The sequence below is a fragment of the Tachypleus tridentatus genome, chromosome 6 (genome assembly GCF_004210375.1).
Source record: "Tachypleus tridentatus isolate NWPU-2018 chromosome 6, ASM421037v1, whole genome shotgun sequence".
NCBI lineage: Eukaryota > Metazoa > Arthropoda > Merostomata > Xiphosura > Limulidae > Tachypleus > Tachypleus tridentatus.
Genome location: NC_134830.1, coordinates 139672177 through 139744265, shown reverse-complemented (window position 1 = coordinate 139744265; position 72089 = coordinate 139672177). Strand labels below are relative to the sequence as shown.

General features: G+C 35.0%; 2 protein-coding genes across 4 annotated transcripts in view; both read right to left on the bottom strand.

Annotated features, from left to right (window-relative positions):
* Nucleotides 1–38463, bottom strand: part of LOC143253826 (uncharacterized) — a 45333-nt gene extending 6870 nt beyond the window's left edge. The window contains exons 1-3 of one of the 2 annotated variants that reach the window (XM_076508244.1): nt 38012–38463; nt 12756–12862; nt 11829–12390 (exon numbers count right to left, since the gene is read on the bottom strand). In XM_076508244.1, coding sequence (XP_076364359.1) covers nt 11829–12390; nt 12756–12850 — 657 coding nt within the window. In that variant the 5' untranslated portion in view covers nt 12851–12862; nt 38012–38463. Of the gene's footprint in view, nt 1–11828; nt 12391–12755; nt 12863–13683; nt 13946–38011 lie in introns of those variants that run through there. The other variant, XM_076508243.1, reaches the window with a different exon arrangement.
* Nucleotides 38464–42419: 3956 nt separating this feature from the next.
* On the bottom strand, nt 42420–71770 carry LOC143253825 (max dimerization protein 1-like). 2 transcript variants are annotated; one of them, XM_076508242.1, is made up of 7 exons: nt 71521–71770; nt 71154–71241; nt 67895–67924; nt 57242–57356; nt 54171–54348; nt 50048–50153; nt 42420–45187 (listed from the first exon to the last, which is right to left on the bottom strand). In XM_076508242.1, the coding sequence occupies exons 1-7, from the start codon at nt 71573–71575 to the stop codon at nt 45184–45186; spliced, it is 576 nt and encodes a 191-aa protein (XP_076364357.1). In that variant the 5' UTR covers nt 71576–71770; the 3' UTR covers nt 42420–45183. The 2 variants fall into 2 exon arrangements, with proteins under 2 accessions (XP_076364357.1, XP_076364356.1); XM_076508241.1 differs by lacking the exon at nt 50048–50153.
* Between the last annotated feature and the right edge of the window lie 319 nt (nt 71771–72089).

Here is a 72089-nt window from a genome sequence, read left to right as displayed (position 1 = left end):
TCTACGTTGAAACAAACTAAAAGACAGTTTCTACGCTTACTTCTATGCAGAACTTACAATACAAAGCCATACTGGCCAATGTCCAGCAAGAATGACATTTGTAAATATGGCACCGTCAGAAACGTTTCCAGAAACAATGGCACCAATAATGATGTCTCTGCCATCAGTAAAAATGGTGGTACCAGTAATGCAAAATGCGAAAGAGCTACTTTGCTGGTATTTATACGGAGCTGAAAAATATATACATATAAACCTGTTTGTTGTTAAACACAAAGCTACCCAGTGGGCTATCTGTGTCGTACCCGTCACAGGTAACGAATCCCGATATTTTGTGTTATAATATTATATAAGAAACGGTATAATTTTTTGTTATCACAGTCCATTATTATTAATGCCCTTAATCAATGTCATTTTTACTCTCCTACTGTCACGGAGACCGAAGTTCGAGTCTGTGTAACATAGGCCTAACTTATAACTCACAAGTTATTAATATACTACAACTGACTGCTCATACAAAAATAACAACAGAAAGTACTGGTTATTTATTCTATTACATACGTTGATTATTTCTGTAATAATAGAGGGCTTGGTGAGTTATATTGACTCGATTTCTAATATGAAAATTTGCACATCACGCGACAACCACAGCGGATATGAAGTCATGATAGAAGAGAATGAATCAGAACTACATTTTGACATTGTTAACCGTTATGTTTTGAGACTTTTGATATTGTTGCTCTACGTAAAGTTAATAATAATTTAATATTAGCTATTCAGTTGCCATCTGCACTTCATACACCCTGAGGCTCAAACTCAGAACTTTAGCGTTTCAAGCCTTAAAGCTTACCATTAAACCATTGGAGAGGGACATTGGCTTTTGTAAAAATTATGTTAATATTAGTAAAGTGGAATTTGTTTTAAAATAAAAACGCTTTATTTCTTGTAAAAGAATTAACTAATCAGTTAAGGTTTGAAAAAATGGGACCGCTGTCGTAGTTGTTTTAATATCATGGTTAGCTCACGATTTTTTTAGCTTTGTGCTTCTTATTTTACTGTAATGAACTTCATTTTCTTTAGCTCAATTCACCATTGGCAGCCATCAACAATCCCTTCAGGAATATCTTACCTGGTAATGGACACCCCTTCCCCCAAAATCATAAAAGATACTTTTTGTTACTTGTAAGATCTTTACTTTTATTGCGAACATTTTAATATGAGATTCTCTCGTATGTATTGAGTTCCACGAATTTGTATTTAAAGACTGATATTAATTTGTTTGAAATGTGTCACTGGAACGAACATATATATATATATAAAGATCATGTCCAGTACGTGGCATTGTGTTATTTTTAACTGGCATAATGTTCGTCTTGCGTGTAGGGATATTCCAGTTTGAAATAAATGTTATCAAACTTGCACAATATTTTATAACGTAACTAATGAGGTGTTTCACTAAAAAAGAAGAAAACCTTGAGAGTTAAGACTAATTTTTTTAACGAGAGTTTATTCTTAATGGATTTCAAAATACAGCAACAATATAAATAAATTTGTCTTGAAATAATTAGTAAAACTGTAAAACTTCCATTTAAAAAAATACAGATTTCTATTTTAAATATTTAGTAGATATGTTCCTTAAAGAAATGACTTAACTTACCATTAAGTTTCTTTGTTTTTTTTTTAATTTAGAGCAAAGCTACACGAGAGCTATCTGTGTTAGCCGTCCCTAATTTAGCAGTGTAAGAGTAGAAGAAGGCAGCTAGTCATCACCACCCACCGCCAACTCTTGGGTTGCTATTTTACCAACGAATAGTGGGATTGACCGTCACGTTATAACGCCCCCACTGTTTAAATGGCGAGCATGTTTGATGCAATGGGGATTCGAACGCCTTAACTCACCTGGCCATGCCGGGCCTATCATTAAATACGGTAGTACTTAATATAAGGTATCGTGATAAAATAGAATGGTGGCCAAAAAATCGCCCATTTAAAACAACCTTTAAAACGTCTCAGTATTAGCAACGACTGTTTCACGGTATCGGCTGAGCAAAACTGAAACTTATTGTGCTTACAAAGCTGCCTAATTCATTATATAAATATTTATGGAGTAAATCAAATTTTCACTATTTCAAAGAATTTTTATCAAAGTAAGTGAGTAAGTGACTTTTCCAGACAAGTGTAGAGAAAAAATGATGAACCTTATCACTTTAATTCTTTCACATAATTATTCCATTTTAAATCCCAATAATTCTTTTCTTGTACAGAAAATAATACTATCGTATATATAAATATAATACAATTGTCTACTGTATGTCCATGCAACTACTTTGCAGGGTGTGGATGGATCTTCACGTAAATTGACATGGAGGCTTCTTAGGTCCATGCGGAAGTACATACAAGTTTTTAGTTCTGCGGTTTTTGTTGTTTTGATTTTCTTGTTTCGCTACATTTCGTAACATTAAAAACGTGGGTTACGTATATATCGATCCTGTCTCGTCTTTATTAAGTTAATTTTTTTTATTGGACTTGTGATTAAGGCGTTGATAAAATGTGTATACAAAATTCTGATTAAAGAGTTTTGAAAACAGAATGAACGTTAAGAACCTGTTAACAAAGGATAACTAGTTAACGTACTCGTCCAATGTACAGGATAGGCATAGCGATCCAAACTTAGATCGACCCCAGCAACAATGTTTAAAAGGGAAGAGGCTTGTTAACAAAAATTGGTACTTCTCAAGCATCGTAAGGCAAACGTTTTTTTTTGTTTTTGTGTGTGTGTGTTTTTTTTTTTTTTTTTTGGGGGGGGGGAGAGTAATAGTGAGAGAAACTATGGTGGGTTGTTTCCGATACACATAGGATAAAAAACACGATAAAAACAAGTACATTCTCATCTATTGCTAAACACTTTGACGTATAAACACTTAAAATATGTAATTAAACAGTGAATTATCGCTTGTTAACACTTAATAATATGTTATAGGTAGTTTCTACTGTAAAGACCTAAAAGTCACTGTTTTCCATTAAGTTGTAAAACTGAAACAGTTTTTTCAATACTTCATAACTCGCAACAAGGAAAGTGAAAATCAGGTTATCGTTTGGTAGCTGTTGATAGTTTTTATGCACGAGAAAGTGGGTATTTTGAGGGTATAAGAAGAGGGTTTTGAGTACGTCACTGATTGAGGGTCCTATCAATGTCACTTGCCTTGGGACTCTAATAACGTTCTATAGGCTTAATTTGTAAATAGGTAGTGTAACAAAAGACCATTGAACATGTGACTTACGGAATTCATCCAGACCAGTTTTTATACCCTCATCAATGGCTTAAAGAAATAATCGTTACTGTAAATTAAAAATTATGTTTCTACATTAACACTACCCGCCCATCATCCTTATTTTCAGTTCAGACTTAGTGTTTCACCCTAATCCAACAATACACTTAATCTTAGGTAGTGGTCAGTGACAGTCTACTACACTAAACAATGATCCCTGGAGTCAAGTCATTTTAATAGTATATATGTGGTAGTTGAATCCTAGCGAGAAGTTAAGAAATAAGAATGAATTCTTTTCATGACGTTATTTTTATTTTTACAATTTTGACGAAGGTAGGAACGAGTAAAGGGAACAAGGGATAAACCACATAATTCTTATCATTCCAGAGGCTGTAAAGAGGAAGCCCTTTATTAATCTAAAAATAAAAGTAACAAATAATTAATTTTACCCCCTCCAACTATCACGTAGCACTTCTAAACCTTTTAGTTCTGTGTTTTCTTTAGTAACACTTACATACTCACATTGTTCATGTACAAAATGGTAGAATTAATGATTTTATGCTTTAAATGACGAAAACATCGTGAAATGGCCAGGTAGTTAGGGCGCGCGACTCATAATCTGTGAATCGCGGGTTCGAATCTTCGTCACACCAAACATGCTCGCCCCTTTTAGCCGTGGGGACGTTATAATGTGACAGTCAATCCCGCTATTCTTTGGTAAAAGAGTAGTCCAAGAGTTGGCGGTGAATGGTGATGATTAGCTGCCTTTCCTCTTGTCTATCACCGCTAAATTAGGAATGGCTAACGCAGATAGCCTTCGTGTAACTTTGGGCGAAAATAAAATAAACAAACATCGTGGCCTTTACTGCTAGCCCCCAGTGTCACAGTAGTATGTCTGCGGACTTAAAACGCTAGAATTCGAGTTTCGACACCCGTGGTGGGCAAAGCACAGATAGCCCATTGTGTTGCTTTGTGCTTAACTTCAAAACAAACAAACGTTACTGGTGTGTACGATGTTTATGATACAACTATTCCAACTTCTCCTGCCTTAATCTTGTATATTACCACACTTCACAAATTATTTATACCATGTCTTAAAAAACAGTCAGAATTTTCTGTATCTTAGCTGTAACAAGACCCAATTACGTTATTGAACAACGTCAGTGACAAACTGGAGTTCGTTTTTACACATAAATTACAAGAAATCTAATGAGCGGTTATGTGATCTTAATAGAAGTGTCCATTAGTAGAGTCCATGTTTACAAATGTTTTGTAAAGAGATATAATCGGACACTTGTGCCATTCTTAAAACAAATAACTCGTTGAATATACGAGTCAATATGGCTCCTTTTTCTATCTCTTTTGCTGCAAATTTGTGAACACAGACTACAAGGAAGGGTGGAATTTCTTTAACACACTGATAAATGCAGAATTGGATGTTAAACTTGGCTTCAGTTAATTATATCACCGAAGTTCAAAGTTTTGGTGATGGGAGAGAAACCTTCCAGAAAGTTGTTGGCCAATTGACCGCGATGGTGATTATCATTCACCAGAAGAAAGTTCTGACCAACACTAGTGCTGATATCTTCCTACTGTGCTACCACTATCACTTGGATCTCTTTCCTTTCATCAAACTAGTGCCGGGTCTGGGTCTGTCCACTCTCCAGGTGGGTTCAGTCTCATATCAGTTCTGATCAACACTAGTGCTGATATCTATCTTCCTACTGTGCTACCACTATCACTTGGATCTCTTTCCTTTCATCAAACTAGTGCCGGGTCTGGGTCTGTCCACTCTCCAGGTGGGTTCAGTCTCATATCAGTTCTGACCAACACTAGTGCTGATATCTATCTCCCTACTGTGCTACCACTATCACTTGGATCTCTTTCCTTTCATCAAACTAGTGCCGGGTCTGGGTCTGTCCACTCTCCAGGTGGGTTCAGTCTCATATCAGTTCTGACCAACACTAGTGCTGATATCTATCTTCCTACTGTGCTACCACTATCACTTGGATCTTTTTCCTTTCATCAAACTAGTGCCGGGTCTGGGTCTGTCCACTCTCCAGGTGGGTTCAGTCTCATATCAGTTCTGACCAACACTAGTGCTGATATCTATCTTCCTACTGTGCTACCACTATCACTTAGATCTCTTTCCTTTCATCAAACTAGTGCCGGGTCTGGGTCTGTCCACTCTCCAGGTGGGTTCAGTCTCATATCAGTTCTGACCAACACTAGTGCTGATATCTATCTCCCTACTGTGCTACCACTATCACTTGGATCTCTTTCCTTTCATCAAACTAGTGCCGGGTCTGGGTCTGTCCACTCTCCAGGTGGGTTCAGTCTCATATCAGTTCTGACCAACACTAGTGCTGATATCTATCTTCCTACTGTGCTACCACTATCACTTGGATCTCTTTCCTTTCATCAAACTAGTGCCGGGTCTGGGTCTGTCCACTCTCCAGGAGGGTTCAGTCTCATATCTAATTGCTGTGTAGAGTGTGAATTATCTTAGAAAAAGACATCAACTTGCTTATGATTTGGCCAATTTAGATATCATTCATCATACTGAAGAGGAGAAACTTTGCGGTTATAAACACACACTGGTTGTTTCTTCTAACTACTGCACCGAGCTGTTGATTGAGTTAGAGAGCAGAGACCCACCAACTGCACTTAGCTGTGGTCAACAATAATCTGTCCAGATGCCCGGCTAACTGTAGTGATAGAATTAAAGGAGTCTAACCGCACATTGGGAAACTTGTAGCAATTCCTCCATGACCTTTTGCGTTTGATTTGTTTTTACTAGACCAATTGCTCTCCATATCGTGTAGCTGTAGTCTTTGTGGTCTTGTCATCATCATGGATCTTTTCACACATTCTACTAACCAGTGTCAAGATCACATAAATGTGAACATCAGTCATACGACTAGTCACCTGGCATTCCTTTCTGGAAAAAAAGTGAACAGCGAGTACCTGAATTGTTCAAGTTCAAATGTTATCAAATGCCGGTGATAAAACTAGCGATATTAATTATTTAGTATTCTGAACCACGGAGTGATTTTTGGACAAGTTTAAAAAACTTACCCAAAATCGCATACTCTTTATTACCATATGTTGTCACGGGCGTTACAAAGTAATCCAGTGCGCAGATAACTCCAGGAAAGAATCTTAATAGTTATAAATGTGTCCCACACTTGGCAGGTACTGAACCGTATATCTTGTGTACCCACACTTGGCAGATTTGACATAAAAAAATATATTCTGGTGTATATATGACTTTATTACTTATATAGCTGTACATTACATATAACGTAAAAAAATTGCTTTCGATATCCAAGATGGGCATAGCACAATTAGCCAATTATATAGCATAATAACAAACATGTACTGACAATCCTCCATTTTCATATGTCTTCCAGCTCTTTGTGTTTCGTTTTTCCAGTTTTCGATTTATGTTATCCATATTTCTCTTATCATCTAACAAGTAACGCGATATTTCTTTACGGTGTGAACAATTGTTTGTTTGTTTGTTTTTGAATTTCGCACAAAGCTACTCGAGGGCTATCTGTGCTAGCCGTCCCTAATTTAGTAGTGTAAGACTAGAGGGAAGGCAGCTAGTCATCACCACCCACCGCCAACTCTTGGGCTATTCTTTTACCAACGAATAGTGGGATTGACCGTCACATTATAACGCCCCCACGGCTGAAAGGGCGAGCATGTTTGGCGCGACGGGGATGCGAACCCGCGACCCTCAGATTACGAGTCGCACGCCTTAACACGCTTGGCCATGCCGGGCCAGGTGTGAACAAAATGACAAAACAGACATGGTACAGTTTAAACAAACTTGTGAAATTAATTAAGAAATGATACATTTGTTTGTTTTTTGTTACGCACAAAGCTACACAAAGGGCTATCTGTGCTCTGCCCACCACATGTATCGAACACTGGTTTTAGTAGCCTAAGTCCTCAGATTTACCACTGTGCTATTGGGAGGCGAAATGATATGTAAAAAGTTTAAACAATCAAGGTAACGATAATTATATAATGTATAAAAGTGCTGGAAGAACTACATACGTATATGATATATTTCATATAAAATAAAAAAGAATAAATTGTCGCACAGTTACTAAGTTGTTTATTGAAAACAAGCGAGCGTCGTTTTCAAAAAATCGAAATGCAACTTCACGTATATGGCATTTTATAGATCTGTCTACAACAGTCTGACCTTGATTAGAAGAATATGTGTATTTACGTCACTTCCTATTTTTATTATAATTGCCTGTATGTCACTTCCTGTTTATATTATAATTCCCATAGTTATGTAACCTTTTGTTTTTATTATTATTTCCTGGTGCGTCACCTCCTGTTTATATTATAATCCTTATAGTTACATCACCTCATATTCTTATTATAATCATGTGGTACGTCATATTTTGTTTTGATTATAAACATATGGTACATCACATCCTGTTTTTATTATAATTCACATATTTACGTCATATCCTGTTTTTATTATAATTCGCATAGTTACGTTACTTTCTGTTCTTATTATAATCAACTGGTGTCAGGTATGATCTTACAAAGAACTATGACTAATTCACACGTCTAGCGTTAAATGACTGGTGAATAATTTTAGTCCCAACTCTAGTCTTCCCACATGACGTAAAACAAAGAGACAGTTCTAGGTTTTGACAGAAAATGGCAGCGGTATGGAAGTGCCCAGCCATATCATAGTGTGAGACAAGTCTCAACACATTAGTCTCATATACAGAAGAATAACATTACCTTAGTAATAGGAGTATTCGAATAATTTGGACATGAAACCCGGTAGGTGTACACCGTTCATTAGATTTGATCTCTATTTGTAAGCCTTACGTGTAAAAGAGACGGGGAATTACATATAAGCATTATAACACATGCCTCTCAGTGGCTCAGAGTTACGTTTGTAGCCATAAAACTCGAGAAATCTGAGAAAAAAAATTTCTATATCCCAAACAATAACAATAAAATGTGTTATTCAACCATATCAAGACGAGGTTAGACAGTGGTTAGCGTAACAGTTCAACCTCCGAGGGTAATATGGAGGTATAAATCTGAACACCAACCCTCTTGTATCATTCCTCTGACAGTTCTGAAGGTATATGATAAGTGTTGTGACAATCGGACCGGCGGTTCGTCAGTTATATGCAGGCACACACACAAAATAAGGGTTTAGATACGAAAACAAAATATTTTGTATCTGCATTTTTAGACTTTCTTTTTGAGACTACACAACTTAACTGTCCCTGATTTAAACTGATAGACTAGTTAGTTAACAACGCTCACCGCCAACTCTTGAGTTATTATTGTATGAACGTTTATCCTTTAGCGTACCGCGGTCCTAAAAGGCAAAACGAGTTTTTTTAGGCTACGGGACGCGAACTCTGAACTCTTGAGTTCACATTCCGGGTATGCAAGCTACTAGGCCACGTCCGGCTCAAAACAAAGGTCATAAGAAAGAAAGTTTACCCATGAAGTAAAGCAACCCAAAACCCATTTTTTGTAGTTTAGCCTAACTGTTGAGAAAGTACATGTCATAATATAAAAAACGTATATAAATATAAGTATAAAAATATACATATAACTAAATTAACAAAACAAACTAAAAGGCAAAGAATACAATATATATGCATGTGTGTGTATAAAAACTATAAACTAGTGGGGGAAAACTTTACTTTTTTTCAGCAGTAACGGAAGACAAGACAAAAATCTTAAGCCTAAATCCTTGGCATATTTTTTGTTTTGTTTTGAACAGTGGAAGGGATTTGGAGATCGGCTAGAAACAGTGCAAAACTGAAACCCAAATAAAACAAATTTCAGAGGAGTACTTATACGTAGCGAAACGTTTAGGATCTTAAACAGTATTTATAAGATTGTAGTCAAACATCGCCACATTTTCAGTTTCTTCGACTTAAGTCTTGTGTCTCTTACGTCGTTGAATAAATTATTTTAACAGTCGAACATCTGAAAGCTATTTTTTTCCGTATATATAAAATAAATGGTGTTTTGGTTAGTAATAGATGCATCCTTCCACAAGTCCACGTCCCACCAAACACTTTTTCAGCTACAGGGGGTGTTAATAATATGACGCTTAATCCCACTATTCTTTGGTAAAAGGGTATCCTAAACGTTGATGACGGGTAATGTTGACTAGCTGCCTTGCTAAATCAGGGATGGCTTGCGCAAAGAACCGTCGTGTAGGTTTACGCGAAATTGAAACCAAAGCAATCTCCTTGCACATTTGCCGAAAGAATCAGAGAAAAATATGACAGTCCTGTAAATTACGAGAAAACACGTTGTCGTAGTTTCTCAAATACATCGTTTAGTTGAATGATATAAGCTTACCTGCAACTTGTCCATGAACAAGATTCATTCCACCTGCTACAAGCCTCGCTAATGTAATAATTTCACCAGCTGACTCGTGCTCTGCGTGCGTCAGCCAAGCCTGCATGATATTCTCGTGCTTTGGCAAGTTTGTTCGACGTTGGTAATCAATAGGAACCAATACAAAGTTTTGTTTTCTATTTTGAAAAAAAGTTTCGGTGTTTACATGCAATATTTGACACGCGCAAACTTAGCAGAAAAAGTCTTTTTGTGTCTATCTATGCCTTTCATTCTTTCTTTTTATATATAAATGTATTTATCTCTTTGTATCTCTATCACTCACTCCCTTCTTCTCTGTACGTATCGTTTTCACTCTCTATCTACCTCTTTTTGTATCCTTCTATCTCTATCTACTCTCTAATTTTCATAACCCAATATCTGTTTACCTTTCCACTAGCTTCACTTGCCAGTTCCAAAGTTTATTGTTTTCTGTTATGGACGTATATTTTTGTGATATATTAAGCAAGTCATCCAGCAACTTCCTCAGTTAGTAACTTTCTTGCTTCCAGTTTGGCGATATAATATGATGAGATGCATTTAACGAACCACCTTGAGGTTTTTACGCCTTTAATCAATATAAAAGCTATAACAAGTATAGTGAAGTATTTATCTACGACAGGACGTTTATAAAACGGGACTATAGGCTTTTTATTAATTAGATATTGAACACTAATGTAGCTTTTAATTTCCCAGACTCCAAAATTCGCCTGACTTTAGCTCCGTGGGAGGCGCTTCGCGAGACCGCTTTCGTGCGATAAATTGATTCAACGCTATAACTCGGTACCGCGTTCATGAAATAATTTGAAACAACGCTGTAACACAGGATTATGTTCATACAATAATCTGACCAACGATATAACACAAGGTCATGTTCGTATAATAATGTAACGCAACGCTATATTCCGTTACCATAAATTATATATAACGTGAATACTTTTCCGAACGTGAAAGTTTCTTTGTTTTAAAGTTCTATTTCATTTTCTATCACTTGATTAAAAGAAGAAAGAAGCGTTAACATTAAGAAGGGAACTAATAACACATTGATACTTATTATACACACGTCTACAAGTTTTGGTTATTTGTGGTTTACCTGTCCAGATTGTGAATCCAAGGATTAACGGTTCACAATCCTCACTTTGGGTGCATGTAGTGGTCATTTCCCATTATTCTGTTAGGTGAGAATAGCCCAAGAGTGGACGATGATGCTGTTGACCGCATCCTCCATCTTCCTCTTGTGCATAAGTCGAAGTTAGAAGCGCCGGTTTGGCCAGGTGGATAAGGCACTCGACTCGTAATCTGAGAGTCGCGGGTTCGAATACCCATCAAAACAAAACATGTTCGTTCTTTTAGTCGTGGATGGCGTTATAATGTGCGATCAATACCACTATTCGTTAGTAAAGGAGTAGTCCAAGAGTTGGCGGTAGATGGTGATGACTAGCTGCCTTCCCTCTACTCATACACTGCTAAATTAGGGATGGCTAGCGCAGATAGCCCTCGTGTAGTTTTGCGCAAAATTCAAAAAACAAACCAACAGAGTGGAGCGAAAGCACGTGCATCTCCCAGTTTTCTAGAATATTCGTTATGCAATCATAATTATTATGCAGGTTATGCGACATAATCAGTCGTATTGATCTAGATTTATTGTTATGTTTGTATTAGTAACCATGATTTTTATATGACTGACGAAAATAACATATTTCTACTGCCGAAGAAATGGATTAACTTGTTCTAATTTTTATAGTTTTTAAACATTTGGTTTCCAAGACAACTTGGAACACCAATATGTTTTCTGCATTGAGGTATTAGCGTTATTTGAATGTCTTTTTCATATAAACGAAGAGTTTTACTGCTTATTAAACCAAGGTATTTTTATTTTCTTTTTCATTTTAACTTAAAGCAAGTAATTTAATCCTTTTATATGTAGAAAACTTATAATGCTTAAATTTCGTGTTTGGTACCTGCAGTGGGCACGGCGTAGATGACACTTTGTGCAGCTTTGCGCTTAAGACAAATAAAATTTTACTCTAATTGTTAGTTGGTTGTTTGACATTTTTGCCGCAAAGCAACCAAGCAAATTATTGTATTGTTTTACGTATTTTTACCAGTACAAATGCTAAGACTAGACAAGTTTAAAGATAGGCTTACGTAACAAAAGATGTTTCCTTCTTTGACCAAGGGCACCAATTCTCTTGATTTACGTATTTTACCAGTAGAGACACTAAGACTAGACAAGTTGATTTCTAATTGGTTTGTTTCAGGAAACTTGAACTGGACCACTGCATTATCAAATTTTGGGGGTGGACTGCGAATTAGGAGGGAATGAAAATCATCTGCACTTAATGCATCGTCTTTTCTCTTGTCTTTGTTCTGAACTAATATTTCTTGGTCAGATTCGGAAAGGGGAATGAACGTATCATCTGAAACCATCTCATTATCTTCGTGAGTTAAGAGTCTTTTCTGAAGAATTGGATTGTCTTGGCGGGACAACTCAAGTGCCACCATGTCGTCTGCTGGAGTATTTTCTTGTTGAAGAAACGCGTGTGGCTGATGGAACGCAATCAGTGTTGATGGCTGTTTTTTTTGCCCCTCCTCCCAGATCGGCAGTAAATCAGTACTATCAGGGGTAATATTCGGTTGTGTACCAATATATTCGGATGTTTCTTCGCTCGTATCTGTCAGTTTAGCTTCTGGGTCCTTTGTTTTCTTTCTTGAATTAGGAAAAAATACAAATAATCAGATGTTTCTGGTAAACAGATGTCTTCTTACATAAGTAGGTTATACGCTGTTGATATTAACTTAAAGTTAATCCGTTGTTTACAGATAACTCACTTTAAACCAGGGATTTGAAAATATTTTCAAGTTGGATTTTTCACTTCTTGGGGATGTTTCTAAACTGATACCGAACATTCAGGCAATGTTGTTTTTTTATTTCATTTATTAATGTTTCGGTTTACCACTACCAGGATAATGGCAGTATTAATTGAGCTAAACTTATATACTAAATAACAAAACAAAAGAAGTAGATATTGTAACTTAATTTTTAACCAAGAATTAAAAAAAAAAGTTTTATACCGAAATATACTGGAAAAGAAATCATAAGGTTTCCTTCGAGTTGCCGATCTTGCACTGCCTTCTGGTGATGAATGCTCTGTGCCAAACTGAAGCATCTTCCCAGGTTTCTGTTTAGTCAACAGATAAAAATGAACATATATTTTTAACTCTTGTTAAACTGGAGTAAAAAAAGACTTACACAAAGGTTTAATTTAATTGTTTTTTAAGTGGAATTTAAATATTAGTAATTAAAACAAAACATTATTTATTCTACCAAATCTATAATCCGAATGACCCAGTCGTTACATTCCGCCACTCTTCAATTGCTTCTCGAACAACTAAGCTCAATGTCACCAACTGTCTTGTTTTACGGTCTGATTTATTTCATCCAATTAGAACTATCAGCAAAACTGAATTTGCGCAGCCCCCATTTTGTTTATTTCCTGGAAAGAAACCGTTTCTGAAATGATAACATTTATGAAAAGAAAAACAAAACTGCCAAGCACACGTGTATAACATTAGGACTTATCTTAGCTCCTCGCATGTTCCGATTAACCTTCTGTGAAAAATTTTCAATGTCGCGTTAGCTCTTCCTAAACAGTTGATACTGACACCAGGTGTTTTCGGTTTTTACAAACTTTAAGGTAGAATACAACCACTTAGTTTTTAGGGTTACTAAAACTACATATTGTTTCGTATTTATTGTGGGTTAAATCCTTGGTTATAAAATATTTAGTACAGGCATTATTAAACCCATGGGGGCAGGTCCATTAAAGTATTACACAACTGAGAACTTATTCAACGATCCCCATTCTTCAGTACCTGTCGCTTACCTAACAGGCACTAACTCTGAAAACTCATATCCCATGATGCCTCAAATGAACAATACCTTGTCACACTTGTGTTTAGTAATCTTGATTTAAAGTAATGATGATATCCAGTTATATACCTGATTTCAAAAGATCCAGAGTTGTAGCAGTATTCCCTTGAGAAACATTGCCACTTCAGATGTGACTCTTTGACTTCTATTTCTCAAACCACATATTCTTACTCTCCATAACGCTACAGATGACGTCTTTACAACCGCATAACAGTACACTATTCCTCTCTCGCTCTAGAGATTCGTAACAATACACTTCAAGTCTGTGTACAGGGTATTCTCGGCAAAATTTTCTGCCATCTGTTGGTTGATATTAGAACTCAGCTTTATCTGCTACATCGAATTTATCGATTTCTCCGCGAATAAATGACTATCATTTGTTCCGTCACCGTTTAGTGAAATACCTTTTCTTTATGGTTCGATTGTTTTGCGCTCTCCTGTCAGTGAGAACTAACGCTTTCTATCTGAAGCTAATACTACTAGCGCGTTCAGTCTGAAACTAATGTACTTTAACGTGTTCAGTCCTAATCTAATGTAACTAACGCGTTCGATCGGAAACTGACGTATTTAACTCGTTCAGTCTGAAACTAATGTATTTAGCACGTTCAATTCAAATCTAATGTAACTAATGTATTTAACGCGTTAAGTCTGAAGCTAAGGTGACTATCCCGTTCAATTTGCAATTAATGTAACTAACGCTTGCAGTTTGAAGCTAATGTATTTAACACGTTTAGTCTAAAACTAATGTAAGTAACGCATTCAATCTGAAGCTAATGTATTTAACGCGTTTAGTCCGAGACTAGTATAACTAATGCGTTCAGTCTGAAGCTAAAGTATGCGCTAGCTTTTCTAAATAACAAATGCTACATAATTTTAGCATTTAAATAATTTATCTTGCAGCGATAATTGTAAAGGTGGAAAAGACTAAATCAGTTTATTTTCACTGTAATGAAAGTGAAAACAGTGTCGGTGTCAAGCTAGAAACACGCGAGTTTCAAACTGATAGTACAGACAGGATCTACGTATTTCTGATTGGCCATTAATAAACCTTAATGGATATATTACCGTTTAAAAGTCGGTGAATATGCGTGGTATTTTGTTTTTCATAAAACCTCGTCACCGAACGGGTCTGTGCCAAGTTTAGAGACTTACAACTCAGAAATCAGGGCTCGATTTTCCCGCGCTAGCCACAAGAGACAGTCCAAGGTAGTTTTGCTCTGAAACAAACCATGGAGGATGTTTTTGACATAATAAAAAACAAGACATATATGTGGATGATAAGAATCACTTGATAGAATGTTTAAGATTTCTAGTAAGACATGTTAGACATTTCTTCCTCTAATTTTGTTTATTACAACTTTTATGCACAGCGATATTCTAGAATGTGAACGTTTTCATTGTTCAGAAAAAAGAAGCCTCAGTTACGTTACGTGGTGACCTCTAACGGTTAAAACCGGAAAGTATGCCTGTAATTGAGTGATCGCAAGAAATATCAATATTTTGAAGTTATTTTAAGATGGAGTTTTTAATCTACACCGATGGAAGTCCAAAAGGTGTGAAATCATCAACGAATGGCATAGGAGGTGTTCCACGTGCTGTTCTTGTAATTCGAAATTAGTTTGGATTAACAGCAAGGTTGACTCAACTTTCTTATGGTTTGAGAGTTATCTTCTTAGACAAAAGTACATTATTTTGTAAAGAGAGCTAAACTTGTTGAAATACTCTATCAAATTCGTTTTCTGTCACATCTGAGTCTAATTTGTTTTCTTATTGACTCCTCCTTCCTCCAGCGGCAAGTCTAGGAAAGCTTTGAAATATAATGTTAATTATTATATTTGTCGTAACATGTGGTATTATAGTCCTAGCCATGTCGGCTGTATGAAACTGGTTTGTTTTCGTAATGTCTTGATATTACTTGACTTGTTTTGAATTTCACGAAAAGCTACACGAGAGCTGTCTGCATTAGCCGTCCCTAGTTTAACATTGAAAGACTAAAGGGAAGAAAGCTAATTAACGCCACCCAATTCTTGGGCTACTCTTTTACCAACAAACAGTTGGATTGACTGTAAATTTATAACGACCCGCGACTGAAAAGGCGAGTACGTGCGGTGACGGGGATTCGAAACTGCAGCCTGAATATTGCCAATCGATCACTCTAACCACCAGGACATTCCAGGCTTTTGTAATATATTTGATACAGATTTGCACAAGCATCTACGTCCACAGCCAGCTGCAGGTAACGAGAAACTTAAAACCAAATAAAAAAGCTACAGTTAAAAAACCAAATAATAAAGTTACAGATTTAACAAATATCTCAAAATAACTGTAACTAGTTTATCTGTTTATGTAACCGGTGGAAACTACTTTCTGTAACATTTGTAAAAAAATATCGAGTGTGGAGGTTTAATTATTTCTTTTGTAATTAAAACACCTTGAATTGTTTTTATTTCATTGGCTTAGCAGTAAGCTGTTAACACTAGAATTCGACGTTCGAATCTCATAGAACAGACGTTGTATTGCGTAGCTAGCTCTGCGACAAAACAAAAACATATTTTTGGTTCGATTGTGTGATGGATATCATACATCTAGTTAAGCTCGTAGCTTTCCACTCAAAATTTCAAACAAACATTTCGCTTGGCGCGTGCACAGACTCGTGAAACAACTTTCAGTGTTGACTATGACACGTGCTTGCGTGAGTCCAATTATTTTAAAACAGACTCTTTTTTTTTCTTTTACTTCTTTTATCTTCGAATGATTTGGGTGCTGTGTTACGATCGGACTTAAATTGTATTAAAACTGTTAATGAAATGGTTCTTTAATCTAATAATAATACTTTTAAAATAAAGCACCAGGTGGGGTATGTTTATCCTTAATTAATATTTGTGTAACAGTCGACGGTTTTAAAGAATTTCAAGTCGGTTTAGTAAGTAAATTGTTTGGTAAACCAGTTTTTACCTTCTATCCTTCTGGTTTACTTTTGTGTGTTATGTTGTTATGAAAACATACCCAAGGACTACTACATTCTAACCCCCAGGGACAAGACGTTCATTAGTCATATCATACCCGCTTTTCAAACTATTGTTCTTAACAGTTCCCAATAAGACTTTGAGTTTTAATTCATTGTGTCGATCGGTCGTTATTACTAAAATTTCTAGTTTTATTCACATACAATCTCAAGTAAGTTTAAAGTTAAAACTGTTGAACAATTAATCAAATTACTGATAGGCTTCGAAAAGAAAGTTATGGTTTTGTTGTTCATAACATTTGTTATTTAAGTCAAAAGGTAAAATAATGTAAGGTCGTTAATAGCTGCGCCATGCCCAGCATGGTCAGGTGGTTAAGGCGCTTGACTCGTAATCCGAGGGTCGCGGATTCGAATCTCCGCCACACTAAATATGCTCGCCCTTTCAGCCGTGGGGACGTTATAATGTAACGGTCAATCCCACTATTCGTTGATAAAAGAGTAGTCCAAGAGTTGACGGTGGGTGGTAATGACTAGCTCCTTACATCCCTAAATTAGGAACGGCTAGCGTAGATAGCCTTCGTGCAACTTTGCGCGAAATTTAAAATCAACAAAGCTGCGTCATTGTTAGACTGCTTTAGAGCTTTTCGCAAAAACTTGTACAAGGCCCAGCTGCATAGTGGAATTTGACAAACACTCACTAGGGACCCATAGTTCGAACCACGTTTTTTTTTTTTTTTTTGCTTCAATAGAAACCATGTAAACGTGGATTCATTGTTCGGACACGCTACCAAAGGGCCATGCCCAACTCTTATTATTATTATTTGTCTCAGGTTAACAGCCTCTAGTAATATTCGAACTTTGAGTTCTAATTTCACTGTGATATCTCAGCTAGCATATTTCTCTTAACATTCCTTACTGGCGGATTAAACGCACAACTTTTTGTAATCTGTGTTGTGATTGGTCGATTAGATTCATTTCTTCCCGCAATGCCTCAACTACCGTGTTATAATTGGTCACTGTGTGATTTAAATTATGAAAATAAAAAACAGAGAAAACAAAAGTTTTAGTATTTCATCTCACTATACATTTATCTTACGTGCTGAGATTATTACATATTTCTGGGTCAGCGGAAAGTTTACGGAATAACATCTCTGAAATCCGAGTTTTGATTCCCCGCAGTTAACTCTTTGTGAAGTAACAAAACCTTGTCTAATTACTTTGTATTAATACATTCCGTATCGCCAAGTAGTCATTACGTCTAGAGAGAAATTCTCTGATTCAATGTTTGTTTATTGCATGAGTTTTTCGATTGTTTGTCCTTGTGGAACGTCAGTAAGTCTACGGATTTACAACTGTAAAATTAGGGGTTCCATTTCCCTCGGTGGATACAGCAGATGGCCCGATGTGGCTTTGCTACAAGAGAAATACAAATATACATTCGATTGTTTGATTAATTAAACGCAGAGGGCTTATAACACTAAAAACCCATAGGTTAAGCAGAACACAGATAGCCCATTGTGTATTTTAACAAAAAAAGCAAGCAGAAAAAACAAACATGCAAAGCTGGACAATGGGCCATTTGCATTCTGTCCACTGTATTTTAGTTGTTTAAACCCTCATACTCACTACTAAACCATTGTAAGGTTTAGTACTAGGAGCTTTAAAGAAGTGATTGTTTTAAGCGCATATAACTTAATTGTGTCGCTACAAATTTAGTGTTTGTTGAAAGAGATAAAATGTTGTGTGTCAAACCACCAAGAAGTTTACCACAGATGTTTATATATACTATTGTCAATACAACGTTTCGGACAATAGTCTCTTTTCCTTCCTTCATTACAACGAATTAAACATAAATTGATCACTTCTGAAGATAGCTTTGTTTCATCATTCGTTGGCTTTTCGACTTTTCTTTCGCCCCTCCCATTCTCCAGAACGTAAAAGCTATGTGGAATTTTCAGGGAAAATAATCGGGCGTGTAGCAATACAGTTGTCATGGGAACGCGACAAACGTTCGCGTGAATTACAAATGAGACATTACAGAGTGTTAGAATCTAAACACAAATAGTTCACGAATATTACATCAACTGATCGAGGGAATTGTCTTACTTTATTGACAGTTTCAATAACGACATCAGCCAGAAACTAAAACGTCGTCCCTCGACAGAAACAAGTAACAGCAATGTCATTAAAGCCAAAGCTCCACCATTTGATAATTTACACTCGTTTCACACGAAACACGCAGCTGATACAGACTTTACCGGAAATGGACACACACACACACACTTGTATCCTGGTGTGAATGTTTGGGTCTTTCTTAGAGGATGTGATAACTGGCAGTTTTCGTTGTATAACTTTGCACTTTAAACATATTTTGCCATTTTTAAATAAATATATCTAACAATTCCGAGTTTGGCAAACGACACGAGCTCATTCCATGAAAAAAATTGAGTTTCATTATCGGTTCACGAAAAGTCCATCAAGTGTTTCATTTCTCCAGAATTTGTTTAAATAAGCAAATTTGAAGAATAATTTCCACCCCTGTATATTTGATGTGACACAAGATGGATTTGAAAGTTTTTATAAAGTTTATCAGGCTTCAATAACTAATGTTCGCTTTAGTTAAGTTTGTGTAGTGCAATGAAGCAAATTAGACTTCAATAACTAATGTTCGGTTTAGTTAGGTTTGTGTGGTTCAATGAAGTAAATCAGACTTCAATAACTAATGTTCGGTTTAGTTAGGTTTGTGTGGTTCAATGAAGTAAATCAGACTTCAATAACTAAAGTTCGCTTTAGTTAAGTTTGTGTAGTTTCAATGAAGTAAATCAGACTTCAATAACTAATGTTCGGTTTAGTTAGGTTTGTGTGGTTCAATGAAGTAAATAAGACTTCGATAACTAAAGCTATTGTAAGAGACAGACACTAGGACATTTGTCTACTTGTACTATACTGTACTGGTTGTAGACAGCTATTGTAAGAGACAAACATTAGGACACTTGTCTACTTGTAATATACTGTACTGGTTGTAGACAGCTATTGTAAGAGACAAACATTAAGACATTTGTCTACTTGTACTATACTGTACTGGTTGTAGACAGCTATTGTAAGAGGCAAACATTACAACACTTGTCTACTTGTACTATACTGTACTGGTTGTAGACAGCTATTGTAAGAGGCAAACATTACAACACTTGTCTACTTGTACTATACTGTACTGGTTGTAGACAGCTATTGTAAGAGACAGACACTAGGACATTTGTCTACTTGTACTATACTGTACTGGTTATAGACAGCTATTGTAAGAGACAGACACTAGGACATTTGTCTACTTGTAATATACTGTACTGGTTATAGACAGCTATTGTAAGAGACAGACACTAGGACATTTGTCTACTTGTAATATACTGTACTGGTTGTAGACAGCTATTGTAAGAGACAGACACTAGGACATTTGTCTACTTGTACTATACTATACTACATTTCTACACTGATTACACAGTGCCTTCAAACATGTGATCAGCTATCGGTCAGTTTATTTGTGAACCTGATGATGACAAAAGGCGGTCGAAATGCTGTTTGCTCTTCTACATAGTGCTTTTTCTACTCATACCATATGTTTTTATATATATATATGTTCAACAAACATAAAAACATGTAGTCAATCACCATTGATAGATGGCAGCACTCTAGACTATAGCACGTGAAATAAAAAATATGGATAAATTAGTATTATAATCTATGTTTTCCTGGATTAGATAACAATATTTATAAACACCAGGGATATCTGTGATTATAGTTTAGTAGTTATGATTTTTTCACAAACAAAGTCAGGTTATTATTATTAATATTAGCTGTTCTATGATTAAAATATTTTTTTACCCTACAATGTTTTCATCGCTAAATTATGATTTTTTTTCAATAATATTTACATATTTGTAACTTCCGAATAACGGACGTATTGAAAACACGTAGAACCATTCTATACTTCAATCATAAAATTATCTTTAAAACGAATCAACAAAAATCAAACCTGTTCACCGTGTTTGGTGGGATTAACGTATAAAATCTAAACGTATAAAATGTCAGTCCATAGTGCTGACACTAGGGCAATGGAGGAGATACGAACTTGTTTAATAACGGAATTTGTAACGAGAGATAAACTTGGTGGAAATTAGCCAACCAAGTTTCTTTTATCCTTGAAAAAAATGCGTTCGTTTATGTGTACCTTATAAGAACAGCCTGGTTTGAGATAAGGCTTTCTTTTCATAAAAATGAGAAGGTGTTTTTCATATTTATCGATGTATTGCAGGACTAAAACTCCTACTAATTCCCTCGTTATCTCCCTTTATCCTGAGGTGTAATTTTTTTATTCTTAGAATAGTCGCTTTTAGTCTCAGGGGCTTCAAAAACGCCATATAGTATACTTTTTATTTTGCTATTAACGATCATAAAGCGATTCGTTCTTTTTTTGTCTTTTTTAAGTACTATTTGATAACTTTTTTTACAAAAATTCAGTTATATATTCTGTGTATATAATACTGTTTTTATTCATATTCACTGTGTGTTTCTATATAGAGCTAGACTTTATTTTTATTTTTTCATAATGCGTAGTTCTCTCAGTTCTGAAAGTAACATCGTATGGGTTTCTTATTATTTAAAAAACCTTAAGAAGATGTATTTGTCCTGAACATCGCAGAGAAGCCACTGTTCAGGTGTTTGGCTAATTTAAACATTAAATATGTGATTAAACAACTCGAGCTCGAGATAACGTGTAAGTTATATAAATTAGTACGTGTTTCGAAACCGAAGTCTGTGGTATGATCTAAGGCTGGCGTTGATATCCCATACCAAAAGCTACGACACTGATAACAGTTATCTTTTGACAATGGATGATTTTTAAGACCAACTTCCCGTTGTATAGTGTTAAAACCCATAAAATCAGAAACTTTTATAAGTCACGTAATAGCAACGTTTAAAACATTTTACAGGTGAAAAGCTGTGTACTATCAGTCGTTTGGTCGTTTAGTACAAATATAAACAGTTGGATATCTATTTTCTGCCGAGAGTGTGTTTTGAAACTCGAATTTTATTGTTGTAAGTTCCCAAAATTTCCAACAACAGCCTAAAGACTATCAGGTTTTTATTGTTGTTGTTTGTTGATCAGAAGATATCGGAACCTGAATTTTAACACCGGAGGGTAAGGGGTGGAGGGGCTTTTTTATTTCTAATTTTTGTCTTTGAACTTGAATTTAAGGGTCTACATTCACCTACACTTTTTATTTTATTTATATTCAAATTAAATAAAGAAATTTCATGAGCCAATATTTCTATAAATCTATCAGCAACCCAAAGTTTCAGGGCACGAAATCACCCAAAGTTTTAATAATTTTTAAATGAAAAAAATAAAACGGAAGCTTACATATTACCCTGTTTTTAATGTGTGGGATCTTAAAAAGCAAATAACAATTGCTGTAAATTTTCCTGTTTTTCTTCCATATTTGTAAAATAATGAGGTGATTTATATTTGTATCATTAATTTTCGAGTTTCCTGACAGATGACGCTACAAAATTAATTTCTGGGAATTTTTAGTGTAAGTTTGTTTTGTTTGTTTGTTTTTTGAAATTTCGCACAAAGCTACTCGAGGGCTATCTGTGCTAGCCGTCCCTAATTTAGCAGTGTAAGACTAGAGGGAAGGCAGCTAGTCATCACCACCCACCGCCAACTCTTGGGCTACTCTTTTACCAACGAATAGTGGGATTGACCGTACATTATACACCCCCACGGCTAGGAGGGCGAGCATGTTTAGCGCGACGCGGGCGCATTTAGTGTAAGAAAAGAAAATGAAAGGAAGAAATGCGTTTTAATACGTCAGGTCCAATTAGGTAATTTATATATATTTCCTCAATTAAACTTAGAAAGTATTTGATCATGTTTTAGGAGTCAAGTAGAATATATACTTTCCTTTATCTCGGAAATAGTCGGCTGTGGTGATCAGGAATCGTACAGCGACATCTTGTGGCCGATAAGATTATCCTTGATTTGTCATTTATGACTTTGAGAGCCAAGGTTAAACTAATACTTAACGAACAATTATTTTATTATAAGTCTCAGGTTACAATAAACAGGGGTTAATAAATACCAAGAAGCCTGTTGTTTGTAAAAACAAGTAATCGTTAAATCTTGGCGAGTACAAGAGATGAAGGCAGTTGCACAGTTATCTTTCCAAAAAAAGAAAATCAAGAAATAAATCTTCATTTTTAGCCGTGATAGTTGGTTCTTGTTGGGTTTTTTTTAACTGGTTTGAAAATATTCGTTTAGCAAAACAACCCATTTTCCTGTAGCTCAAATAATCTTCCATTCTACATGTGTGGATCAGTTAAAACGCTTTTCAACCCTCATTCCACATCGGAACAGCTGCATAATATTACTTTTGGATGTTAAGTGATTATGGGATATAAATTTGCCAATATAAGTGTGTGTATTTGAGCAGGCATAGATAAATGAAAGGTTTATAACAGATAGGCGTGTGTACTGATCGCGATAAAACGTAAGTAAAACTTATTAATTGAAAGAAAAGGAGAAATGTAAAAGAAATAATATCATTCTATAACCTGAAACTTTTGGTATTTAAGGGGTGGGCCAAACAACTTTTGTCTGTTAATAAGTAAAGAATACAAATTAAATATTAAAGTTAGGTTTAATAACGTTACACACCCACTAATCATAAAACGTCAACCAACCAATCAACCTCATAGGGTAACATACCACGCATGCGTCTTTTATCGCTGAGTCAGGCTTATCTAAGGGCTGCAGACCAGTGGTCTCGAAACGTCTGAAAGTCGTTTTTGCGGTTTGATTAGTTGCCAAAATACAGTGTAAACTCGGTCAATGATGTTTTCCTTTTTTATTTATCACATTCTGGTAGAAAGTTTTATCGTGCTTTCTTCGGAGCTGTATCGTTAGAATTGAAACCAAACAAGTTAAAAAACTTGTAACCAGATAGACCGACAGTCACGTACGCTTAATATGTATGAAGAAAAGAAATACGTGATATTTCTTACCAAGCTAGTACACTACTGACATTCTATCTTACCCACTAATCTTCTTTCTATCTCTCTTTATTTCTGGGGAAAGGACTGAAACATTGTTGTATAACCATTCAGACGTTAATAAACTCTGACGTAGAAACCCTGGGAAAAGGAGATAAACATTGTTGTATAACCATTAAGACGGTAATAAACTGACGTACAAGCCGTTGTACTTACAATGTAAACTGTTCATTGGTGTGTGTTCTAATGATATTCATTGGTATGTACAGTGTAAACTATTCACTGGTGTATACAGTGTCAGTTTGTGTACAGTGTAAACCATTCATTGTTGTATAGAGTGTCACACTTCGTCTACAGTGAAAACTATTCACTGGTGTATACACAGTCATACTTTGTATGCAGTGTAAACTATTCGCTGGTGTATACAGTGTCAGTTTGTGTACAGTATAACCCATTCTATGGTGTATACAGTGTCATACTTTATGTACAGTGTAAACTATTCATTAGTGTATACAGTGTCATACTTTGTGAGCAGTGTAAAATATTCACTGATTTATACAGTGTCATATTTTGTGAACAGTGTAAACTATTCACTGGTGTATACAGTGTCATACATTGTGTACAGTGTAAACTATTCACTGGTGTATACAGTGTCAGTTTGTGTACAGTGTAAACTATTCACTGGTGTATACAGTGTCAGTTTGTGTACAGTGTAAACTATTCACTAGTGTATACAGTGTCAGTTTGTGTACAGTGTAAACTATTCACTGGTGTATACAGTGTCAGTTTGTGTACAGTGTAAACTATTCACTAGTGTATACAGTGTCAATTTGTGTACAGTGTAAACTATTCACTAGTGTATACAGTCAGTTTGTGTGCAGTGTAAACTATTCACTAGTGTATACAGTCAGTTTGTGTACAGTGTAAACTATTCACTGGTGTATACAGTGTCAGTTTGTGTGCAGTGTAAACTATTCACTAGTGTATACAGTCAGTTTGTGTACAGTGTAAACTATTCACTGGTGTATACAGTGTCAGTTTGTGTACAGTGTAAACTATTCACTGGTGTATACAGTGTCAGTTTGTGTACAGTGTAAACTATTCACTGGTGTATACAGTGTCAGTTTGTGTACAGTGTAAACTATTCACTGGTGCATACAGTGTCAGTTTGTGTACAGTGTAAACTATTCACTGGTGTATACAGTGTCAGTTTGTGTACAGTGTAAACTATTCACTGGTGTATACAGTGTCAGTTTGTGTGCAGTGTAAACTATTCACTGGTGTATACAGTGTCAGTTTGTGTACAGTGTAAACTATTCACTGGTGTATACAGTCAGTTTGTGTACAGTGTAAACTATTCACTGGTGTATACAGTGTCAGTTTGTGTGCAGTGTAAACTATTCACTGGTGTATACAGTGTCAGTTTGTGTGCAGTGTAAACTATTCACTAGTGTATACAGTCAGTTTGTGTACAGTGTAAACTATTCACTGGTGTATACAGTGTCAGTTTGTGTGCAGTGTAAACTATTCACTGGTGTATACAGTGTCAGTTTGTGTGCAGTGTAAACTATTCACTGGTGTATATAATGTACACTCAGTGGTGTTTTTGGTTCAAAGGGTTTTGATGTCTGTAAAGAAATAATAAATAATTTAATATTGTTATAAGTGACAGACTAATAATAAATATTGTTACAAGTGACAGAGTTATGGTAAATACTGTTAGAACTCACAGGCTTACAGTATATAGTGTTACAGCTGACAGACTTATGGTAAATATTGTTACAACTGACAGACTTATAGTAAAAAATAGGTAAAGAACAAACAGTTAACTCTTTATAAATTTAGAAAGTTAAAGTATTAGAAGATGGCTTGGACTAATATTGGACACTGATTTACTTGAGTCATAGATACTAACATTAGAAAAGAACTACATGTTAGAAACCCAATGTTGGCATATAGTCTTGACTTGTAACTTCGCTGTGACATTTGTTACTTATTTGCTTAACCGCTATGACCTCATGATGTTCACTTGTTTGATTGTTTATGTTTTGTTTTTAGTTAAACACTGAGCTACACAATGAGTTATCTGTGCTGTGTTTACCATGGGTATTAAAATCCAGTTTTTAACGTTATAAGCCTCCAAAACTACCGCTGAAACAGGCGGGGGAAGAAACCTGTCTTGTTTACTCAGATTATTTGTATGTGACGAATAAACACGAAGTGAAACTTTTGAGAAATAAAACAGGTTATACGTCTTATTTAGGGCTGAAAAGATATCTATGTTGTCCCATAATTAGCTTGATTATATAGCCAACGTAAAAGTAGCCAAAAATATTTTATGGAGTGGGCAAAGACTTCCGTGCTCCCCTAAACCTCGTGCCATGGTAGGGTGAATCAATACACTAAGTAATAACCTATAACGACTATGTATAGCAGCACCATGTATTCGTTGAAAACCCCGTAGCACGGTTTTTAATGTGCTTTCCAGACCCAGAACGACTTCAGCTTCATGCCCCCACGTGTTTTCAAGGTTTCTGTTCCAAGGATAAAATAACAAAAATATTAATATGTAATAGAACAAATGAAGTTCGCAAACAGAATTTATGTGTCGCATTGGTCAACCTTCCTCTATTTACTGTTTGTTTCAGTGAAAAGTTCGTGATATTTATCGACTAAAGTTTTAATCAATACATTTTGTCACAATTTTTTCTCTAAATGGCTCAACGGCAGATTTACTGAATTATAACGCTAAAATCGGGGGTTTGATTCCTCGCTGCGTGCGTAGTATGACTTTGCTCTAAAACAACCAAACAAATCGATTTTTTTTTCATTTCACACCGTGAGTTTCCTGCGTATTGAACTAGGCTAACGAAAATGAGAAGTTAGTTATTGTTTGCAACACGATGGGCTATCTGTGCTCTGCTCTTCAAGGGTATCGAAACGCGGATTCTAGCGTTGTAAGTCCGCAAATATACCGATGTGCCACTGAAGAGGGGAGTTTCAAAATTTAGGCATAATGGATTGTGTAAAAAGTTAGGGTTAAAAAGACTAAAAAATGAAAGGAGATATTTGTTTAATTTAGAGTAGAGCCACATTGAGTTGTTGTGTCCACCGCAAGGAATAAATCCGGAGACATACTACTGGGAGAAGGTAAAAAATTGGGAGAGATTTAACACATGTTTCTGTTTATTTTGTCTATCCTAGAGTATGTTATCTGTCCTCTCGAAGCTCAGCATTATGTCTGTGGGCTTATAATACCAAAAATCAGGTTTCAATACCTGGGTTGGACAGAACACAGACAATCATTTGTGTTGATTTAATTGTATGTTACCCCACAAATGTCCATTCTACTAAGTTTCATCATGTATGTTACCCTGTTTTCTCTACACATAACTATAATTGTTTTATATATACATATATAACCATTTTTTAACTAATATCTTTTGCCACGTGGAAGAGCTACTTTTGTGGTTGACCTTCACGAATGGCTTGTCTCCTTTCTGTAAGGAAGTGCTTTAACTTCTGGATAGAAAAAAAAGAAAAAGAAAAACACAGATAAAACAGACTACAAAGTCTACCATGACGTCAGTAGCCTAGGGCATGTCGCTTGCATAATTTGAGTACGTGCAAAACTCGCATATTGATATAACATATGGTCGACAAACACGGTTTTGGCTGAGTTTGAAACTTATGGAAACGGAATTGAATTATACGGTAATACATCTATTTGTGTGTCTCTTTAACTCCTTTATTTCCGAATAACTTCAAACACAGAAAACTACATAATTAGGACGTTGGGAAACAATACCAATCAATCGTTCTTCCACAGGGAACCATAACAAACAACTTGGTGACAAGCATGTTATCGATTGATAAACCTGATTTAATATTTATTTTTAGCATCTTAAACACTTTGTTTGCTGAATAATTCGGGATAATAAAATAGAAGCATTTGTTCTACATATCCTTCAAATCTATACAGACGAGTAAGAGGCAACTAAAATCACTGGACACGTAAATACATTTGTTATTGAAAGACAATGAACAATTACCAGAATATACAAATAAGAAAAATTAAAGTTTTTTTTAATACATTTGTTTTCTGCATGATTTACAGAATACCAATAAAAGTAAGCGAAACTTGTTTTTGTTCAAATTTAACAGTTTAGATACATAAAAAATAAATTACGTTTTTATTAACCTAGAGATCTGTAACGACGATCATATATCAATTAGTCTCACAGGCAACACTAGACAAACAAATTGTCTGGATTGGATGAGAGTTCTCATATGTCGAAAGTCGAAACCCCCTCCATAAGGTAATGGTTTTAGCCCATATAACAGGTACTATGTAAAACTTTATCACAACCAAGAAGTTGCATATTACAATCAGAGGGGTCGCTTATTGCAACCAAACAAGTTAAATACACAACGTGAAAGGCCACATATCACATCCAGAGAAGTCACATATTACATCTAAAGAGAACACATATCACTTCCAGAGAGGTCAAATATCGCGGGCAGAGAGGTCATGTGCAGTATTCTGAAAATATAGCAATCTGGATTCCGAGAAATATTTACCTCGAATCCATTGATTTCGAGATGGAATGTATTTTTATTTTTAGAACAGTTTTTTTAGGTTATTTCTAGTTTCAGGATAATACAAATCTCTGGTGACGCTAAAACATGAAGTACTGATATAATGTTTTCATCCACAGCTATTTTATATTAACAAAATAAATTATAAACACCATTTTTTCTCCCTATTTCAAAAACAAGACCACAGTCATTTCTGTATAATTTCGAACTTTTTGGCAAGGTTCGTTTTAGAGCAAAACCACATTTGGCTATCTGCTATATTCATCCCGTGGAATTGAACCCCAGATTTTAACGCTGTAAGTTCGTAAACACACCGCCTACCCACCGGGGACTTCGGTAATAAAAATGACAACGTTTCGTCCTAAAGCTGGAACTAATTGTTGTTGCGTAATGATATAGTAAAATAATTTATGCCTTTAACTCGAGAAGATATTTTCTTTCGTTGTTTTTTTTTCATCACGTACTTAGCCTGAGTTGCAGGAGTGAATACAGGAGGGCTGTAAATTGTTGTGTTTTTTGTTATTTGCTTTTTTTTAAAAAGGACAAATATTTCATCATCTAGTTAGTATAATATTTGAAGACAAAACAAGAACGTACAAAAATCGATTAACTTTGATTAACAACAGCAGACGCCTACGTTAGGCAGAGGTCACTAGTTAGCGGCAAGGTAATATTGATTTGTTAACATGTTTCGGAACCTTATGGAAGAAAGATGTTGATAAAGTCTATATCAAAATAGCAATCAGTGTGTACTCTGATGAAGGACTTAGGTTTCAAACGTTGTTCGTGATTTATCGTTAGGCCTAGGTCATTAGTCAACAGTGTAAACTGATGAAGGGCTCAGGGTTGAAACATTGTTAACTTCTTTCGTGATTCATCCTAGATAATGTTAGGTCTAGGTTATTAGTCATCAAAGTGATGAACGGTTCAGGGTTGAAACACTGTTAAATACTTTTCATTATAAGTTAACATCTTTCTCGTGTTGCCATTATTTTCCAACAGGAAGGAAAGGTAGCTCAGACTGAAAGTTGCACTAGAAAAATGTCTAGTGCTTTTGTGGAGTTGGCTCTTAAGCTTCTTGTTTCAAAGGTTGCACCCACCATTAACAACTTTGTTTGAAAATACATTAACTTTTCTTCTAATATACATTTCACTTTCTTTAGGTTAGGCAGTAATGAGACAGCAAACTTCATTCTACAAAGATAAGTTTCCCTTGTGGAACAACTTAAAGCAGTGGTGATGTGCAGTGTGTTTACTGTTTAAAGGACAACTTTAAGATATGTAATAAAAACAAGGATTCTGAGAAAGCTCTAAAATAGAATATTTTAATATGTCCTGGCTAGCAACTTCTTAATTTTTTGCACTCCACAAGATTATGCACCATCATAACAAAAACAAATCCAAATGAGAACACTACCCTGGTTTAACTGTAAAATGATTTCAATAAAAACCACAACGTTGTTCCTCACAAGTCTGTTTACAATATGTCTTGGACCATCCAAACTGGGAGTGGCTGGAGTGAATAACGTGGCGGATTGTATGGACTTATTACTTCTACAAGTCCGTTTACAAGATGTCTTGAATCATCCAAACTGGGAATGGCTGGACTTAAGAACGTGGATAATCCAAGTGGAATTAAGCTATTAGCAACGGACAGCTATGGCTCATACTGTTAGCGAACTCTTGTCAAATAACTGAGATGAAATTGACCAGACACCTACTAAAAGAAAGAAGAGAAGGTTAGGGAATTACGTGGTGAATGTATACGAGAGACTTGATAACAGTGCAAACACCCAAACCCCAGCATTAGCAGTGGTCATGAATGATTGTCTTGAGTTATTTGCTGATGTTTGCGTCACCCATCTGCAGAAGACCATGATGTAGCCTTTGATTCTGAATCAATACATAATTTAATCATGATGCCAGCCCAACATCATGGAGCTTCACGTAGCAGTGGAACTTTATATTTCAGCTATCTGGTCGTCCTCAGCCATTAGTGTTACTCTCGAATAATTACAAATCGTATTTATGGTTGTTGTGGGTGAACTGTGATATACACATATTTGTTTGTGTTGGCTTTTGTTCAGCACAAAGCTTCTTAATTGGCTATATGTGCTGAGTCTACAATCAAACCACAAATGTGAGCATTATAATCCCTCAAGCCTACTCTTGAGACATGTCCTCATTTTCCAACCAACAAATGCAGTACTTGCCCCTTGAATTGCGAGAACCACGATAACAAAACTTTTAAGTTGGTGCCAAACAAACATAGAATATGAAGTCTTATAAGACAAAATAATAATAAAAAAAAGAATATGTGGATTTTCAGCCAAAGTTAGGTCAGCCACGTGTTAGTAGCAATGGTTGAAAACACTTCTATGACACTCCACGCATGCGTCAAGCACGACCAAACAATGGGGTAATGTTCGCCACCAACTCGTCGCGCCGTGCTCTTGTTGTGAGCGCAAATCACGGGTGTTCGCAAGTTGCAAATTTAGTTGTCGACATGAAACGTCTTGAGCCAATTGTCCTATTTATTAATTCAGTAGTGAACACAAGCACAGTCCTCGTTAAAAAAAAACAAAAAAAAACTTTAAAAAGATGTCGAAATGAACCTTAGCACTAGGTTAAAAACTGTTTCACTACAATACGATCCACCAATCACACCGGGACTACATTTTAATTCTCAAATACGGTTTTCCCATAGACTATAAATAATTACGAAGAACGAAACAGAAAATAAAGAACCCTATTTTAATTTCTTAAAGTTTAATTATTTCTGTTCACTCTGCCGCACGTCAATTTCTACGCAAACATGAATATTTGATTTAAAAGGAAAGTTCCACTAGAACGATTCACAAACAAAGTTTATATCAGTGTTGTTTTAATAATCCTTCAACACCAGAGTGAATATTGTTGTCTGTCCATATATGAATGTTCTAAATACTTAATAATCCTTCAACACCAGAGTGAATATTGTTGTCTGTCCATATATGAATGTTCTAAATACTTAATAATCCTTCAACACCATAGTGAATATTGTTGTCTGTCCATATATGAATGTTTTAAATACTTAATAATCCTTCAACACCATAGTGAATATTGTTGTCTGTCCATATATGAATGTTTTAAATACTTAATAATCCTTCAACACCAGAGTAAATATTGTTGTCTGTCCATATATGAATGTTTTAAATACTTAATAATCCTTCAACACCATAGTGAATATTGTTGTCTGTCCATATATGAATGTTTTAAATACTTAATAATCCTTCAACACCAGAGTAAATATTGTTGTCTGTCCATATATGAATGTTTTAAATACTTAATAATCCTTCAACACCATAGTGAATATTGTTGTCTGTCCATATATGAATGTTTTAAATACTTAATAATCCTTCAACACCAGAGTAAATATTGTTGTCTGTCCATATATGAATGTTTTAAATACTTAATAATCCTTCAACACCATAGTGAATATTGTTGTCTGTCCATATATGAATGTTTTAAATACTTAATAATCCTTCAACACCAGAGTGAATATTGTTGTCTGTCCATATATGAATGTTTTAAATACTTAATAATCCTTCAACACCAGAGTAAATATTGTTGTCTATCCATATATGAATGTTTTAAATACTTAATAATCCTTCAACACCATAGTGAATATTGTTGTCTGTCCATATATGAATGTTTTAAATACTTAATAATCCTTCAACACCAGAGTGAATATTCTTGTCTGTCCATATATGAATGTTCTAAATTAGGGACAGCTAGCGCAGATAGCCCTCGTGTAGCTTTACGCGAAATTCAAAGTCCAACAAACAAACCATATACATATATATATTGTAACATTATGTTCACACACCTTATTAGTGGTTAGTGCTCTTGGACTGTGAATCCGAAGGTTCATAGTCTAGAGCTTGTTATTGGAGTAACATTCAAATCCGCTGTACTGTTCAGACAAGAATAATCCAAAACGTAGGGTCATCGTTCTGTCCGAAAGTAGAGACGGTTATATGCAGATAATAGCCTTTCACGTAGCTTTGCATGAAAATTCGAAACACACTTTTTTGTAACGTTTTTATTTAAAACTGAAAATAAAAAGTTTTATAAGTTTTTGATAAGATAATCATGATAAGTTATCAAACTTTTAATTTTCTCTTTACGATGAAGCACCCAGTACTGGGAGAGAGATATAAAGTGACAAAATACAAAGTTTACGTCACCGTTTATCATGATTGTAAGGTGGAGACAATTATCAGTGTATCTAAAAGTGTAGGAAGCAAAAAGATATTAGTCAAGCTACAAGGACCAGTCTGCGTCAAACTTACTCCTAGACCCCCATAAAGTATGGACTGACCTTCTGGGTCCGGTTACCTACCCCCCTCCTATATTTGACCTTGCTAACTCTATAAATATGGAGGTAGTTCTTGAACACAAAATCGCAATGACAACCAAAATAGAATATAAGGATAGCCGTAGTTAAGTTTTGAATGTAACACATTAAGACCTCCTGACATGCACAGAAAAAGAGTCCCGCTTTTCGCTTGGAGTAGCCGTGAAGGCGGTGGGTGCTACTGATTACTTCCTCTTTCTTATCCTGCAGTCCTAAGTTAGGACTATTCCTGAAACTTGGGGGCTCTGATCTGGAGTGTTTGTACATGTGTAACGTAATGCACAGATGAGGTTGAATATACGAAATGGAAAAGTCCTACTTTTACCATGAATATACGCGTCTGATGTTACAGGGTTGTCAGTGTGTAAATTAAGTAAAATATATAGATTCATATTATAATATGATACCTAAATGATCTCATTTCAAATTTTCAAAAACATTGTTTTATGATAAGCTTGTAGTTTTCCTTTTCAACAAAAATAATTTACAAAAACCAAAATAAAAAAAATCACCCGAATTAACTTCAAACAAATAGCAAAAACTTTACAGAGAAACAGAAAGCGCAGGGTTGAATAACATAATTAATACAATGTCTTTTCTCGTAGCAAGACTAGAATCGTCTGGAAATACATAAACTTATGGGTTTCGTGCCATGTAAAAAATCAATTATTAAATGACTAGACCTACAATAGGAAATAGTTTTGTCGATCTATGATAGTTTCAACGTTATTCTAATTCGTATTTGAATTTTTAGACAAGTTACTAAAGTTAACTGGCACTGTTTTTAAATTCGTTCTCACCTGAAACGAAACGCTGTATTTTATTGTAACATAAGGAACGGTTTTGTAAGATACGTAACGTTACGTCCTACATCGTTTCACGTCCCTTGACGACGTTGGGTAAAAAAGATAACACGTCATTATCTTCGAAGTAAACCCTTCAGCTTTCACCAAACAACCATTCTTAACCTCTTTCCACAAGATGACACGAGCACTGATAACCTAAGGGGTTCGTAACCGTCACTTCACCGACCCTATTTCTTTCTGTGCAACCTGGCATGTCAAACTTTCGACTTTCAGCTAGGCACGTCGTTTCCGGGGTCGCACAGATCAACGACACGCGAAAAATGCTAGCAAGAAACGGTTCATCTCACGGCTATCTCGTGCAAATAAGACTTTTATGTGGGTCACAAAAACTAAACCAAAAACGAATTATTCAACCTAAAATAGAATCTAACCGTGTTTCTGGAGTTTAGGCCAGCTAACACTAGCACGAAATAAGGTAATTTTTTTACATTTTTTCAATTTACATTTAGGCCTAGAAATACAACTTTCTCGCTCAAACTTTAAGATGGTTAACGGTGCTTCGGGTTTATCTGGGTACAAATATACTTCTTTACATACAATTTTTAAACTAAAAATTATACAGACTGGTGGCAATTTAAATAGACAATGGCCGATATTAACTGACTTCTTCCCCCCAAAAAACCAACAACAACATAAAAACACCCGATTGGTACTTACAGCTACTCACGACACTTTTGGGTGATGAAACGAACAAAACTTTTTAAATTGACCCAGTACTTATAAAACATGCTAATTAATTATCATGAAACAGTTGGGTGCTATCATGACAGTTCGTGTTAAAGTTCATTTAAAAAAAATAACGAGTGAACATTTAAAGTATATCTTTACAATCTGTTTTGTTATTTTAATCACGTCGAACTTTTAATTATGTTTAAAGTTAATACCCTATATTCCCATCTTGCTTCCTTCACACTTACCGCTTGGTTGTCGCGTAACGTTTTGCTTCAGCACGCTTTCTTTTTCTCGTACGAGTCGAATTGCGCGCGTAGAATTTATCAAAGTAACGTTAAATTAACGAATTGAGGTCTGGTATTCGTCACGGTACACAAAACAAACCAAACGTTTCCTAAAAATATCTTTGAAGACGTACATATTTTAAAATGAAACGATTGTAGTAGGTCTCGCCAAATAATTTGAGAAAGCAGTCATGTCTTACTTTGACGTTTGGTAAATGGCATCAAATACTTAACGTATTTTGGATTTTCAATCATATATATATATATATGTCACTTTAGGAAAAAAAAGTGTTTCAGATAAACCACATCGAAATATTAATTTTAGGCCAAGCGTAATCTAAACAATGAAAGCATATATTTATCGCTTTTATTATTTAGTAACAACTGTCTATATTTAGAATAGATTTAAATGTTGGCTATGAAATATATTATCACCAGAAAAAAAAAATCACATTCGGTTGTAGAACAAATAAAAAAAAAATTATTTTCAATAATTTGAGCAATTTCTGAAAACCAACATTTGATTTTTACTGTTATAACACACCTACAACTTCAATGTACGGTAACCTTCGGATCCCAAGTTCGATCACGAGACAACAAGACTTGGACTATTTGACGTATTGGTTTAGTTACAAAATTCCTTAAAGTTCAGTAGGCCTAACCACATCCACAATGTTTTTAAGAGTTATTGTCTGGCTTCTTTTCCTCCCTTTATTATTGGGAGTTTTAAATTTCTACTGACTGTTCTGCCTTTCACACTGCAACTTCTTTAAAGCCTAGCACAAAATTATATATATACTTTGGTGAAGTTTGGATCACCTATACAGTTACTCTAATGTCTGACATTAGGTGACGTTGTTGTTGTTTTTGTAAAAGAAAATACATTGAATGATTTTTAAGTCTCTTGAAATTCTGTTTTAAATAAAACATTTCTCTTGAATGAGAAGAATAGACTTGCAGGTTGTAAAAGACAGATCAGATGTTTGAAGAATGCAGTTAAATCTAACAGTGAAAAATTTTATCAAAATATCAGTTACGTAATTTAGTAAGGATTTCATTTTTACTTTGTTTGTTGAACTACGCTCAAAGCTACTCGAGGGCTATCCGCCCTAGCAGTCCTCAGGTTGAAGTGATACAGCTAGTCACCACAACCCACCGTCAACTTTTGGGCTACTTTTTTTACCAAGAAATGATGAGATTGAACGTACCATTATAAAGCTGTCACAGCTGAAAGGACGAGCATGCTCGATGACGACATTCGAACTCACTACCGCAGATTGTGAATAAATTTCTTTATCCACCAGGCCGTGCCAGGGTCTTAAAAATTAGATGTGTTTTGCTATTGTATTAAGTAATTATATTTGCAGTGTTATCAATATTTTAGATACAACGAATATGGCATGTAGGTACACTTATTTTACTCCATATATATTTGATTTCAACATTACTTATCATGAATTTTAAGAGGTTTAAGCTAAATATTAAATGTATCGCCTGCTCCAACTTAAAACTGTGTTGCGTGAATTATTCGGCTGTTTGATAATACAATTCTGTATTTCGCCTTTTCTGCTCAGCCGTCGATGTTCCAAGATGGCGGAAGCGGTTAGACCTATTAGTACTTTTCACAGTCTTTTTTTCTAGCAGTATTTTCGATCAACATTTCGTCTGACTAGGTCTTGTGTATAGTACTGTCTGTTAGAAAATGTAAGAGAAAAACGTTTGTTTAAAAGTACATGTGTTAAAAATATAAAAAACAACAAAAATTATTGTATTGCGCACCCAGAAAAAGCAGAACCTAGTAACTATAAAGAATATAAACAACTCTGACACAAAACTCTAAAGTGTAAAATATTTATACTCTAGTTAGTAATTCAATCTGAAGGCTTATAACGCTAAAAACCAGGATTCGATATACGTAATGGCAAAGCATGGATAGACAATTGACACTCCTACGAAAAGACGTTTCTAGTCCTGATTTCTCCAAGCCCGTTCCCCTGGCTGTGGTTTCGCTAGATAGTAGATAGGGTCAGTGGGAATCTCGTTAATCCATTCATTAATGGATTTAAATGGCAATTTCATTTAAATACAAAATTATTAGCCTAATATTAATAACCTTTCAAGTTGCTCTGGGGCCTATTAGGCCCCACTTTTTGTAGGAGTGTTAATTGTGTGTAGCTTTGCGCTCAACAACAAACCCAAAATTGTATTTATAATTACAAGAGCATGTCTCCATGGCGGGGGACTCTAACTGGAAAATTACAGCAGAGGCCCATCTGAAATATAGCCTTTTAACTTTAAGGATACTCTATACCAACTAATAGTAGGATTGACCGTTTTATTATAACGTCCCAACAGCTGAAAGGACGACGGGACCTGAGCTTGCGACTAGTATATTGCGAATCGAGCACCCTAACTAACAGGCCAAAATATAGAGGGATTGTATAACTCCATATTTAATATTATTATATCTTAAAAACGTGACCAAAAGTTTCATTAGAAGTTGAAGCACTAAATAATGCTAAATTTTACTGAGGATATGACACACGGTATTTCAAAACCACGTTAAACTGCGTGAATAACTGAATCGTTTTAAAACTGCGTTACACTGCGAGAATATCTGGATTACTTTTCCCACAGACTAGCTTAGATTATTATTTTACTCTGTTTGAGCGATATGAGGTTGTTGACTTCAGTAAAATACACGTGAGAGTCTAGAATTTACTGAGCTTTTTAAATAACATTTTCACTTTGGTTACGATGCAATTCGAAACAGAAAACTAACACCTATATCCTGGCCGGAAACCTCCCAGGATAACGCTTTGATCTTGGAACTTCTTCTAACGGCTAACCTTACAAATTTGGAGATCCTCAAGACACCTAAGGATCTGTCCGTAAGGGACAGTACTTTATTTGAGGTGAGGCTTAATGTGTTGATTTAAATCACGTACATCGAATACTTTCTGGGAAACATGAGGGATATCGGCATTAGCCGTCCTTAATTTAGTAGTGTAAGATTAGAGGGAAGGCAGCTAGTCATCACCGCCAACCCTTGAGCTACTCTCTTACCAATGAATAGTGAAATTGATCATCACAGTATAGCGCTCAGACGGCTGAAAGGGCGAACATGTTTGGTACAACAGGGATTCGAACCCGCGACCTTCAGATTACGAATCGAACGACCAAACCATGCGGCCATCAGCGGAAAGCTTATAGACTTAAGACACTAAAGTTTAGGGTTCGATAGGGTTGTGAACAGAACGCATCTCGCCCATTTACAGTTTTCGGTAAAAGTGGGTACACTGAAATCAGCGGTTAATCAGTTTTCATTTTCTCATTTCACAATGCTGGCTTTTTATTTGTTTTACATTTTTATCTAAACCGGACAAATGCTTCCATGTAATAAATATTTTCATCAGAAATAATCACCTACCCAGAATACCCGTACATCGCTGTAAAGTTCCACTGTCTTTAATTAATGAAGTGCTAGTTTCAGCCATCCGATTCATCAATTGACAGTTTTCTCAAGTGTTTCGAACAAATTCTACACTATAAAATGATAACTTACCGTCACGGTAAGTATCTCTTCACTTCCGGTCACGTTCTTTTTTTTTATTCGCTACCTCGTTTCAGCTCGAGGGGGGTGGATAATTACAAATAAAGTTTCGTTGTGTTCAAAAACTCACGTTCGCTCGCATGGTGCACGTAAGTCGGCACATTTCCTGGCCTACTTTTCTGAAAAGTAGGGAACGCTTTCTCAAAGTTTATGGATTTCGATCAGTGTGTGTTTTCTTACATCAAAGCCACAGTAGGCTATTTGCTGAGTTCACCGAGGGGAATCGAAACCCTGATTTTAGCATTGTAAATCCGTAGACTTACCGCTACACTAGTGTGTGTGTGTGTGTGTGGGGGGGTGATTTCGGTCAGATTTAGTCGTAGAATAAAAATGAAAGTTGACTGCCACGTGCGAATATCAAACAACTGTCTTCCGCATGGTGTGGTTCGTACGCACACACACGAATAATTTGTAAACGTTAAAGATGTGAACCAAAAGTGATATTAAATATCATCTTCCATTTTTTGTCTTTCTGTTACCAACTGCGCATTCTTTACGTGATATTGCATTTAATATAACTAGAAACTGGGCTTGAGTTGTTGAAATGTCTTTAAACAAGTGACGTGACCAATTTTATGTTGGGAATAACACCTCAGATAAAGAGTTTAAAAGCTCCACCTTGCTTGTTGTCCAGTAACAATGTACACAGATAAATTTTTAAGTTTCATAATTTCCACGGGATAAATTTGTTTTATCAAATGACGTTAAAAACAAACAGTGATGGCCCAGCTGAGTAAAGTATTTTGAGAAATTCGTTTGACCCAATGGAGACGGACGAAACTGGAGTAAATCTAAAAACATACAATCATCCAGTTATGAAATATCGAATAAGTTACAAAAACAAGTTTGGCACAGTTTTATAAACAAACTTCCTTTTTTTCTGTATTATACTGTTTACAATATAATCCAAGACTTTTAAAACATTCACACAACGATATTTCTATGTGCATGCACACATTACAGTACAAAAATATGACGTAAAAAACTTGGCGTGTTCTAATGAAATTACATTACTGCTTTAAAGTTTTGCCATTTACAATAAAGTGGCATACCGATATTACATACAAATATATAAAACTTGTCGTAGACGATTTGATTAGTGAAGACAAAATGGGAACAAACCACATATTTCACTGCAGCCATCACTAACTTAGATCGTGACGACTTCCTTAGCAAGTTTCACTTTCTTTTTCATACTGAGCTTATCAGCTGGTTTGTCCCAGTTTTTCTCTTTATTGTACGAATAGGAAACCATTGTTCAAGGTCAGCAACAACGGGAAGGGCAGCGTCGGAGTGTATATGTTCCATTACAGCACGTGTTTTCCGCGTGGTGTAACCAACTACGCGCAGTGCTTCTGAAACATGGTCAATTTTACGTTGTTTTTAGATTTTGTGTTACTTGTAGAACAAGGTATAAGCTACGGAAAGCAAATTCTCTGTTAAAAAATATTATAAACCTTTCTTTCCAGACAAAACATAGTTATTAAATGATTATTATACGGTGCAAATGACTACATCTGTTTTTCCAAGGCCTGCGTAGGTCAGATGCAAACAAATGAAGGGCTATAAAAAATTTCATAATTTCAATTCAAAAGCCTGGTTTATTGCATTCATAGTGTCGATAAACCATATTAACAGTTTGATGTTCGAGGTTACAAATACGAAGAGTGGTTTATTACGATCGGCGGGAACCTAACCGAAATGAAGTTATTTTTATGTAATCCAAAACACTATTCGACTTTACCTGTTACGTCGCCAATGACACACACACAAACAGCCGCCATATTAGCAACACCAGATGAAACTTTGAATATTTCTCTTAGATCATTCCTAGGACAATAATTCAAGGAAAAGCTTCTAATAGTCAAACTCATCGACTTTTAATTTAAATGTAATGTTTACTTGAAAACTACGAGTGAAATAATAATAATAAAGAATAACAATCGAGTTTGTTGTCAATAAGTTATTTGATTTCTTTTGGTCCGAAACAATTATATTGAATAATTCAAATTTATAGGAGCAATTTATATTAAAACTAGATGTCACTGTCATCAGATATCAATACATTACATCTGGTACGTTATTTTTAATAGGTGTTCTATACACTGATATTACAGCACATATTCCCTTTCTTTAGAGCGACATGTTTCAAAACTGGTACGTCATAACATAGGGTTACCAACAGCGTATTTCAAAAATTCGGGACAGTTTCTTTAGCAACTTCTCCTCCAGATATTATTGTTAATAATAAACCAGTAGTTACCACTGACATTTCCTTCTGCCTTCTACACCACTCTAATTCCAGGACAGAAAGTTTCGTCTTATTGTCCGTTAGCGAATTCACGCCGGTACAAAATAGAAAAGCTCTAGCCATATTGCAACTGACAAGTTTGAAATCCTTTTGTAGGTTTGTATTCCCATTGACACTTGTATTAACAGTCTCTTCATTTTGTTTTTGTTGTTGGCTGTTTTTAATTTCGCGCAAAGCTAGCCGTCCCTAATTTAGCAGTGTAAGACTAAAGGGAAGGCAGCTAGTCATCATCACCCACCACCAACTCTTGGGCTACTCTTTTAGTAACGAATAGTGCGATTGACCGTCACATTGTAACGCCCCCACGGCTGAAAAGGCGAGCATGCTTAGTGCGATTGGGATTCGAACCCGCGACCCTCGGATTACGAGTCGAATGCTTCAACACGCTTGGCCATGCTGGGCTTTTTGTTTTGTTTAAACTCAGGAAAACTGTACAGTGTTCCCGCTGTTTTACGCCTGGACCTAACGTTTCACTTCACCTCGTGTAAATATTTACTATAACTAGTGTTAGACGTTAACATTAGTTCAGTAAATCATAGAAATAATTCTGGAATACAAAATTATCCAACTTCACACATCTTGCATGATTGGAAACTAAGGCAATAATAAAACTGTCTTTGTACAGTGATAATACTTGCAATACGTTGAAATAAAGGGTACGTAACATTTTATATTAAACAAGAAATGTCACTTGTAAGCTGGCGACCCCATTTTGTAACACATGTTCCAAATGAAAATTTCGCCTCATCATCATCGCTTTGATTTCTTAACCGTCAATTGGCGCGAAATGGAAAGGCTAGATTTGATTCATTTAAATTTATAACGACGTTGGAATGCCAGGGAATAGGAATATATAACTTTAATCACACAACGTCTAGACTAGCTAGTACCGACGAGGATTTTCGAGCAATACCAGAGCTAATCATAGTATAGATAGCTGTCATAATCAGTTCCACGAACAACTGCAGTGGTGTTAAAAGAATTAAGGGTTATTATTATGAGTTTTATTTATGTCATTTATAAATCAGAACTACAATAGCGATAACAATACTATTTTTTTTTTTAATTATTTAGTAGTAATATGTTTTCTTTAATTAACTTTACTATATTTCAAAAGTGACTAACCAGTAATTTTATCACTTCCGTTTTAAGAGCACTGCTCGTTTGTAATACACAACGGGCTATCTGTGATCTGCCCACCACGGGTATAAGAACCCGGATTCTAGCGTTGTAAGTCTGCAGACATTCCGCTGTATAAAATACAATAGTTTTTATTTTCAGTCTACCAGCCTTGTTAAATATAGCCCATCACCAGAGCTGGTGATTTATAGTTCTGATGTATTACTGAAACCAGGTGGCTGAAAATGTTTTAATAACATTTTGTCTACCTTTAAGCCAAAAAAGTTTTTCACTCAATACAGTAATACAGTGAACCAAATTTTTTTTTTATTTGTTAAGAGTTCGTGTGTAGTGGGATAGAGTGATTAGTTTCATGCAATGTCTTTACAGCTATTTACGGTTTATTTAAAACACCTTAAAGCAAAGTCGTGTGATTTACAACCTATGTAAGAAGTCCTTGGTACACTTGTAAAACAATGATGATATAGGAGTAGATACATCCACGTGTACATATAATGTAATTCCAAGGTCTAATATATAATAGTACGTCACATTAATTTCTACTGGTTTAATTAATAAATGTTTTTCATTATTTTTAATGAAATGAAATTAACAGCATGCTGAGGAAAAAGAACGGTAATTCTTTTTACAACCAGTAAAATGTTATACTGTTAATATACAGTAATTATATAGTACATTATATTAACCAACTGGTAGTAGTCCAAGACTGGTAATAAAACCTGCACAGTACAATACTTATTGCACTTGAAGTATTTTTGAGTGATATTCTGCCATTGCAATGCCCATTTCAAATACTAAAATAATTCTTCAAAGTACCTTATACATCAGTGCCCTGATGAATGTTATGTGAAAAGTGAATACAAATACAATAAATAGAAACAATGAAGCATGCCTGTTTCACACAAAACATTGTAATGATTGTAAAGTTTTATTTTAGGAAAATTGAACAAAAATAACATCAGATACACCAAGTGTAGAGCTATATATTTGAAAGACATCTAAATACAAGACTGTACAAAGTAAGTTGTTTTGTAAGGTCCATTGACATGTCTATAATACATTTTACACAACTTATAAAACAAAGTTTTTGGTTACATAGCTGGCTGGGTAAGAAAGAGGTGGGTTGTTTGACAAATTGGTTTTTTCACTTTTACAGAAGTACAACAGAAATTATTCAGATTAACAAACAGTTATATTAGCAACAAAAACTATGGGTGACAGAAAACCACTAAAAACAACAACAAAAGAGTAGTAAAATTAGATATAATTAACAAAGCGAGAAGCCAGGTGATGGGTCATCATGGACACCGAGTTTATCATTCCTTATCTCATAACAATATCAATAGCATATCTTCCACTAAGTGGACATGAGTAATTACCCTCCACACACATATTCTCACTATCATAATGGGTAAATACACATATAATGCCCCATTACATGACTACATACATTAACAACTGTCAAACTGACCTATATAATTTATACAAGAGCCACAGTTTCATGACAAATTCACTCAACTGCACTAGCTTCTCCATCTTGAATTAACAGTCAAACTCAAGGAGGAGTGAATTTCACAAGATGCTAGAACTTCCTAGCCAAACAGGAAGTAAAATGGATTTCACAGTCAGACAGGAAGTAGAATGGATTTACTTAGATAAAAATGTGAATTTCAGATATTGAGGCTTTTCTATAGATGCTAAAAATATCTTGTTGATATAATTTAGTTCTAGAGTTCAAACACTCAGCTTATACCAACACAGAGACATCAGATCAACTGCTCTAGTATTTACTTTGACACTAGCAATACATTGTACTGAATTACCTGGAGAAGGCTACTGTATATACTTGTATAACATTTATTAGGTATCAATACATACAAATTACTACAGAGCAAAACCAATGAAACAAAAACTGCACTTTTAAGAAATAACCAACACATTTCACATGGAAAACACCAGATTAACGATTTAGGAAAACTTTCCAAGAATATTTTTGAGCATGTTTAACAGCTGCCAATCTTACACAAACTCCTTTTGTGATCCACAACAGAAAAATGAGAAACATTTACTGACATATCTCTAACTTCTGAAAAGACCATTCAAACTAGAGATATCTGTTAGTCCACAACTGTTCTACTAAATCAGAAAAACAGACCTCAACCCTGAAGCTAAGTGGTAAATCTGCAGAAAAACTATTAGGTAGTAAGTAGTCCAGTTGGTACAGCACAGTTACAGAGTGCACCAGGTAAGAGGTGGAAACATGTTTAGGTCTTGGGTTATAAGACAAGCATTTTCAATTCCAAATTCCAATAGTCATAACTACAGGTATATTAGTGCCAACTGTATAAATACAGATAGGTGGAGTTTTGATGGATCAGCTCTGTTTCACATAAACTTCCCTAACAACCTTGGAATATAAGAGTGTGAGTGGAAGACAAAGAGAGGTACTGGTAATAAAACCTGCACAGTGGTAGATGTTACACATTAAGTCACTCACAAGCTGGACTCTGCTGCTCACTAATGTGTAGCACAAATTACACTTCAAGACTGGAAACTGTTAATATCTTTGAACTTGAAAGATGTTTGAAAGATCTGCACAAACTAGAGTAATAAAAAATCATCAGTCATTTAAAATATTTACTATTTATGCCAAATGATTTTTGGTTAAACCATCTTTTAATTCACTTACTGCCCACTGTTCTGTGAAATCCATCTAAGTACATTAAATGTACACCTCAATAAAATGACAGCATTATCCTTAACATTTAGTGAACAGAAAAGGAAAAAAACTAATTTTCCAGTTAAAATCATTTTCCTTGCAAAGCTGGTCAATTTGGAATATTAAATTTAATAACATACATAACCAACAGGTGTTGGCAATTTGCCAAAATATAAATCATATATGTAGTAAAATTCAACTTTTTACATTTAAAATAAATAATTTTTGAATTCCTCACTGGTAACACACATATCCACACACACAAAAAAAACAAACAACACTGCCAACACATTAGCATTCTCAAATCATAATTTATACATTAAAAATCCTTTGGCCAGAACATATTTGAAACCAGCTTATTAAATATTCATTTCTTGAGAATGATTTTTCAAAGGAGTTATAATTTACTGCTCTTGCAGTCTTTAAAATTACATTTAAATATAAATTCTTTTATTCTAAAATTACAACAGCATTTTTATCAAAAGGGTAAGTGCATAGTCATGTGACATCTTACAGCTGAGAGTTTCATTTGTAGTGAAACCTCCCCTTCCCCTGTGACAAGAGAGGGGTTGCTCTTCAGTGATATTGAAGTTACACAAAGAGGGAAAAGTACACACACATATATACATACACACACACACACACCTGCTAAAATACACTTCTCTATGTTCTTGATACAGACAAAACAAAAATAAGCTGCCACAACACCAGGTGGCAGAAATTTCCCTTGTTTTTACATAAACCAATCATTACATACAACAACAGGTAACCTGAAAATAAAGTTCTTGGTGGTGGGACTGATGTGGTAGGCAGCGTTAAAAAGATGCTGATACTTGCTCCTCTAGTGTCAGACGTTTGGTACTGATGGTGACCCCACCATCACTGGTCAAACTTTGGATACTGCTCTGGTCATCCGTGTCACTCTGGTTGCTATTGTAACCAAGGATATCGACTTCATCTGTAAAGACAGAAACCAAAAGTATGTGTTCTAAATATGTTTTTAAAAAAAAGTAAATTGTTATTGGTTAATTAAAATCCAACGTTTTTGATCCAGACACACCAAGTGATATAAAATTATAGAGTAATATTCAGAAGTTATGAAAATATCACCAGGCATGACAAGACAAGAAGCTAGGATCAGTACACACAAGTAGTTTGTACTTACAGCATTAAATAATAGTATGAAAAGAGAAATCAGTACCTTGACATCACACCTACACAAGTCCAGTTCACACCATACCTATATCAACAATGAAATCAGTACATTGACATCACACCTACACAAGTCCAGTTCACACCATACCTATATCAACAATGAAATCAGTACCTTGACATCACACCTACACAAGTCCAGTTCACACCATACCTATATCAACAATGAAATCAGTACCTTGACATCACACCTACACAAGTCCAGTTCACACCATACCTATATCAACAATGAAATCAGTACCTTGACATCACACCTACACAAGTCCAGTTCACACCATACCTATATCAACAATGACTATTTTTGTATGAAATAGATTATGACAGCCAATATAAAAAAATATTTCTAGGTTTGAGAAGTATAACAAAATACTATTTAAGGCTTAACAGTATGGACAGAGCCTAATGCTACATAAATATAATGCAGGATGTGCTTAGAAACAGTTGGGAGAACACCCTACATATTGTCACGTATACAATAACAGCATATTACCAAAATTATGAATTTTTGTTAATTCATGATAAAGCATGATATGAAAGCAATTTTGAGAACTGGACGTGAAAAACAGATGAACATGGGTCACCTTGGATGATAGTTAAGTTGTTGCTGGGTGTAACATAATGAGAACAAGATTTATTGGTGTTACAAGGTTTAGAGGAGTGATACGAGACCAGCAACCAGAACATACAGTTTCTGTGGAAAATTCTTGGAAACATGTTTAAATCTGGCAAAAGAACTGTGGACTACATAACAAATAAACACAGTTTATGAACAAAATTATTTTTTCAAGCAAATCAGGTATTACCTCTGCTAAATCTGGCTGATCCAGTTTTACTTGACTACATATCACAATCTTGTGTATGAACCCAATCTCTATTAGACATTCTAACACTTTCACTTTCACGCATCCTCTTCCACGAGGCAAAAAATAAAACTGAATTAGACCGAAACCCATTAACCTTCCAAAAATGAACCTGTACTTATTAATCTGGTGACAAAGAATCCATTGACTACTTTTATTTCAAACGTTACAGTCACAATCACAAAACGAACCTTGTTGTATATTAGTAACAGTTTTCAGAACAATCTTCAACATTACAACTTGTCAGTTATTTGGACAGTTTCTTCAGTTATATACCCGTTAGTTAATTAGGTTCATGTTATGATTGTACTTTGTGTGCTAGAACTTCAAAATATCGTCATCTAATATTATGACTTGGCGAACAACCAGTGGACCACGACTCAGCGGATAAGAAAATACACTAAATCGGACGAAACTCGTTTCGGAGGATTTTCTGCATTAAAGAAAACATTCGCAATTATTTTATTATCGTGACGTAACAAAACGTGCGTCTCAGTAAGACAACTGTCGAACGTTTTCCACAGGTTGAGGAATAATGTTAATATAAAACAGGTGGTATTTTAATGGTTAATGACACGTTCCAAACCGGTTCATTTATCCCATTTTTAACACTAGGTTCTTTTTAGGGTAAATATTCCTCTACAAATCTAACACTTAAAAACAATGAAATACACAGAATGGTTATTATAAACATATCCAAGGTAAACAAACACATACAACACATAATACGCGAAATATACGGCTACTATAAGTGTATACAAACCAAAATACACGCTTGTTAAAAACGAACTAACAGAGTAACCTGCCACGCCCATTTTGTCTGCATTCTCTGGTGTTACGAAAACACGGGTGTTTTATATATCGTCACGAGTAGTTTGTTTGTTTGTTTTTGAATTTCGCACAAAGCTATTCGAGGGCTATCTGTGCTAGCCGTCCCTAATTTTGCAGTGTAAGACTAGAGGGAAGGCAGCTAGTCATCACCACCCACCGCCAACTCTTGGGCTACTCTTTTACCAACGAATAGCGGGATTGACCGTAACATTGTAACGCCCCCACGGCTGGGAGGGCGAGCATGTTTGGCGCGACGGGGATGCGAACACGCGACCCTCGGATTACGAGTCGCACGCCTTAACGCGCTTGGCCATGCCGGGCCCTCATCACGAGTAGACAGAATTAAAAGACAGATGGTTAGTTAATCAGAACGCAAGAAGGTAGCTATAGGTTTGTCAAGAAACTGATCTGCTCCAGACTTACCATACATACATAATGTACACTTAACCAAGCATTTGTTTAAATGTCTTGTTAACTTTTCCTATTACTGGTAAAAGTGTCAACTGAAACAATTTCAAAGTTTTCGTACGAGTTTTGAACAACCATCTTCAATTTGAACTAGGGTTTTTCTCTTCACGAAAGATAATCACTATTCTTAACGTCCAAGCATGTTTGTAACATTTCACCTCAAACCACGTCCAGTTTGCGTTATCTAAAAAGTTCCTTTAACCCAACTATTTTTATATGGGAATTGGAGGGAAAACGTGACTCCAGAAAGCACGTGCGAACAAATATTTCTTAACACAAGTACCAAGTTACCGATATTGATCAGGTGACACTGCGAGTTTTTCAAAACACATCAACCCAAAAACAAATAAACCTGGTTTACAGTATGCCGTGACACTAAAAAAACTTGAATGTACAGGAACTTACAAAACAGGCAGTAATCTAGAAATTAACGGTAATACAATATGACTGTAACCACCAGACATCGTTCTTCTAGGGCTAAAGGTCACCACTGCTGTCGACATGACCAAGGTTAGAGGTATCTTTTGACTGAAGGAACTAGTGTACCGCGGGGAGAGAACAGTGTCTCAACTACAAGTGTTATAGTAACGTCGTCCTTCCATTCACTGCAGTTTTAATGACCACTTGATAAAGAGAGTGGAATAAATTCAGATTACAACTTCGTGAAGGGAGTCGGTACTTGGACGTGCAAGTAGAAAGTGCATTATATTAAACGAATAGCTAAAGAGAAAACAAAGTAACAACTCTCACATTTTCACTAGGAATTTTGTCTAAAAACCACTGGAGAGATGCACAATATTCTGATATTCATTTGTTACAGTGATTTTCTTATCGTAATCGAGTGGCCGCACCTTCCAAATATCCCCCACCCGTGGCTTTCCGGGCATTGTGTGTTTTCAGACTTAAACAGGAGTACATAAGTTACCCTGATATTTTACCTTTTCCAAAAGCTACAAGAAAGTTAGGCTTACGACATAACGACCCACCAAAAACAAAGAAAGATAGGCTTACGACATAACAACCCATCTGAAGGTAATGGAGTGTTAAGCTTATATCATAACAAACTACCAAAAGTTAAAAGGCTTAGCTTACATCATAGCAAAACAACTAAAGGTTAAAAAAAGTTTGCACCATTAACAACAAAATTAAAAGGCAGTTGAGCTAGCTAACCATATACTACCACCAAAAGCTATAATGTTAAATTAACATCATAACAAATTACCACAAAATATAAGGTTAGTTACGCTTACGTCATCATAACATGAGAAAAAGTGCGTGATATTCGAGTATTGAAAACATTAGATTTTCCCAACACCCACCGCCTACGACTATTATTCAACTACCAGCTCATTAATTCTCCAAACATTCCCTTCCAAGGTCACCCACAGTTATACGTTTACACGTACACACACTTTAATTACTTTACAAGTAACTACGTTTTTTAAGTCTAGCATTCTGCAACTTCGTCCCTATGGTAACCTCAATAACACTCCCAACTCTATTTTCTAGGCCTCAGAAGGCCCGGAGCACAAAGGGGTCAACGATATTCGTGCAAATGTGAACGTGGTTACCATGATAAAATGTCAGTACGTTCATCTCTGGGCGTTACCACACACACACTTTTGTGTGCCTTGTTTGACGAGTTTATTTAAAAAGGGGTAAGGCCACGAGACCCCTGTTGTTTTTTTTAAGTGTACTCTGTTTTTCACGTACAAGAATTAATGACCATGGGGTGGAAGGGTTAACAACCTGAGCGCATGTACGACTTCAGAATTAAAGTTCTTAAAATTCTGTCTATGAATTATGTGCAAGTTCTTACCCTAAATATATGCAAGGAATAACAGGGCCCGTAAAAAGCAAGTAAATACTAAAGCATCTATTTCATGTTTTATAAAAAAAACAGACACAACTGCGTACAAAAATGAATGGTTTTTACCAATTCAATAGAACCAGTACAGTTTATTTGAATATCACGCTATGGATTCTTCATTTGCCCATGACCCAGGTTCATTAACCCGTTGTGTGTTTAAGGAGGGGGGCTTCTTCACTAAGCCTCCCTCCTACAATCAGAAATAGCCATCTTTATAAACTACAAAGCACAGTAGATTCGTGAGATAAGTTGTTTTTTTAATAATAAAAGCTTAATTGCTTTAGCCATCTTGGGTTTCTCTAGACAAGTGGTGGTGTTTAAGGGACTAGTACTGTCCAAGAAACTTTATAAAAACGTTTAGAAGGTTTCTGATGAGTGCTCATATGTGCCATTTAAGAATCATGCATTTTAAACGGAGGTTTAAATACATTGTTTAAGTGTACAGAAGATAACGCCCCCTATATATTTTTATGTACTCTGTTACAACGACCTTGCTACCAGATATAACTGACCCTGCGAACTATAGTTTAATGCCTCAAAGAAACTAAAGCTACCACGCCACCATGCGGTTACTAACCTAATCACAGAGGGGCAACGGCAAGAAAGGAAGTTCAGGGTTAGAAGTACTTGGACCAAAACTAGTGAAACAAAGACTTCGTATAATCCTTTAGGCACTGGCTCATCTGGAAATAGAAAGTCTTGAAAGATTTTGAATAACAAAACAAAAAAAAAAAAACTCCCTTCAATAACTTTCATTATACAAACTTTATAGATGTGTACATTAAAGTACGAACTCACTTGATAGATGAACTTTATACAAGGGACATTAATGAACTACATTACTGTGTTCAGTCATGCCTAGTTCGAATCATTTAATTAGTAGACTCAAACATTGTTTCAATGAATAAGGTGAAGTTGACTGATTACGGAATATTATTTATTGTAACGTTGAAGATGGTTGAACGAAGGGTCTCGTATATCATGGTTTTACACGACATGCACACGATTTAACTTTCTACATTCTGGTTATACATTTACTTGTAGGCGGTGATTTTCGATCATCACCTGACAAATGACAGTTAAAACTACACATTCACTGTCTCTGTAGACAAAAACAAGTTTCATATTGCTAATACAGGACATCAAGAACTCTGAAATATCAAAACAATTATTCGAGGATATTCTAAATCTCCTAAGTGAAAATGAAAGAAACAATGACCACAAAACAATAAATTACCGATTCGTCTCCCACTGTTAACAGTTTAATATTAATGCATGAAATCTGTTACAATGCACGTGGTTTTATAGTTTGTTTGTTGTTGTTGTTGTTGTTGTTTTTCGCCATATTGCTATCCAAACGATCTATAGAGAAAAATGTAGCAGGTATCGAGGCAATATATCAGAGGGTGACCTTTTCTTACACCATGACTCTTACCCTCCAATGCATATTTATATCACAAGGACTATATGGGGGAAGATAAAAGGGTGGTGGAACTGGTGTCGGTCACCTTGGCTGTCTTTCAAAACTTTAAAGTTAGGCCTATTCAAGTTTATCATGAGTAGTGTTCAGTGTAACAACTTGAAACGTTATTGTGTTTGTGTGGTTACCAATTGCTCCGGATGTTTTTTCCGAAGAATAAATTACTATAATTTATAACTTGCGTATGTTCGATACTCCAGCATATTTTACTAACAAACACGACAAAATTTCACATATTACCACCACTACCATAAAAAATTCAAATTTATGACACAGACAGAAGCCAAGTTCCAAACATCACGTTTGTGTCTTCCACGGCATAGAAGCTGAGCCTTAAAATCTAGTTCTTATGAGACGTGGCAACCTAAGCAACTTACAAGGGGCCTCTGTTATTGAGAGGGTTTTTAAAAAATGTAATTACAAACAACGACTACAAGTGCGATGTTACCTTGGAAGATCAACAATGAATCGAAGTTCTAAAATAATATTAATATGTAACGACACAAGCACAATTTTTATTTTAATCTTGGCACAGAGCCAAAATTTGAGGCCAACGTTATCTTGTTAAGGTGGTGGTTTTGTAACCGAGACCATTGGATGTGCATGTGTAGAGTGAACTTTCTCAGCTGCCCACCAAAGTTATCAACGTGATAGTTAAAACGAGTGAATATTCTTGCTACGCCATTTTTATTTAACCAAAACAACGGTTCTAAACAAACGCCATTTAATGCATAGAATTCTACAAACAAACACTGACGGCTTTTGACAGATACGTTGCGAAATTTACGTTCACAAACATTAGCCGCGACACCTGTATTTAATTTGAGTTTATGAAGTCGGCAACTGTAAGTTGGTGGTTCGTACCGTTTTACTTTCCCGACTCATTGCCAAGTTCTGCAACGTTCTTTAAAAAGAAACAATGAAAGTGGTTCAAGGTCCCCGCCTCCCCCCAACAAGGACACTATTTATGTCTATTTCTCCAGTGCGGTATCAGAAAAAAAAAGAGAAAAAAAACTAGTTAAGTCCACGTCGATACAGGTGTTAGAAGTATAAGATGGTACTACAGTTACAGGTGTTAGAAGTATAAGATGGTACTACAGTTACAGGTGTTAGAAGTATAAGATGGTACTACAGTTATTTTTCAAGAAGTAAATTCTTTAAAGACACACCGCCGTTATTGAGGTGGTCTACAGTTTAATCACCGAAAGAGAACGCCACATGTCATATTTACCGATTATTACCATTTAAAAATATTTATCACACTATTTACGATATATTTAAATGTGACCGTGTTTTGTCCAAAATGGCCGCTTAGTGCCCATTAGTAGAAACTATTCGATTTTATCCAAGTTTGTTCAGTAAGGATGTGGTTCTGCGTGTACAACATTTTCTATAATAAAACCTTAATAAGTGGGGATTCTAAACCCACACGTTTCAGGTTTCTAAAGCCCTTTGATGAAACAAACACTAACTCTTCGTTAGGAAAGTTTTAGGGAAATTGTATATTCGAATTAGAAGAAACTGAGTACAGTTTTAAGTGGATTTCTAGTTATTAACCACAAACACAAATTTAGGTGTGAGATATATACACTGTCGTTTACGAAATAGTGCGATTCTGTTAAATAAATGTCCTAGATTAACAAGTACTTGACAGTGTTAATTAGTTGTGAAAATTTTCTGCATTACATGAAAGCTGACAGATTTTCAAACAAACCTGCGATTCTTTGGGAATTTTTATGAAATAAAAAAGAAACCAAAACCTAGTTTAATATTGAGCTGTAACCTATCTTTCCCACAATTAACACTGTTGCAACAAACAACTAAATCACTATCTACATAACCTTTAGTTGGTCTGTCAGTTTCAGAGGTTTTAATGTCAGAGGCCTAAATTACAGTCACTTTACAAAAGGTGACTGACCGTGTATTATATTGTGGGTTAGTGGGAATTCATGTTTTGATCGTGGTACCAAATACTGGTAGTGTTAGAAATGTCACGGTAAAACAAGCACATGAATGGTTGTAAAATGAAATACGGTGCGTTACGTACGCATTACGATACGCCAGGAACACAACACTACCACCACCATATTTTGGTCACTCGCAGAATTTCAGTACGAGGTTTCAAACTGACCTTCATGGGTCATCCGTTGCTATCACCCCCGGAAAATGTACATCTTCCCGATACCTCGATCTCCATGAAAGTTCAACTTGGTACGAGTATTCGTGACGTCATAAGACAACGACACTTTTTAAACGAAAGATGCGCCCACCTAACCGTGCAATGAACTCGACCGTGTCATCACCTCACGTAGAAACCTCTATACACGTCTCAAATATAGGGATTTGTCCTCAAGACAATGTGAAAAAATAAGTTGCGATTCCACAGTCCCCCCAGTCAGCATTTAAAATCTCACCAATCCGTGAAAAGGAGCGCAACATAAATAACAAAAAGGAAAACTGATCAATTTGCTTATAATAGCAGTCTTTGAACCTGTCGTGTTTCATGGTTGTTATTGTTTATTTATGTCCAATTAATGGAGAGAAAAATATATTTCATTACGTCATAAATCAACTAGTGTTTTCCTGTAATAAAGACTCCTATCTGCCGTGGTCTACCGAGGGGAATCGAATCTCTCATTTTAACGTTGTAAAATACGAAGACTTATCGCTGTCCTACCGGGGAGTAAATCAAGCCCATACCATAAAAGAAAATGTTAATGGGAGGTCAATGGATTACTGTAAAGAATTCTAAATAAAAATATGGTCAACGCCCTCTGCTGAAAAGGTTAGGAACCACTAATTTAAACCACGGTCCTAAATTACTGCAGTCGACTATGACAACCAAGAATTATACGATTCTTAAACATTGTTATATTCCTGACTATTACAAGTTAGTTCTTAAACATTGTTATATCACCAACTATTACAAATTAATTCCTAAGCGCCAAAGAGTTGATCAATTTGGATGTCACGTGTCATCCAACTTGAACCAAAACATGTTAATCTATACGTTGTAATTAAAACAAACAATATTCCAAGAGTTTACCTTTCTACACATCTACACATTAACTGATTAAATTCATTTATTGGGTATTCTTACTACGAGTTAAACATACACCCAATAAGAGAAAACAAACTTGGTAACACATACACGTATATCTGGCACTACTGTTCGACGTTCTTTCCATCCAACTCACAAAATGTCACCAGAGCGACTTACCTGTTTCTGACGGGGAACTGGCAGAGAGAGACGTGGACGAACTACATTCACTAACACTTCTACGTTTGTGGATATCTTGAGGGCCCCTCAATTGGTTTAATCTTCGTCTCAGGTACCTTTGTTCTCTTAGTAACTGCTCCTTTTGGGACTGATGTTTTCTCTCTTTATCTTCCAGATTCTGATCAAGGAAATTCGTAACAAAGCCTTAATTAAGGGTTCCACACATTTTGCAACCAATGAGGGCTTGAAGAATCGATGCCCATCTATCTAATGACATCCGAAATCTTTCAAATAAATACGTCAGGATTTCACAAAAGGGACCAGTAATAACGTTACATACAAATATTCATTTATTTGATGAAGATATGTTATTTTAGTTTATATAAACGTTGTGTTTTGTTGTAGGTATTGACAGATTTTATTACAATAATACATTATTGTATTATTATATGTAAAAACGGCTCGTTTGGGTGGAGAAAATTTTTTACGTAGAGGAGTGAACAACGTTTCGACTTTCTTCAGTCATCGTCAGGTTCACAAAGAGAGAGGCAACTGACCGGAAGCTGACCACATGTTTGAAAGGGGTTGTGTAACTGAGTGTCAGAATGTAGAGGGCGGGCTTAGATGTTTGAATATATAATTTTATATTATTTATTATATTATTTTTAATATAGGTATAAAGGTGTTCCTTTGTATTGGTTTATTTTGGGTTTAAGTTGTTGTATAAGTAAGGCTTCTTTAATTTTGCGTTTGTTTATGTTTGTTTCTTTATTTAGTATTTGAGTGTTTTCTATGGTTATGTTGTGTTTATTTGACTTGCAGTGTTCGAAAACGTGTGAAGGTGACTTTTTATGTTCTTTGAATCTGGTTTCCATTTTTCTACTTGTTTCTCCAATATAGAAGTCGTGGCAGTTATCACATTGTATTTTATAAATAATGTTGGTGTGGTGTTTGTCAGTGTAGTTTTTACATAGTATAGACCTCAGTTTTGTGCCTGGTTTTTGAATAAATTTAGTATTAACTGGAATGTCATATTTTGTTACTAGTTTTTGCCAAATGTTGGTTATTTTTCTGCTGATGTCGGGAATATATGGTATGCAGCAATATATGGTTTCGTGAAATATATTTACTTTTGTTGGTTGATTTTGCTTTCTGTCTAGGTGTGTGCGTATAATGTTTTCTACGGTTTGTGGAGGAAACTTATTGATGTTGATGAAATTGTTTTATTTTGTCTAATTCGTTGTTAATTTTATCTGGTGAGCATAGTTTAATGGCTGTGTTTATTTGGTTTCTTAGTATGTCGAGTTTTTGTTTTGTTTCATGTGCTGAGTCCCAAGGAATGTATAGTCCAGTATGGGTGATTTTTGGTGGATTTCTGTTTTAAATTGTGTATTGATTCTTGTAATTTTGAGGTTAAGAAATGATATTTGATTGCTTTCTTCCTGTTCACATGTGAAGTTAATGTTGAGATGTATAGCGTTAATGTAATTGACAAAATTAAGTGTGTGTTCTGTAGATGTGAATCCCACAATCGTGTCGTCTACATATCTGTACCAGTATAGTGGTGGATGTAATGCTGTGTTAATTGCATGTGTTTCAACTTGTGTCATAAAAATATTGGGTAGAACTGGTGATACTGGGTTGCCCATGCTTAGGCCATTTGTTTGTATATAGTTGTGGTTGTTGAACATGAAGTTTGTCTTCATCGTGGTGAATTCTATGAGGGTTGCTAATTGGTTGCTGGGAATGTCTATAGATGGGTTAGGGTCTCGGATGTAGAGTTCTAAGGCTATCTTGCAGGCTTCAGTGGTTGGAACTTCTGTAAAGAGGGATATAACATCGAAACTGGCCATTAAGGCTTTATGATTAAGTTGATTTAGATTAGACTTGAAATTAAAAGAGTCTTTGATGAATGAGCTGGCTGACGTTATATATTTGGAGAATGCCCATGCTATATGTTAACCAAGATTGTAATTAAACGATTCATATGTGGACATTATTGGTCGTAATGGACAATCTCATTTATGAGATTTGTGGTGTGCGTGAGTCGGTCTTGCGTAGTTAGGAATAAAGTATTTGTGAAATTGTGTTGGCTTTTTTCATTTTTAGTAGTATTTTGTTTAGTTGTGTTTCGTGTGTCTTTGTTAGATTTGTGTGTATTGGTTTAAATTTGTTAGCGTCTGGTAGGATGTTCTTCATGAATATATAATTTTTTTTATTTTTTTTTATTTATTATATTATTTTTAATATAGATATAAAGGTGTTCCTTTGTATTGGTTTATTTTGGGCTTAAAATTATATTAAAAATAATATAATAAATAACAATAAAAAATTATATATTCAAACATGTAAGCCCGCTCTCTACATTCAGACACTCAGTTACACAACCCCTTTCAAACATGTGGTCAGCTTCCGGTCAGTCGCCTCTCTCTTTCTTTGTGAACCTGACGATGACTGAAGAAAGTCGAAACGTTGTTCACTCCTCTACGTAAAAAATTTTCTCCACCCAAACGAGCCGTTTTTAGCTATATATATTTCTCTACAAGTGGGTTTTCTTGACATCACTGAATACATTATTCGTGCTAGATCCAAGAAGAATGTTACAAAATACCAACCACACACCAACTATATCTACTATATCCAGTGCCAATGAAGCCTTTCGGTAAATGCCACTACACGTTAAGTCGGTTGGAAGTGACCGATGGTGGCGATGGTTTGAGAGTTATATAACAGCTGTTACGGTACGAAACAGATTAAATAAGTGAATTATTTTTATTTAATTACCTACGAGTCGGATTTTTTTTAATGGTGACAATTAGTAACGGTACAGCTAATAAACCAATCAAAATTAGAAACTTAAGTTCCGATAATACTTCCTCACATAACATGATTAAGATTAGAGTGTTAATTCTACTAGTTATAGTAAAAGATAAGAAGTTTTAAGAAAATTGTTTTGTGGTTATATTTAATTGTTTATAAGTAAATGAAGCCAAAGTACAACAGTTGTGTATTTTGCTGCTATCAAAGAGGTTCTGTGTATAAATTATGGTGTTGTACTCTTGAAATCTTACCTTGATAAATAGTTTGGATTTGGTCAGGAGACCCAAAGTTGTGTGGCGAGTGGACTCGGGCCCTAAAGGCACCATATCTTTAAGTCTCTCCAGGCAGTTCCGCAGATGAGCTCGTCTACGGGCGACAAAGACAAGAGAAATACTTGTATGTTTAAAAAATAAACCGTTGATAAAACCACTTTTTTGTCTCACGTGAATGGGTTTTGACTTAATATTTGATTAAAACATATAATTTACATAACGCAAAACGTGAAAATGAATCTAACATACAGTTAACTAAAGTAGAAGGATGTAATGCTATAAAACAGACTTGAAATGATTAGATCACATGATTCATCAATTGGCAAGCCTAGCTGTTAACATTTTCGGCCACTATTATTAAAATACTCCAATAATATACAAGGTTCATCCAGCTTAAGTGATTTAAGTTAGCCCTAAGTCTATCTACTATGCTCACACAGTAAAATAATACTAAAAAAGTATACACAATCTAAAAAAAACACAATACCAATTTATGTGTCAGCTCAAGTTTTGGATATTACTCAAGTTTGTCATTAACTATCACCATATGAATAAATCTTCACAAAACATGTTGTAACTGAGTAATAAGTGATTATGTAATTAAAAGCGATGTAGCAGCTGATCTAGCTCCAAAAACACAGTTTAAAGAGCTAAACCTGAACCAATGAAATGTTACAACAAGTTTTCGAATAGATAATCACTTGAGTAACAAAAGATAGGTTGTTACTGAGAAATAAATTCATTACTGTGAAAATATTTGTTTTAATTGTGTCCCCCCTGCAAGAATAAAACAACTGGTCACCATATCAAAAGACCCTGACCCGTTTAACCCCTCTCTGTATTCACATACATCTAGCATGTCGTTTAAGATCATAGTGGATCTGACACTGAAAAGTGAACACTGCTGAGTAACAAACGCTGTTAGAAGTCGAATTATTGCGTTAGAACCAAGAAAGGGTGTTTGTTTCCTTACAGCAAAGCCACATCGAGCTATCTGCTGTGTCTACCGAAGGGAATCGAACTCCTGTTTTAAAGTTGTAAATCTGTAGACCGAGAATTTGTTAGTAAATCGTTAGTGTTCGGTCTACACGTTACTATCTTCCTTGTATCGTTACAATATGTACATACATTTCTGGGTTGTTGTTTTTCTCGATAGCGTATCTTTGTATTTTAACTTCGTTTTTAAGACGATGTATGTTTGTTTACCCAATGCTGCGATTGTTTTTTTTGTCGACAATGTATGGGTACTCAATGTTTATGCCAATGGTTACATTTTCTACATCTCTCAGAGTACAAATCCACTACGGTCGTTGACTTTTTCCACGAAAACCAACAATAACAACGCCAGGGTTCTTGTGGTTAAGTTCAAGGTCACAAGACCCGCCAGAAGCCAAGTTTAAAGTACGTGAATTCTGCTATCGAAACATCGTTCTGACCTGAAAGAGTTATTTATCACAGGCAATTTGATTCCAACTATCGCCTGCGATATGTAGTGTGTGTATTTTTCATTTCAACTGATGAGCATGCGTACTAAATACCTACCGAGATCTTGTTCACTCTCTGTAGCCGTTACGAGTAAAATTTGCCTGTAAACCTAACACGTGATTATTTTATTGTCACATTTGTTTTCAACGTTGCCAACTATGTTTATATATTTAGACTTTAGTTTATTAACGTATTCACTACTACTAAAACATAACAAAGCCATATATCGTCGAACACGAAATAAAACCTGTTGACGCTTCACGTGTGGTATAGTTAGCCTGGCGTGCATATCTTATCTCGCAAAAAAGAAACCTTACCAGCCCATCCAGTGACTTAACACCCTACCTCTATACCGCATTAGTGGATATAGAAATAACCTCTCAATTTTTCCTGATAACAAACATCTGGTATGGCAAGGTGGTTAAGGGGTTCGACTCCTAATCTGAGGGTCGTGGATTCGAATTCCCATTGCACCAAACATGCTCGCTCTTTCAATCGTGGGGAGGTTATAATGTTATGATCAATTCCACTATTCGTTGCTAAAAGAGTAGCCCAAGAGTTGACGGTGGGTGGTGATGACTAGCTGCCTTCCCTCTAGTCTTACACTGCTAAATTAGGGACTGCTAGCGAAGATAGCCCCCTGTGTAGCTTTGCGTAAAATTAAAAAAAACAAACATCTGGGGTGTCAACCTTGTAAAAATAAACGGAAGGTGATTCTGTTTCATCTATACAACTTCAAATTCCATTAACCAATACTTACAAAAGTATACACTCCACTCGAAAAACTCAAATAAGTTGAAACTTTAACAAAGGGATAATAAAATACGTAAGCCAAAGTTCTGACCTATCGATATTTGTTATAATGAATTATATTTAACCACAACCTTTCCCCTTTACAGTAATCTCAAGACTAGTAGGGTAACAAAGATATAGTTTAAACTGTTATTGGTAGTAGAAAAGAATTAGGCCTATAGACGATTGTTACTCGTAAGGTGGTTAAAATGTAAAAATCGAAAGGAAGGAAAGATCTACTTTATTCTAATTATTTTATATGTTAAATGATACCCTGCTGCAAATGGTTAGTTTTAAGGTTCGAGAGTACACAATAACGTAACTTAGGACACCTCCAGAGGGGCAGTTAGTTGTGATGTACACTACACACATACACATATCTTGTGACAAATTCTGAACGGTGAGACTAAGTGAAATGACTGGAGCCACTAGGTGGCGAAAAGTACATGTAAATTTGTAAACATGCTACTAGAATAACGTTGGAATCAAATGTCACCTTGGAAATAAACAACGTTTACGGGCAACTCAACTTATTGAAAAATAATTTAAATAACCCATGAGTTATACTGTTACAACAGGTTACTTACGTGTAAGAAACACTTGTTTTTGGGGAGGGTCAATATCCTTAGGTGTTTCTCATAATCTTCCTAATAAGTCTTCAGGGAAACAGCGATACAGTTGTACGCTATCGAGTTATAGATGGAACACTAGTTTGTACTTATAACGTTTTGCAAGCTATTATAACAAATAAGTTATTGAAAAGTGCCGTGAAACTTTTATTAGTGTTACAAAAGTAAATCCGAAAGTTTCATAATGACAGGTGATTGATTTTTTTTAAATCATGAGAAAACGTTATAAAAATAATGGCAGTTGTTTTACTTTTCGAGAGTAAACTTAATATTTAATAAACCTTTCAAACGTGACATTTGTATTGGAAGAATATAAACATATTACCTGGACGCTACGCTGACTAATGTTCCCATGGTAACAGAAAAATGTTAGCTAAGTGAGGGGGGAGGGGTTTAATTTGAAACCATCACAATGTCACGTACTTGGGCAGTGTTCCTTGAAAATAGGCTAATATTAGTTTTATGTATCGCCACCTAGCGGTTCGAATCAAAGAACATGTTCAAAGAAAGTAAAAGTTCACTGCACAATATCTGGTTATGATTTCACAGACACCTAAATTACTTATACGGTGAAGCAAAATGGAGTCAAAAACCCCTTTAAAAAAACTGTTACACTGATCAAATGTAGATACACTTCCGGAAACAAATACCAATGTCATTTCCGGAAACAAAATATATTACACCAGAAATGTTCTTGTTAAAGCTAAGTGTGAAGACGTGACATGTCAAGAATAGTGTCCACACACATATTAGTAGTGGGGTTTAAGAGGACGAAATCGATTTTCTAGAAAATAAATCAAAAATGCTAATTCTTTTGTTCAAAGGCTCGTTAGGTTTGTTTAATATTTTAATTTAAATTCTGATTATCGGAATAGATTTTTCAACACTATAAACATGTGTAAGGAAAAACCGTTAGATGTTCATGTTACATAGTTTTAAGTAGGAGTAAACGTGCGTTTCCATATTTACATAATACACCTGTATTATAACAAGGGCCAGTAACGGAAGCACGTGCTTTTCACATTCACAAATTAGCTGGAATAAATGAGACTAAGGATATACATCTCACGTTAACATCGATAAATTAAAACCTATCGAACAAACGGTGACAAAGATTACCAATCTTATCTTACACCATAGTTGCACATCATAAAATCTTTATAATACGAACTGCTCAACGACTCGATTACCTCTAAACGAACTCAGCTAACTCTGGTTCCGGAGTACACTATATTGTCAATCAGCTCCGTCGCTCAGTTCGAATTTTATTCGAAGTCGACTACGATCTTGTATTAAAATGCGCAGATAACAGTTTATATGCAAACGCACTAGCAATGCTATTCTTTTTCTGAAACTTATCCACTACATAGTGTTTGACTTTTGATTATTTGAAACATGTAGTTTATGAGATCTTTTACATTCACACTCGTAGCTGTTGTATTTGATTTTGGACTGAATTTTGTTATGCTTACTTGACACCGATCAGCACGACAAATATCAAACGAACGACATGTATGTTTCTAAAGCTTTTCTTACATTTACTTCTTTACAATAAAAAATAAACCCAATAAATACAGTGTGAAATTAACAAATGACACCAGAATGCTGAAGTTTCGCCTACTCTCAAACTAGTCAAAACAGGAAAATAGTTTTTAATTTAAACAAAGCTCAAGTTTACGATATTTTACCATTTTTCTAACAATTGTTTTTTAAAGCAGAGCGTAATTCGGATGTGTGTAAAGTAACTATTACACCTAACCAACGTAACAGTTTGTTTAGTAATATTAAAAACGTATAAACAAGTTTGTAGTACCTCATGTAGCCGGCCTGAATATTCCCGACACTGTACGAAAGGCCTCGTAAGCACGAAATGTTGTTAACAAAATACGATATACTCTCTTCCTCCAAATCAAACTATTCGCTACTGATATAGGGGTAAACAGAAAAATGTAGAACCATTCGCTTTAACAGTTGGATGAATTTTTTTATATTAGGTGCACGTGCACACTTACTGTTTTTTTTGGCGGAAAACTAAAACACTGAACTAAAGTGTTTTTCTTCAGTAATGTATCGATGTTATTTATAAAAGCAGAATTAAATTAAAGTAATTGATGTAATAAAGTGTAAACGATAATATGTAACAAAACGAAAATTACTTCCCAATTATAATATAATCAACCAATAATAAATTATAACAGTGGACTTTAGAATATGGTCGTTATTAAAACAAACGCAAAATATTTTACACTAAAAAAATGACCGAAGAAAGTACAAAAACGATTTGAAAAAAAAGATAGTTTTGTATTTTTCACTTATATCTAATAAACTATTTGCACATCTGCAATGTGCTTATACTTTCATGTAGCACATTCACAATTTTTTATGGCATATACGGTTTTTTGTTTGTTTAAAATAAGACTCGTGGTTGAAACTTACGACTCAATTGTTAATTGTTTATATCACGTCGTGTATCGTCCCACATAATATACGCGTACTTAAACGCTTATTTTTCGATGATACAGATTTCTGGTTGTTTAACACAACGAACTGGTTTACACTTAACACGTCACTGTTCAACATTTCAACCATAAAACATCTTTAAAAGAACTTTGAAACTATCTTAATGTTTCATTAGTGATTAAGGTCCAATGGACAGGTAACAATTTTTATAAATACAATTTCATCTTTCATTACCTGGGAGAAGAGGGACAAGAGGGGGTTGAAAATTAACAAACGAGGGGCAAAGTAATTAATCATAAAGATGTCGACAAATACGTTAAAATCATGCGCTGCTACCGAAACTCAAATCTGTGTAGTGCTAACAATAAGCACGAGGCACGTCACCCTTCATCACTAAAATGCGTAAATTTTAACTATTTTAAAGTTTGTTCTCTTAACTGATCCTAGACTTTTGTACTTAGACCCCTCAAATATGGTTTAATCAACCTCAAATAATTCGCAATGTGTCAAAAACGTTCTTTTATAATACTTAGATTTGATAGCTCCCGTGCTAGTTAAATATAGTTCAGACAGTCAGGGTGGCCAGTAGGGACGATCTTTAGAGTGTCACCAGCATATTTCAGGAGGTGATGGTGGTAACTTCCCTAAACTTATCAGTGCAATGCACAATGAGACATGTCTAGTGGATATTTGTTTTGAATGTGTGGTTAGTCATAGTTTTTGTTCAAGAAATTTAAAGTTCACTGTAGAAATAGTACACTTCCACAAACACACAAACATTCAAGTCTTAGCTCGCAATCTGATATAGAGATAACAATACTTTGACAAACATTCAAGGCTTAGCTACCAGTCCAAGCATCTAAACCTTCACTGTTGCGAAATATTAAGCTCGGGATTACTAGGTTCTTGCCTCAGGTTGGTCCGCCTATCAAAAAATCTTAAATATTGTATTTGCTATTATTATCAGATGTTACCTTCATATACAGACAAGGAAGAACAGTTTTCAAACTCGGCCAACAAATCCCTATACATACCTAAATGTAAACCTACTGTAATGAGTTTACAGCGTGTGAAACACTTGATAATGTATTATATTAAAGGAAGCAGTTATCTACGTTTAACTGGAACGGGCTGGCAGTTTATTATTTGAAATAATTAACTCACATTATTTAATTATAAAAATTAACAGTAAAATAATCAACACGTGTTCCTTGATTTGTATAATTTAGTGGCTAGGTTTCTTACAAATATTTCCATACTAGATGTCCATTGAAACAATTCTAAAATAATTTCTAAAATAGCTATGAATAAATATAAAATGTGATGTGCTCGGAACCCAATCCACTGAATAGTGTCTATACAATATGATTGTCTAGTAGGCAGATAACAGTCTTTTGTCATTCCACGTGTTATTTCAATATTGAGTTTGTTTTTTTTACACAAGTGAAGCTGATTACAATGCGCTGTTGACAACAATGGTTCAGATACAATAGGTGCATTTAGCATATTAGAACGTTCAGGTTCGCCAAGCAGTCACTGGAATTGCTTAAAAGGGATGTCGTTATTCCTTGTACTTTCAATGAGCGCAAGCAAAAATCGCTATCGAAGTGAGGGCTTTTTTTACATTTGTCATTTATTTATTTAAGAATAAAAGGGTAGGTACTGAATTAACGTCAAGTTATTCGACATTCTACAATAAAATCCTGCTACCATGAATACCGACATGAAATTTATATATGTATAAAATCTAACAACAATAAATACACAGATACGCTCTCCTCTTTACACTTTTTTTTTTTTTACATTAATGTTCGTATTTTCGAAATTTCTTTCTGCCACTCGACGGAAAAATCCTGGTTTTTACTTTAAGTTCCCATTCCAAAAGAAAAATCACAAATTTTCTCAGATTAATCACGTACTCACGGATCGATGTTCAAATCGATATGCAAACTTAGGAACTGAAACAAAGGATACATTTCCTGTAATGTACCCCTGTAAATGTTTGTTTTGATTTTTTTTCCCTCCTCTACAATTAATCGTTCAGGAGGTACGGAACATGACAGAGACATCCGAATTTTCTTCTTTCATTTTCATAACAATATAAGTGTAAAATTACTATTGGAACAAAATTTTCTCACGAGTTTTGCAAGACAGAAGAAGTTTTATTGTGCAAGGGCTGTTCCCATTCTTATCTGACCTCAAAACACCTGACGGGATATGACAAAACTCATATAATTCCTCTATATTATATCTAATACAGAAACAAAAACCGCAACAGATTAACTAGTGTCAATTTCTTACGTGTTTATTGGGCGAAACAACCAAATTAGGCCTAATTTCTGACACTTCCTTCGTGATTATCAGAGTAAGGTGAAATCGGACACGAAACTGTTAAATTAGCTGCGTTGAGTATAGTTTTGCGATTTGATTTTGCTGGCAGCAATAAGAAAGAATCTCAGACGTTTAACAATGGTTATTATTCAACTTGTAAATAATTAAACCGTCAAAGCACATTTACACTTTGACTGTCTACGTAATTATGTCGTCATGAAAACGCAACTTTCTTGCTTGACATTTTTTTAAAACACTTTTATTTAGCGTACATATATTACAAGTTTTCAGACATCGCTAAAAAGGTCAGTGAACCTAGAACCGAAAAAAAATGAAATGAAAAAAGACGAAACTGAGTCACCAACGAATACACAAAATGTTAATCTACAGGGGTCAACTGGTAGCAGTGTAAACAGATACAAATGTCTAAAATGTAAAGATAAGTTCACGGTCATACGACAAGTGTCCTTGACATTCCGTGTTGTTGGAACGTCAGTGACTGATAAAAGGTACAAAGTTTGAAGTTTTAATTTTATATTATCTAGGTTTATTCTCTTAATTCAAAGGCTAACTTTAATTTAGCGCCGAGGTTCCTAACTGGGACCAAGGGCCCCTCGAGATAAGACCATAGCAAATACACAATATCGTTAAGGCATTGACATCTACAGGTTCATTTGGTGGGTATCTCAGAATACGGGATTTTTAGATCTCATCGTGTACGGAAGGTTCAAGTTTTCTGAATTTGAACACAAACTAATACCTTCAAAGTACCGATTATCTAGTTAATTGTTTCAATGTTACCAATATTGATAGCCACTAATAAAAATTTACTAAAAATCTGAAAGATAAAAAACAACAACAAAGTACCAAGGGTTTCATATTTTTGGCCGGAACACTAGTTTATAAATAGTCCTTCAGGAGAGAAAGAACAATGAATAAATACAATAACTATCAGTGTTATAATTTGCGTGATTTCTTTCTGCTTGGATGATTCTTACAAACACTGTTTGAAACCTTGTACTAAATTAGACACAAAACACGTTCATTTAATTTCCTTACTAACCTTAGACGAAAATAAAACTGACGATATAGCAACTTGTTACTTTATCGTCAACTGCCCTTCACTAACTGGATTATCTTTCCAAATTCAGCTGTCTTGTTTCTTGCGATATGGGTGTCGCGGCTTTACGTGATAAAACCATTACGATTTCGAACTCTTGATAAGACAATATTTTACATGGTTATATAACACATGCTTACAGTACCACAGAAATAATCAGTGAGCTATAGAATGAAGTCAGTCCGTTTTTCTGGCAAACAAGAAATAAAGGTCACATTACCGATAATTAAAATATAATATTGGACAACAATCCACTTGTGGGGATACGAATAAAACGTTGATTTATCTAATTTAATGCATCATTACTGAATTAAATGTGATTGGTCATTCTTTACAATTTATTTAAATCGTTCGAAGAAGGGGTAGGAGACCGTTTTAGACTTCATGTATTTCTCAAATTATGATTAAAGATTTCCATTTCCACAACAAGCTGGTTAATGAAGCCAATACCTAATAATTCAGGGTTAAAAGAACTCGAAAAACTTTTAAAAAACGTGTTTGTGAATAACAATAATAGTGCTCTTTCCACGCTGAACAATCAAACAAGCATACCGGACACTTGCCTACTGTGGACAGGAGACAAATTCAGAGGTTGAATCGGACCTTTGTACACAGTCACGTGTCAACATACATATGTATTACACGAAAATATTACACAGATAAAATAATTATCCAATACAATATAAATACTTATACACAGATTAATCAGTCCACCACGTGCTCTCCTACTTTTGACGACCATTTTTTTGTAACGCTAAGGTCACAATAAATGCACAGGGAGGGATACAGCTGGACTAAGTCACGTGACCACCTGGCAAAGCGCCAAGTTGTCGCTTAGAAACACGAACGTGTCTTTATACACGAAGGATATTTTCTAAGAATTTTTGTGTACTTGTTACTAATAGTTTTCCTACGTATCCTGCATTCTTTAGTCTAAATTTACTTAAACTACACAAAAACACACGAGACTTTTTAGCTGACAAAAACTTCCCTTCGTCCTAGAGGAATTCAGTTTGTTTATAATAAGAATCGTTATCTTAGCCTAAATAATGTCCATTTTCATGTACGCATAAGCCCTTAAGAAATTATATTTAGTCCTACTAATTTACAATCGCGGTTCTGGTACACTGCCCCATTTCACTGCATACACGCATTACGTAATACAACTAGACCCGTAACGTAAAAAATAAAAAAAATTTGACTTTCAAACCATATCATTTCGTTGTTAAAATTCTAAGTTTCCACGTCACTAATTCACGATGTGAAATTTAAAACTTTAGAACTACAGAGGAGTTCTTGATGAATAACAACGGATTATGTTTAACCAGAGACGTCGCTAGGTGCTGACACATAGGACCTGTTCCACAATTCTATTTGAAAGTGCCCCGAATCCCCAGTTGGTGTCTTGAAAAATCAGCATAGAAAACCATGATCGACGTTATACATAAACGCCAAAAATTACAGTGGTTATAGGTCCGAGCCCTGGATATCGAGCACTTAGAAGACGCTTCTAGTTTGAACTTGAACTAAACCTAACAGAAACTGTTAATAGTAACCATGATAAAATCAAAAATGCTTTATAACTACATGTATTAAGCAACAGATGATGAAAAACGAATTATCAGAAGTGTGTGTAGCAGGATACTTCACATGCCGTACAATAAATGTCAGAATTGTAATATATTAAAGTAAAATAGTCAACACTAAAAACGTGGCAAACACTTTTTTTTTTCGTTTTCTTAAGTTAAACAATAGTTAAGTTATATTAGTTAGAAAACATGCATTACATTTTATTTCACAATAATACTAACTTACCTGTTTTTTTCAAGTTCATTGTGCGTTGTTCTGTGGGAAGAAATAACTAGTTATTTTAAAATAGTAAAATGTGAACACATGAAGTATTAAAGATTCTATTCCTTCTAATTGACATAAATATATTGATTTTAAGAACTTTCCTGCAAACTCACAGAAGTGCGTTTAATAATAACCACACTACATCAGCCATATCCAGTGCCGACGAGGCTTCTCACACAATACCAGAACTTCATTAAATAAGAGCTTCTACGATACGACTAACATTCCAGTTAAAGAGCTGTTTATATCGACAATTCTAATGGAAGACCTACTGTATTCTACTACGATAAAATAATTTTGATAATATTTTTTAAATTGAATACTGATGTATTTTGTAGGTTTATATTGCAAGTGTTTAGTGAAAAAACCCAAAAAAACATGGAAAACCCTGAAGTTATAAACGTTTAGGTTACGGAAACCAACACACAGACGTGACAGAAATGATACCTATGTGGAAATCGTGTATTTCAATCCAAAACACACACACAACCTGTCACGTGATATGGAATATATCTGATTGAGAGCAAACACAACACCGCTGAAATAATGAACTAAATTACATTAACAGTCACTAGTAGTGGTGGACCTCTTTGTAAAACAAAAACACTAAAAAACTAAACTGAATTATTAATTAATGGTTAGAAATAAATTTGTTTACAAAGTGCCTTAACATACAGTTTGTGACCAGCTGAAATACACAGTTGGAAAAGTTAGTGTACCAGTCACAACAAATTATGGTTTATTGATATAAATAGCATCCCAACCACAACTGTACTATGGCATATCCCAGCTGGCCTGATGAGCACTGGTATTTGGCAAACGATCTCATTTCCACTAGAGTGGAAATAAGAGATGTAGTGTGCTTATAAGCTTCCTTATTTTTATCCTATACTTCAAATCATATTTATTACAACTCTAGATTTTTCCAGTCTTATCCAGACATCAATGTTGTGACATAATTCCTTACAAATTTATAACCATGTTTGGATAGTATTTAAAATAGAAAACTACCATAAAAAAACAACAACTGATAATTTGTTAAAATGTGTAAAGTTTCACACTACTGTTAAATAGCTGAATGAATTAACCCTGAATTATCTCTTGAGTAAATATAGGACTTGCCAATTTTGTCACAACTCACATGTTACTCTTACACATGGGAAACTGCCAAGACACAATTCAAAATATAAAACATCACAAAAATTAGGGCTGGATTTGATCTCATAATAATTCAAGGTGTGCAATTGTTCCAGTTGTCAGTTCCACTTTTTATTTTGAACAATGAACCATACAGTACCTCTACAATAAAATAACCTTTGGGTGGTTCCAGTGGTTTTTTTTTTTTTTTTGTAGCTTGTTTCTCTCCTGGATCACTCCAAAGGTAGTGAAAATACAAAGACAATTACAATTATTATGTAAATGAAACAAATTAATAGGTCAAAAGTTCACAACACATTATTTTCCTTTCTGAAGTAATATTAATTACTGTAATGTATTTAAGACTCCACTTTTGTTTTAATACAAATAAATTTAAACTGTGCATAACATGTAACCATTAAAATTATATCAGGATGAGCAGTGAAACTGTTGTCTGGTCATTTTAATATATTAAATACATTTTTAGTTTTTTACAAACACAAGGAATTTTTATAGCATCTCAACTTTTTCACTTAGAATAATTTCAAATATAACTGAAATTAGCTTCTCTTCTTCCACTTACTACACAATTACAGTAACAACTGTTACTATAAATCCTTTTAAACCTCTGATTTTTACAATCTCTAACTTTGGACTTCTTGGTAGGTGTTAACAACAGTAAAAGAAACAGCAGTTATGAGATAATTCATACTGTACTCCAAGCTAACACAAACCAGAAACAATTTGAACCATAATACCAAATTAAATAGGTGAAAAGTTCTCACACTTATCTTCTTGCAACCTTAAAGGAATTAGAACCTCATAAAAGCAGATATGTAAACCATTAATTTTGGCAGTTAAGAAACACAAATGGAGTGCCTAAAGTATTAGTATAGATGAGAAACTGATAAATCATATAGTAAAAAATTGTAAGTCTAACTGTCAACAGAATAATTGAAATTTTTAAAATAACTTTGCCTGAATTATTCCTGCCACTTTCCACAATAACCTCTGATTTGACAAACAAAATATTGTCTTGGACAGCATGAGTCCAGAAAGCCTATAAACTAATCAGTTCTTACAATGGATGTTGTCCTACCAAGATACAAGTTCAATAAATACATCTTTATCTACCAATAAATGGTCTAATACACATAACTGTATGAGTGAAGTTTGTAAACCTGGCAACAGGAGTAAAAAACAGTGCTTCAACTTGATATTTTTACTCATAAAAACATGCTAAGTATTTTGATTAAGTGTATTAATGTTTGATAATTATAGTAAATTTCTTAAAGCACTACTTGTTACTTACCAACATTGCTTAGTTCTTCAAGTATTATTTATTAATCAATAACACTTTGAGTTCTATGATAATAGCTAAGAATAATTTGGATTCCATTGCATTAAGAACTACCTAACACATCAAACTTAATTTAATCACCAAAGATGTTTTTACCAAACCACTTCCTTGAAACAAAGTATCAACAAGCCTAAAAAAGAATTTAAAACATTGTATCTCTCAAAAACTTAAAAATGACATTTGTGAAATAAACTTAAATTTAAGTCCTAGTAAAATCATGAAACAGGATAAAAACAGGAAGCTTAGGTGAAAACAGTTTATATAGTAGGTCAAATAACACTCAAGACAGCAAGATGTTGCATTTACTGTAAAACAAACCTCTAATAACCTTCTCTAGACATGTTTATATAACAAGAAACGTGACTAATATTTATCACCTAATTGTTACAGCCAAATCAACTACGAATATAAATTTATAAATTTAAGCTTATTACCAGTAATATAGTAATCATCTTTTCACCTGAAATCTTATCAGATCTCTTCAGTCTTTATAGAGGAACAACAAATAACTAGATCAAAAGACTCGAGTTCTATTTCTCAAATCTTAATATGCAAGATTAAAAAAAAAAAATTTCTGACAGGATGTTAAAGATGGAAGTTTCCCGTTCAAACTAGATGTTGTGGATAATAACCACTTCTAACATAACATAAAATATAGCAGAACCACAACTACTGGTAAGATTGGTTTTAAAATCAATTGATTAGGCCTAGTCTTTTACCCACCTGTTTCCCTGAGCCTTTTTGGACTTTTGTCTTCTGCGGCTAAGATCATTTGGATGTGGCATTGTTGATGCATAGCCATGTTCTGCCTCTGCAAAACAACGGAATTATTTAATAGTAAAAGAAAAATTGTTCTGTGTTCCGATCGTGTTACATCTTGCAAAATAACACCAACTCAATACAGATATTTTGTATACTATGGCATCATACATCAAAATCAGCTGATCGCTTCACGGTATATTTGAGTTAAGCCTAACTCTCTAAAAAACTAGTATTATTTCAGTTTGTTTATGCGCCTGAGCAGGAATTGATCCACAATGAAAAACAGCACGCTGTACTTTGTCAACTGAAACTTTGCAGCTATTCTTACCTCGTTCACGCCTTTCTAAATATTCTGCAGCTTGTAGTAAAGCAGCAATGCTCATTTTGGCTTTAAAATATATTGTAAAAGTTACGAAACCACACAATAATATGGCGATCACACAACACTGACTGATATCTAAGCCTTCTCGTCCTTCGTATCGTGACGTTTGTTTTGTTCCGTATCACACACGTTGGATTCTGTTTGAGGCGAGAAGCATACAGAATACTCTCCAGTATCTAAAATTTACATATGAAATGACGTCATTGTGTTTCTATTGGGCGGCCAACAGTTTATCGTGAGTTCGGAAGTACAGCTGAAAGTAACCAATCCCAACGTGTTTATTGAACCACTTTGTAGAGGATACCCACGTGTTTTCCTTCGTCGGTGACATGGTGTAAGCTAAACAGTTACCATTGATTTGGCACATAAAACGGCATTCGTTGCTAGGTGGAAGGCGCGCTTAAAGGTGAAGCAAGGTCATAAGAGTACTTGTTTAAATGTTTGTAATTTAAAGATTTTGGGCGTCTTTCCTCTATGACGAATAGCAGAATACATTTTATTTTGATTAGCTTAAA

Coding starts and splice junctions, on each gene's coding strand:
- LOC143253825 (XM_076508241.1), bottom strand. CDS start 71,575: ATGAGCATTGCTGCTTTACTACAAGCTGCAGAATATTTAGAAAGGCGT. Junction 71,242..71,520: donor TTTAGAAAGGCGTGAACGAG/GTAAGAATAGCT, acceptor GTTGTTTTGCAG/AGGCAGAACATGGCTATGCA. Junction 67,925..71,153: donor AAAAAGGCTCAGGGAAACAG/GTGGGTAAAAGA, acceptor TTCTTCCCACAG/AACAACGCACAATGAACTTG.